The 72,089-nt window shown below is 40.3% G+C and overlaps 1 protein-coding gene across 2 annotated transcripts; it reads left to right on the top strand.

Annotated features, from left to right (window-relative positions):
• Window positions 1-17,106: 17,106 nt before the first annotated feature.
• LOC124615970 (probable RNA-binding protein 18) lies at window positions 17,107-61,196 on the top strand. 2 transcript variants are annotated; one of them, XM_047144172.1, is made up of 5 exons: window positions 17,107-17,236; window positions 26,441-26,535; window positions 29,141-29,354; window positions 58,884-58,957; window positions 59,067-61,196. In XM_047144172.1, exons 1-5 carry the CDS (start codon window positions 17,222-17,224, stop codon window positions 59,266-59,268), a joined length of 600 nt encoding a protein of 199 aa, XP_047000128.1. In that variant the 5' UTR covers window positions 17,107-17,221; the 3' UTR covers window positions 59,269-61,196. The 2 variants fall into 2 exon arrangements, with proteins under 2 accessions (XP_047000128.1, XP_047000127.1); XM_047144171.1 differs by having other exon boundaries at window positions 29,129-29,354.
• Window positions 61,197-72,089: the final 10,893 nt, after the last annotated feature.

Below are 72,089 nucleotides of genomic sequence, written 5' to 3'. Positions count from 1 at the left end.
TTTTACATTCGATATTAATATTTAACTACTTTTCTTAGCTAACATTAAAGATTTCATTCAATGATCATTTACTGCAGCTCTACAAAAGCGGGTGCGAGTTTTATTAGGCAGCTTCACATTACTGACTGTGGGGATTTCTTTTAAATTAATACTTACGCTCTGTTAAAGCTATAAACATTAAATAGGCAATATGTCAGGCTGTACTAGCGATAATAATAGATATAATTTAAGATTCTACAACAGCTTACAAAAACAACTGAAAACTAATAACATCGTAATTCTTCAGCCTGTCTCAGTGGTCCGTTGACATCTCGAGAAGTCGCGTGTTCTGATGGATATCAGCGTCTCTCGTACACAATATTTAGACAATGTGACTTTTGTATTCATCAGGTACTACCTAAGACTGCTAGTCATCGTCTGGATGTCTGTGTATTCATCTTTTGGAAGCACTACTTTGCTATGCCGCTTTGACTTCCAGGATAGTTTTAATGTTTTACGAAAAATGGCGGTGATTGCGTATATGAATGACTGTATGCATGTATGATAATTATTGGCATTCTGTTATAGCCTAAATTGTGCTGAGAGTGGACACAGATCTCTCATCTGACGCGTCAGGCTTCTGTGTACCTAACTTGCGTATGAGACGGTGGATCGAAGTGGGAGAGGTTTTCTGACTTCGCCTGTTTGCATGTGGAGAAGGATGGTACGCTTAATAGGTCCCCAGTATGAGTGTTTGGCGTGTATCGGTCTTTGTAATGATGCACAGGATTTTACTTCGCAATGATTGTAGCTTCTTCAGATGTGTGCTTGCTGCTACTTACCATATTTCTGATCTGCATAGAATCTTTGATAGGAAAATACTCATGTAAAATCTAAGGTTTGTAACCACCAATAAACTCCCTTACTTTAGGAGCGGGTTCTGTTGGTAAAAAGCAGCACAGCCTATGCTTCTTACTCCACCTATTTGTTTCACAAATATCAGGCGCCTATTGAGATGTAGGCATAGCTATGTTACAGAGTCATTCCACTTTAACACTCTGCCAGTCACAGAGATCTGTCAGTTTAGAGCAGTTATCTTGCTTGTGAACATTACAGCAACCCTTCAAGCTGTATTTATTAATTTTCCAGATGTTGCACCAATGATTGATGGTATCTAGGTGTCACTGCAGCTTTCGTGCAATGAAGTTTAGACTGCTGTTACTTTTATACACCACCTTATTATCTATGTAGAGGGCAATTTCACCTCCTGCTAATTCTGGCACGTCATTGGTGTAGAGCATGTAAAGAACAGAGCCCTACAGGACCTTGGTCGCAGCTTTCCTGATCATGTTAACCAGTTTGCTGTACCTAAAACAGTAGTGCAGTACCACCAGGAGTGCACCAGTCATGCTGATCAAGTGTCCTGGGAGGTCTAACTCGGATAATTTGTATATTAAGCCATTATCGAGACTTTATCGAGACTTTGTCGAGTACTTTCTCGATTTTGAGAAAGACCACTTCTATATTGTGTTTCATGTCTCTCGCCCTGGATATGTGTTCCACCAGATGCTGGGATAGGTTGATGATGCTGTGTACAGGTCGGAAACGAAACTGCTCTGGGCTGATTTTGTTGCTGTCTTTGAGAAATCGGAAGAGGGCATAAGTCACTCCAGTATTTGTCCTGGAAAGCACAGAGGTGATATAGGTCTGCAGCTTTGGGAAAGGATGAGGTACTTATGTAGTTTGGTTAAGGTGATAACCTGAGCAGTTTTCCAGTTGGGATGTTGGTTATGGAGAGGCATTAGTTGTAGATTGTGGTGTGGTAGATGACTGCTGAAGGAGGCTGGTGTTTTAGGGGGGTGACATGGGCCTTCACACTGCAATCAGTTTCATTAATAATTAGAGTATATTCTGTGGCTGACACCAGGGTAATTCTATATGGATAATGTTACTGATATCATAAAACGCAGTAGGATGCCCTGTGTAGTTTGAATGTCGCTCCTTATTAACTCAGTGACAGATTTTAATGGGTTATGAATGTCTGGAGTACATGCGAGCCGGCCGGAGTGGCCATGCGGTTCTAGGCGCTACAGTTTGGAACCTGGCGACCGCTACGGTCGCAGGTTCGAATCCTGCCTCGAGCATGGATGTGTGTGATGTCCTTAGGTTAGTTAGGCTTAATTAGTTCTAAGTTCTAAGTGACTGATGACCTCAGAAGTTAAGTCGCATAGAGCTCAGAGCCATTTGAGGACATGCGAATGTGAAGAGGATTCAAGACAGAGCAAGAGGAAACATCTGGACTGAGCAGTGCAATGGCCAGTGTATGAGACTGCGGTCTGGGTGGCATAAGATTCTGGGAGGCAGATCGGCCTGGTCCCATAGGGGGAGGCAAGTGTTTACCTCTCACAATGACCGCTGACAGGCAGTATAACGCCACATGCATGAGTCAGGGGCGACTTTTCCAGGTTTTTCGTACCTCTTTTAAGGATTAGTATCTTCCTCTTGTAGAAAGTACAGGCCACTGGAAACAAGCTCTAGCCTTGTAGCGGTCCTCTGAATTTCTCTAATCTGGTTCTGGGGCTATTGGCATTGGTGAGAGAATGTGCAGTTGACATAGAAAATTTGACGTCAGATCGCAACATTGAAATGAATACTTTTAGGAAGTAGGGTAGAGTTTCACTTTGTTGTTGGAGGCTGAAAAACACGAATTAATTTTGCATGGATTCTCTGTCGGAGGAAATTCTCGTGGTAATCTTGTCGTTGGCGACTGGATCTGGTTTGGCAGCGAGGACTGTTCAGGGTGTGAGTGGGAACTGCATGGGAAGAACTGCCTGGTAGGAGGCAAAAGTGTCCACACTGGAGAAATACTTGCCACTACGAGATGAAGTTGTCTGTCACAGAAAAGTACCGGCCAGTATAACACAAAGGAGTCGGCATTGGAGAACTTCTTGCAGGTAGGACACGAAGGTATCCAGATTGACTTGAAGTAGCAGCTTGGTAGAGGGTGCCAGATCTTACAGTCATTCTCAGGTGCTAACTTTTCTGTCTTTGAGAAGGGGACTGCATGTCTGCACCAAACTGATGGTTATTTCTCGAGCACAGTGTCTGGAGGACGGTTATAAAATACTCAACAGCCGATTCCACCTTTTATTTCGAATTTGCGGTATGTCCTCCAGGCGAAGTCCTATGGGGGTGTTATGTTATATTGTTCTCAGTCAGTGGTGTATGTTGTATTTGCCATCCTCCTGTCTGGGGCTTCTAAATTGGCTCATTTCAGAACGACTGGATTGTGGTCTGAGTCCAGCTCATAACGAACTGTGGTCGCTGTTTTCCATTGCAGTCCCTTGGACTGGTAGACATCCACGATACGTGGCCTGAATGGGGTTTGGTGGGGGATCTGAGTAGGCCCCTTAGAAGTGATCAGCCTCAGGGAGGTTTCGCCCTCTACAAACCACTCACTCCCATCCTACTGGCGTTTATGGAGTTGCAACTCCAATCAGTGTGTTCGATGTTCAAGTCCCCGGATACTACTACATGCTCGAAATTGCCCATCATTGCCCGAAGGTCGTGTGACACGATGTCGTTGTGGATAGGATTATATGAAGAAATTATCATGAGGACGTTATCCTCCATCTCTAACTCTACACTGGCAGCCTCTTCTGTGACCAAATTTTGTATATCTGTTAATCAGTGACAAATCCTTTAAGGCATTAAGTCGACCACCTCTCCTCCTCTTCTGCCTTCAGGCCTATCTCTCACGTGGACAGAGTAGTTGCACAGCTTGAATCGATCGGTCGATAATAGGTGCAAGCGACGAGTACAGTATGCTGGTGTAGAAAGGACTGCAAGTGGATAATATTATCAGAAATGCTGTTGGCATTCCAATTTACGACCTTGAAGTTCCTGTATCTAAGGATCATCGAATAAGGTCACAGTGGCTTCTGCAATTACTATCGCTTTTGCTACACTACTGGCTATTAAAATTTCTACGCCAAGATGAAATGCAGAAGATAAACGGGTATTCATTGGACAAATATATTATACTAGAAGTGACATGTGATTACATTTTCACGCAATTTGGATGCACAGATCCTGAGAAATCAGTACCCAGAACAACCACCTCTGGCCATAATAACGGCCTTGATACGCCTGGGCATTGAGTCAAAAAGAGCTTGGACGGCGTGTACAGGTACATTTGTCCATGCAGCTTCAACACGATACCACAGTTCATCAAGAGTAGTGACTGATGTATTGTGACGAGCCAGTTGCTCAGCCACCATTGACCAGCCGTTTTCAATTGGTGAGAGATCTGAGAATGTGCTGGCCAGGGCAGCAGTCGAACATTTTCTGTATCCAGAAAGGCCCGTATGTTGTTTCATCTTGTTGTCATGTGGCAGCGAGGTTGGTTGAAAAACTTCCTGAATTTGTACGACAGTGTGCCCATTTTTACACAAGACTGAGCATAGGTGCTCTATTTTTTATGTCAGACTATCAGCCAGCATAGATACCAAACACCACAGATACCTGCCCATACATTGATGCCGAGGGTGTGCTGAAATATAGGGTTTCGCAGGGATAGAATGAAGGGTAGAGCCACGGGTCGTAACACATCTGAAATGTAACATCCACTGTTCAAAGTGCCGTCAATGCGAACAAGAGGTGACTGAGACGTGTATCCAATGGCACCCCATACCATCACCCCGGGTGATATGCCAATATGGCAATGACGAATACACGCTTCCAATGTGCGTTCACCGCGATGTCGCGAAACACGGATGCGACCATCATGATGCTGTAAACAGAACATGGATTCAGCCGAAAAAATGACGTTTTGCCATTCGTGCACCCAGGTTTGTCGTTGAATACACCATCGCAGGCGCTCCTGTCTGTGATGCAGCTTCAGGGGTAAATGCAGCCATGGTCTCCGAGCTGATAGTCCATGCTGCTGCAAACGTCGTCGAACTGTTGATACAGATGGTTGATGTCTTGCAAACGTCCCCATCTGTTGACTCAGGGATCGAGACATGGCTGCACGATCCGTTACAGCCATGAGGATAAGAAGCCTGTCATCTCGACTGCTAGTGATACGAGGCCGTTGGGATCCAGCACGGCGTTCCGTATTACCCTCCTGAACCCACCGATTCCATGTTCTGCTAACAGTCATTGGCTCTCGACCAACGCGAGCAGCAATGTCACGACACGATAAACCGCAATCGCGGTAGGCTACAATCCGACCTTTATCAGAGTTAGAAATGTGATGGTATGCATTTCTCCTCCTTACACGAGGCATCACAACAACGTTTCACCAGGCAACGCCGGTCAACTGCTGTTTGTGTATGAGAAATCGGTTGGAAAAGTTCACCATGCCAGCCTGTTGTAGGTGTCGCCACCGGCGACAACCTTGTGTGAATGCTCTGAAAAGCTAATCATTTGCATATCACAGCATCTTCTTCCTGTCGGTTATATTTTGCGTCTGTAGAACGTCAATTTCGTGGTGTAGCAATTTTAATGGCCAGTAGTGAAATTTATCGCCACCAGGCATGCCACTGCCATTGATTTTTTAAGCTTTTCTACTATACTGCTGAAGATGACTCAAGTGAATAGTGCCCTAAATTTGTGCATTCGGAAGGACGACGGTTCAATCCCGCGTCCGGCCATCCTGATTTAGGTTTTCTGTGATTTCCCTAAATCGCTCCAGGCAAATGCCAGGATGGTTCCTTTCAAAGGGCACGGCCGACTTCCTTCCGCGTCCTTCCCTAATCCGATGAGACCGATGACCTTACTGTCTGGTCTCCTTCCCAAAACAACCAACCAACCAACCTAATTTTGTGTTTTAGCACATCCAGTTCGTGACTTCGCTTCCTGCACTTTCCAATTATTGTTGCGCTGTCACTGCGGGTTCTGGAGCGACACTGACTGTTCCACTGTCTGTGGCTAGTGTCAGGGGTGGTGGTGGGTGTCCTAGGGTTGGGCAGTCCAGTCTCTGGCGCAGCTGGAGAGAGCACAGCAGGAGTAGAGTGGAGCTGGTAGGTCCACCATTTTGTCTTGACCTGAGTTCAGGAAACTGTGACAGTTGCAATTGGAATCCTGCTTGCCAACGAGCTTGCTGTCTGGATCCAGCAGTAGCAGTGGTGGTCACTTTCTGCTGCCTCTGATGCCCACTATTTTCTGCTAGTCGAGTGGAATGGGTCCAGTATTTATACCTACCGCCTTCCCCATCCATGACCAGCTCTAGATGTTGCATCTGGAGTCCGTTCCTGCTAAAAGTGTTCTGAGACGTTCTAGTTTCAGGCAGCGCACCTGGAAGTGATCTGGCGTTCCATTTACAGCCAGCTGTGCCCCCAAGTTCGGTTCTAGGTGGTCCACATGTGATCTATTCCCACTTGAAACATCCAGAGACGTTCCATCTTCGGTCCAGTGCGCCTGGTCGAGATCTGGCGTTCCGTTTTTCGTCCAGTCCGGCTGACAGCGATCTGGCGTATTGTTTTTAGTAAGGTGCTTCTGTTGCTCTGTCTGGGTTTCGTTCTCCATGATCAAATTCTCAGATTCCTTTTCGTTCAGTTCTGCAGCTGCAACCGCTGGATTTCTAGCAGCTCCAGTGCAGAATCCCAGATTTTGTTGATCTGGTATCCAGTGTCACGATTCGAGCAGTTCTCTGCCACACTTAACTTTATTGCCTCTCTTACAACACTACCTAAGGATCTGTGCCAGAACTTTCATTTCTTCGTAATTCATACGAGGTGCGGCTAGAAAAAAACCGGACTGATGCTGGAAAAAACATTTATTTACAATTATTTACAATTTCATGTTATCTCCTGCAATGTACTCTCCTCCTCGGTCTCTACACCACTCCATACGAATTTTCCACTGTTCATAGCAATGCTGCAGATCATTTTCGGTAAGTCCATACATTACTTCCGTCGCTTTTTCTTTTACTGCTTCAACAGTCTCAAATCTAGTTCCTTTCAAAGCTGACTTGACTTTAGGGAAAAGAAAAAAGTCACAGGGGGCCAAATCAGGTGAGTAGGGTGGATGATCTAAGATGGGAATGTTGTGTTTTGCCAAAAACGTCTTCACTGACAACGCACTGTGAGCTGGGGCATTGTCTTGGTGAAGGATCCATGACTTTTTTCTCCACAAATCGTTCCGTTTTCTCCGTACTCGCTCACGTAGGGTAGCCAGGACGCTAATTTAGTACTGCTGATTCACTGTTTGTCCCTCTGGTACCCAATCAATGTGCACAATCCCTTTGATGTAAAAAAAAACAATCATCATTGCCTTGAATTTCGATTTTGACATTCGTGCTTTTTTGGTCGTGGAGAACCAGGAGTTTTCCAATGCATCGATTGGCGTTTAGTTTCGGGATCGTAAGTAAAAAACCACGATTCATCGCAAGTAATAACATTTTGTAAGAAGGTGGGATCACTTTCAATGTTTTCCAGGATGTCAGAACAAATCATTCTTCGGCGTTCCTTCTGTTCAACTGTGAGACACTTTGGAACCATTTTTGAACACACTTTGTTCATGTTGAAACTTTCATGAAGAATCTGCCTAACACTTTCCTTGTCAACTCCTGTTAACTCAGACACTGCTCTGATTGTTAAACGGCGATCTTGTCGAACAAGTTTACCGATTTTTTCAATGTTTGCATCAGTTTTTGCTGACAATGGTCTGCCAGTGCGAGTGTCATCACTGGTGTCTTCGTGGCCATCTTTAAATCGTTTAAACCACTCAAACACTCGTGTTCGCGATAAACAATCATCGCCGTACACTTGTTGTAACATTACAAACGTTTCACTTGCAGATTTTCCTAGTTTGAAACAAAATTTGATGTTAACACCCTGTTCTTTCTGTACACTCAACATTTTCCGACGCACAGACAAAACGTCAACTACTTAAAACAGACGCCACGGGCAGACTGAGTGCAGGAGGCAGATGAAACTCGAGCAGTAGGCGGAGCGAGAGTCACGTGACAGGCCACGGGACTTTCAGCCTTATTGCATTCGTTTTATTGTTTCACCAGTACTAGTCCGGTTTTTTTCTAGCCACACCTCGTATTACCATTAAGTTCCACACACTTCTCAGTAATTGATGCCGAGGGTGTGCTGAAATCTTCGTGGCTTTTGGGTTTTCTTGATCCCAAATTTGGCTATTTCAAGCGTTCAAAACACCTTGCCTGTCGAAATGCTCTGCCTCAGCGAACAAATTTCGCCTTCAAAACTGAGGAAAATCCACACATCGGTGTAAAATCCAAGTCCAGAAATTGACACGTTACGCAAAATCCGCCAGGAGTACCTTCTGAGGATGATAGGGGTGGAACTGCTGTTCACGCAGAAAATGCCAGACACATGCAAGTGATGTGCAATGGCTCGAGTACTCATCGATGAGTTCTATTCGACTTCATAAGCACTTCCTCTTCCAATACGACACTTTGCTTTATTGCTTGTGAATTTCACACTTTCCTGCAGCCATTGTTCTTCTTTGGTAAACCTGGGATGAGTGGTACAGTCGTATAGCTTCTCTTCCATTAAGACGAGCTTCACCGTAAATTAACAACATTTTGGTGTACTCTGCGAATGTGTACTCAGGCATCCTACTACTGTAGTCCTAGTCACTGTAATGTCAACTGACACATTACCTGGAAGCATGAAAAGAAGACAGATTAAAACTAGAGGACATCACGTGACATTGCGTCATTGTACCATTCATGACTGTAGGTAGCCCTCCATAAGAGGCGAACTGCAGAGGGAAACACCTAATGCACAACTGAGTGCCTCTTGTTTTCCTTGTAACGAACCGTTTCCCGACATGGGTTCCTTGATCTACTAAGTCCCCTCTACAACCTCTAGAAATGTGTAACACGAATTGTGAAACACCCTGTTCATGACATCACATTTCACGCCCGCAAGCACACACACACACACACACACACACACACACACACACACACACACACACTTTGTTGTCAGTAAAAGTTAAGTACTGAAGTGATCTTACATTTTTCATAGTTTATGTTCGATATTCATACATCAAAATACTCATTCGAAAATTTCCCATTGTATAATATGTTTCCTGAATTTACACTGCAGATTAAATTTTAAAAACGAAAAGTGCTTTAAATACGGCACACACATAGATATCAGGCTATACTACAGATCAGTGTATTACCACAACCTTCACTTCGCAGTCTCATTTCTTGCTTTTGCCATTCTGTTACCTTCCAGTTATTACCTCCAATCTAACATAGACTTTTGGTGATGCTCTGTCACCACAACCAAGATTTCATGAGGGAGGGACCGGGAGGGGGGGGGGGAGCAATTATCACATTCCAGCCCCGATGCCCTCTTCTAAAATTTATATACGCTCTTCAATGTCATCTGTTGAGTCATAGACCAATGCAACAGCATCAAGAGAAGTGGACAAGATAAGACACATGAAGAAATTAGCTGGCATCTTAGGTACTAATATTTTATGCCTGTTAATCAAATGGTGAAGACAATATGTACAATGATTACATAGTGTTTGTGTTTCTTTTGGTTGGTTTATCTGATTTCTGTTCCCAGTTATTGTAATATACATTCAGGCTTTTGATTTTTATTGACGTATTTGCAAAGCAGAATATACAAGCGTAGGTCTGAGGATGCCAATGTTTTATAAAAATAGACAAATGAAGTGTTCTACACTGGGACAGTGCAGGAAAAGTATTTAAGATATTTGCTAAAATTTCACCCAATACAACATTTATTGCTTCCCAGCCTTTATTTATTTCTCAGATCTTTATTTCACATTGTCACTGGCACATATTTCAATTACTATTTGCTTTCAATTTTTTGTACTGCAAAGAGCTGTCACTAATTAGGCCCCCCCAACACACACACACACACACGCACACACACACACACACACAAACGATTTTTCTTTTCTATTGTGGAAAATTACATAAAACTCAGAAATGTTTTATCTTGTTACAGAGTACTACATGGTAAATTCATTCCTGTTTAAAACAGGAAAACTCACCTTAAATAATGTAGGTATGATATATCACTAATGAATCACGAGGAAATAGTGTAATTCCTACACAGTCTCTTTTGAGTTTCACTGTCCAAAGAAATGGACATATGTAGCTGTTGATTACTAGTGCCTTTTATGTGTGTGAAAACCAAGGTGGAATTTACTATTAGAAATAACTGCTGTAAATGTCATAAGACTTTGCTCAATAACCGTACGCATTTTTCATATATAAAAACAGATTTTAAACATTTATTCAATATGCAATCAAAATAGCACAATACATCAGTGTCATCATATAATGCAAACGTTTGCTCCTTTCACGTGTTTCTCTTTGCATGTGGTGTAACAATAATAATTCATCACTGCTATTACGAATTAAAAACATTGTAAAAGCACAACAAAAACGTCTAATAGTAAAGTTTTGAACTCTGCAGAAAGTGTATGCAAACAGTGGTATTCTAAGTTCACATAACAACCCCCATTTAATGCTGACAATGCTCACTGCAGAAGTTTGATGACATACAACACCACTTATCGTTAGGCACAGCTTGACCTGAAATAAGAATAACCAATAGCATTTCAGGTCAGATCACAAGTCGTCACTCGATTGTTACTTCGGACACTCCATATTGGATTTCAGTGGATTCTCTTCTTCAGTATTATAACTTGCTTGTTCTGACAGTATGCCATTTCAAAACAATGGCGCGCCAAAAAGTTATCACAAACCTTATTCTTGGTACGATTTATTACAACTGAACGTCTGTTAACGACAGGTCAGCTGTTAAGAGCAGGAGCCTGTGGAGGGACCATGGATCAAATTTGAAGGAATAATTGAGCGTGTAGTGGATAGATAGGCACGCAACAGGACAGTTCATAGTGGGACGGACCCTCCATAGTATTCATCACTGTAAAGAAACTTCTAAATAAAAAGAGATTACTGAATAAAGGGTGTAAAACAAAACCCAGGGCTGCAGACAGATAGATGCTGAATGAAATATGTTTGGCTGTCAAGAGAATAATGCACGAAGCTTGAATGACTACCATAGCAGTATATTGTCAAATGATCTTTCATAAAACCCTAAGCAAATCTGGTCATATGTAAAGGATGTTTGTGGGGCGAAAGCTAGTGTTCAGTTCCTAGCAAATTAGACAGGAACTGAAATTGAGGATAGCATAGCAAAAGCTGAGATGCTTAACTCCATTCTCAAATGTTCCTTTACAAAGAAAACCCAGGAGAATTTCTCCAATTTAATCTTCGTTCCAGTGAAAATGTGAGTGAAATAAGTATTAGTATCAGAAATCGTTAAAGTTGAACAAACCGCCAGGGCCAGATCCCTCAAACAAACAATCGTTGTTAGTTCTCAGAAAAAAGCATAGGTAACACATGTCTACAAGAAGTGATTTACAAAACTGCCATCCAGTATCCTTGACATAGATTTATTTCTGGGCTATTCTGAGCTCAAAGGCAATGAGTTATCTCCATGCCAACCAGCATGGTTTCATAAAATATCGATCATATGAAACACGATTCGCACTTAACTCACATGACTTAATAAAAGCTTTGGCTAAGGTAATCAGGTAGATGTAGTATTTCTTGATTTCCGAAAGGCATTTGACTCTGTACCACACCTACACTTATTGTCAAAAGTACAATTGCGGCCTCACAGTCACTGTGCATCATGTTTTAACGTCCTGGGCTTTGTATAGTAATAGGCTTGAAGACTACTGAACGACACCCTCAATTTTAGGCGATGAAGAAAAAGTAGCTATTTTGTCTGTTTTTCCTGCCCCTATTAATAGGGTGTAAGATTTAATGAGTTTTTAGAGGCTGGCTCCTTGTATTGATTCCACTATCAACAAGCCTTCTTACTGACTTCCACTGTTTTATTAATTGTATTAACATGTGACAACGCTATTGCAGTCGTCACCCCTTGGGTTGCCTTCTGCAACACTGCCACTCTTTGCGTGCCCCAGATACCGATTGTGACGCATGGTATGAGCTGGATCTCATTCTCTACAGTCTGCGCCAAGCAATAATCTTAAAAATTTATACGCACATCCAGGAGTTGGACCTGATGTGCTACAGACAGTCCTCTCTTCTTCAAAATTTCGCCCCAAAGTTGACATTGGTCCCAGCCTACAACAACTTCATAGATCACGTTTACATTGGTTTGTACTGTATAATCGTGATCAGTAGCTCATGAGAGTGCCTTACATTACTTGCTTCCTCTTAAATCTAGGTTTTACTCTCTAATACGGTCGATATCTTTCTTGTTCTGCTTGATATAATTCAATTACAATTATTGGTGGAACAGGGTTTAGTACCTAATTTGTAGCTGTAGTGTCAAGCATTTCTATGGGGATCTGGTGCAAAGATAGGTCCAGAGGACTGTCAGCCTTTTGCCTCAAGCATACTTAGCGTGTACAAGTTGCTACAAGAGACACAGCTATGATATCTCCATTTTTGTTTTTGCACCAATTTACAATTTTTCTTATTTTGTCAGGTGGTTTTTTAATCCACTGTTTTGGTATATCATCCGGAACTTGTCTTCGAAGTGAAAGTTTCCCTTAAGTTTTCTCAAAACACATCCCTGAAACTATACTTACCCAACATCTACTCACTGAGCTAGGACATACAATATACTGGTCTGTAGCTCTGATTCCATCTCTTATAGTACAGTTACTTGTAGATTTACTACATGGCAAGGAGGCATGTGCATGATAAAGTGCCGAAAAGGAAGTTGGTTGTAAAAAGGAAAGGTTTTAGAAAGCATGGCATTGCAAGGCAGTGGCGGATGCAGAAAAACCACAAGGAGGGAGCACTAAAGATATCTTGAACGCACAGGGAGCGTCCCCCCCCCCCCCTTTCCCCTTGCGAGGCCGACCGCATTGCCATCCGCGAAGCCCCCGACATTCGTTCGTTCCTTTCGTCTGTCGACTCGACTGAATCGAGTTATCGAGTAGTTGTACTTTTCTATGTAGCGCGCGCGTCCGCGTCATCGTACTTAACGATGTAATTAACCATTTGCCAGAAAGAATAGCCGCACAGAATTCATCATTTAAGGAAGACAACCACAATTGTAACTTCTTTTATCATAAAATGGCATTGTCTTTTATATGCGTATAATCAGTTTAAACAAAACATTCTTAAACTTTGCATGTGACTTAATTATTTTTTATTATGGTAAAAGTAAAGGTAGTTCAAGATATATTTAGTGCTCCCTCCTTGAGGTTTTTCTGCTTCCGCCACTGCCTTGCAATGCCATGCTTTCTAAAACCTTTCCTTTTTACAACCAACTTCCTTTTCGGCACTTTATCATGCACATTGACTCTTAGTGGTGCTGCACACAGTTTAGGTGGTACTATATTCATGATAATAAACCTTTGCAATTATGTACCATTTGCAACCGTCTCCTTTGCCTGAAACAATGTCTCCCTAAATTTGACTGTGCTTTTAAGAACATTTACATAAGGTCTTTTCTTACACTCATTACCTACAACATTTCAAGTATCCTCAAATTGACCCTCATCCTCAACTACAATCCCTGAAAGGATTCAGTTTTGTCTGCTCGTCAGCTTGCTCTTTAGTCACACAAGCATTTTTTTCTCCTTCCTGTCTTCCTCTCTCCCCCCTTTGGAGAAGGTGGTGACGAATATGCAGCCTCCGAAAATAAGTGTGTCTATACTACTTCATCATCCTAAACATTCGCAACACAACTAACATCATCAGTATTCTCCTGTCCATTTTCAATAGAGTCTACCTTACAGTCACCATCTCCAGATTCCCTCCACACGATGCTAAAATCAGCGGCAGATGTACTTCCCTCTGCATCTGCCCCAGGCACCAAGGCCTCAAAACAACAAACCCTGTCACCTAATGGCGTAGATACCACAGTATATAAATCAATATCACACATATTTCTACTCACGCACTTTGTTCGTTTGGCACTTCAGATACTTCAGACTCCGCATTTTCACTAGGTACTGAAGACACTTGTACACTATTCACCTTTATTTCCACAATGCCAATACTTCTCATATCAAGTAAACTTACAGGAACTTCCACACCCTTCGATTACTGACACCTGTTCTTCTTGCCTGGTCTTAGACAACCTCTTTTGAACCGCAATTCTTCACAGTGACGCCTTATACAGTAAGTCCCACACAAAACTGGTACACCTCACGCCTGAGATTAAGCAACAATAAGTTAACTAACAAAGAATAGATAGCAGCAACGTTAAAAGGCATGTAGTTACCTGCTTATAAAATATGGTAGAAGTGGTGGCCATGGGCATCAAGGCATTGCTGACTTCATGTGAGGACATTACTGTCAACATGCTGTAATTCTGCAGGCATGGTGTTAATTTCTCTAGCAATGTTCCATTTAATATCGGCTATTGTGCGATGTTTGCCAGCATACACACTGATTTTTAGTGTACCCCATAAATAAAAATCACATAATATTAAGTCTGGGGACCTTGGGGGCCAAAGAGCTCTACTGACAGGTCTCTCTGCATGGATATGTTGGTGATGTGGATCATACTTTGGTTGGATGTGTGATTGGTTGCTCCATATTGTTGGAATACTGCATACAGCTTCCCTGCATCGGTTAATTATGTATAGAAAGAGTCAAAAATCTGTAGATATCTAGCACTATTGAAGGAGTAAATGAAAAATATGCGGCCAATAATGCACATGCCAGAGAACACTCACCAAACACCTATCTTCTCTGGGTGGTGAGGTTCTTCATTCAGAATATGTGGGTTGTCCTGAGACCTGTCTCTGCAAATCTGGGAGTTTACATAACCAGACAAATGAAATCAGGCCTCATCTGACATGAAGTTAAGCAAGAGGTCCAAGTAAGCATTAGCAATTGATGTTAATAGCCAGTTACAGTAATGAACTCTATTTTCCTGATACTAAAATTCCAATCCTTGCACCACACTTACACGACAGCCTTTTGATTTCAAATCTTTACATATGCAATGGGAGGATGTACGAGATACATCAACCTGCTGCAATAATCTCCTTACCGACTTGTGATGACTTCTCTTTATGGGAATTCTGTCTACAGTTTTAGGGGTCCTCATTGTTGGTCACCTATTTCTCTGCACATTCTGAACAGATCCTATAGCCCTCCTTTTCTTGTTCAGATCTTGAATTGTGGTGGTCGTGGGGAGTTTCCTACCAGGATACTTCGCTTTAAACATTCCTTTACATTCCTCGAAGGAGCCTGCCTTTATGCAGTACTCCACAATATCAAACCACTGTTCTAATGCGAACTGCCTCATTTCTGTAACAACACAACCATACGAGCTCCTCACAACAACTGAGGCATGAACACACAGCTACACTCAACTTTCCAGCAAAATGCCACCTTTGGAGACAGTGTTGCCACTTCACAAGCAATTCGACTAGAGATGATTAACCAGTACATGGAGCCTGGCAAAATGCAGTGTAGCGAGCTTTGGAGACAGTGTTGCCACTTCACAAGCAATTCGACTAGAGATGATTAACCAGTACATGGAGCCTACCTGTTTTACGTGTGACACCCTGTACTGTTGCTAAATCATTACTCTCATGTGTTGTATTTGACAAGCATCCCATCCCTTCTCTCCCCTCTCTGTTTCCTCTAAAGCTGTGTCCACTTGGTTCTCAGCTTGCACTACACCTCCCTGGTACATGCAATGTTCTAATTCCCTAGCTTTCTGTTCGAGTGCTGTTTGTAACTTAGAGATCTGTTCCAATAGAGCTACAACAGAAATAGTCTTACGAGTTGTGTTTCTACCAGTATCTTGCATATTCTATTACTGTCCAAATATTAATGAAACATAAAACACAAAAGGGAAGAACACCAAGTCACACTACAGAATACACCTTACACAACGTGTTACTCTACTTATTAAGGCATATGATAGCCCATCTAGATTCACTACAGTCTCACGTCGAATGACTGCAATTCCAACAAGTGTAACATGTGGCTGGAACAGCCTTTGTGCAAGGTGTAGTGGGTTGATTACATACAGCTAATATTTGCACCAAGTTCTCTAATTATTAGCAGAGACAGTAAACGCTTGCACTTACAGAAAGACACTCTGGTTGAATATCATTTGGGAGTTTACAGTTCATGGTCTAGTGACTAATGTTGCTACCTCAGAATCATGGGGTCCTGGGTTCGATTCCCAGCCAGGTCAGAGATTTTCTCCGCCGAGGAACTGGGTGTTAGCGCTGTCCTCATTATTTCATCATCATTCAGGTAAGTGGACACACTGGACAGTGAAAAGATTGGGAATTTGTTTGGGCACTGATAACCATACAGTTGAGCACCCCACAAACCAAATAGCATCGTATTGTCGAGAGACGGCACTAAGTACATCTTGGGGGGTGGTATTTAGGTATTTTGTAGGTTGTAGTTTGCAGTAATTGGTGTGGGCCTTCACCAGGCACTGAGACTGAGGCTTCTAAAATTTTCATATTTAAGCTGGACATAACGTCATCACAGCCAGCGATGTTGTGATTCATACTCATTATCTAGTGGTGTCAGCAGACATGTCCCCGCCATGGTGTCTCAATTATTATCAGTTCCCACTGCCTTCGCACTCCTGTCAGTGGTAGGTCACCGTGGAGTGCCCAAACTTAGACGTTAAATGTTATGGTTTCATATTGTAACACTAGGAGAACGGCGCATAGGGTGCTGTCGTACTACGCCATTTGCACTTCGGCTCAGCGTGGAGATATATTATGGGCAGCACCCTTCTTTCTTTAAAAATGGCCCCAGACACCGATTGTGACACACGGTATGAGTCGGATCTGATTCTCCGCCGTCTGAACCAAGTAATAACTTTAAAAATTTATATGCGCGCCCTGGAGCTGGATCTGCTGAGCAACAGTATTAATAGTTCTAGTGGGTATTGTAAGTGACGATTTCTATTACTGTGACTATCGTTATATGGCCTTTGCTTTTCGTTTTAACGAGAATGCTATGCATTCATCAGTATCAGGAACTAGTGAAAAGGCGCTGATGATAACATTGTTTAGCGTCCAACAAATTCATCCACCAATTTTGGTTGCGGTTGCATCAAAAATATAGAGAATTTTATGTCTTTGGTTGGCTATCTTTGTTCCAAACTGTCTGTGTATATTCTATCGGTGTGGAATCACTTTCAGTATTGTTTTGTTTATGTTATTGTTTTGCTGTTGTTTATAGTTCAGCTTCTTTAGCTGAGTCGGAATGAGCTTATGTGAGGTGTGTAGATTTAATAACAAAATCTATGTGTATGTGCTTGTGTGCTGTAGTTTTGTGTATATGCTTGGAGTATATTAATTAATGAAATGGCAGGCAAAAATGTTTTTCAAGAGCAGGCGGACAGCGTATCGCACAAATACGTAAGAGTACAATGTCGAGTCAAGTTTAAATCAGTCCAGCCCCCCAATTTCTATATCTTGTTTGTAGTGACCGATTCATTTGTTGCACAGCCGGGGGTATCGGTTTCCTCGTGAGTTGAGGAAACGACCAGAAGTATGAATTTCACTGTTCCGTCACAGATTGACGATAGCCCAGTCAAAAATCTAAAATCGTTGATTGCGACATGTGCTCTATGGCCACATGCGTTGAGTGAAATTGTTACTACAATGTACCAGTCATCTGTTTCTCTCTTCCCCCCCCCCTCCCCCGCCCTGTCTCTGATTTCAGAGGACTATTCACTTGTTTTGGGACCCTGTGTTTACTCGTTTGTTGTTGAGTATAATGCTGTTGTTTGAACCGGTAAATAGTGCGTTATTTAATCTGTCATGTCTGTCCACAACAGCTCATGTACAGAAATACGTTTTGTATAAGACGAACATAACCACAGTGGTAATAACGTCTGCACCTATACTCAGAAAGCCACATTATGCAGTGTTTGGCACTGGCAACCACTCCATTTTTTTTAGTTAATCCATGATATATGTAAATACATAATATGCGTCATAGAACTCCTCTGAGACATGTTCATTATCAATTTTGCAATTTCTGAATTTGCGTTCAAGTTGTAGTTTTTGTGATGAAAAGTGCTCTAAATTCAGTAAGGTGTGTTTAAATACAGCCCAGACATAAACAGTAGGCAATGCAACAGGTCTGTCTGACACTCACATTCATTGGTTTCATCATGCTGCAGTTCAATTTGTCGCCATGGCGAAGATTTTAGGTGGGAGGGGGGAAGGTCTAATATCATACTCTAGCCCCCCTTTTTGCCTCACATTTGAATGTGTGCATCAGTCATTGGTGTGTCATATTCACACAAGCTTAGAGGCTCTTGGAGATCACTTCAAACACCTCATCAAACAGTTGTGTCATCACAGCATGTCATACACTGCATTGAACTGTATAAACATGATGAATTAATAGATACCCTGTGGTACAGACATAGTGCATTTCCGGCCATATGACATGTTTGCTCCTTATCCTCTCTGGGATCATTTCCTGCTGCTTGTCCCCACTTAGCGAAATTACTGTGTGTAAACAAGAAACATAAAACCTAGCACTAAAAATCTGCTCCAGAAAGTTCTCACTCTACAGAAAAAACCACAAAATCCACAAACTCGTAAAACAGAAATTTATATCACTGTTGTAGACATACATAAACAGTTAATATTCACTAGAAAGTCAAGTCCCACAAATGCTAATGCTTGAAAAAATATGCAGTCACTTATAAAATGTAATTAATGCTAGTCGCCTCAGATTAACACACACATATTCGTTTCTTTGACAGAAGCTTGTGATAAAAACTCTAAAATAAACCCTGTGTAGAAACAGAAACTGCTGCTATCGACCACTCTTGGCTTAGATACTGGAGCACTGAAGGCTTTGTATGGAAAGGTCATGTGTATAATTTAAATTCAATAAACCACATGTCCCTTGTTAACACTTTGTCTCCAACCACCTTTCAAATTGTGGAAAAGTTTTACCTAGTGTACCCTAATACACTGTCCAGTCACATTAATGTTACCGCCTGTCAAGAAGTCTGAATAACCACCTTCTACAGTACAGACCGCTGCGAGGTGGAAGAGAGTCAGGGATGTGAAGTCATGCTGACTCCAGTACTGGCCAGCTGTGCTAGGTTTCTCGTTTGAGGAGCCATGGTGTATACAGCCCGATCAAGGTGGTTCCACAGATTCTGGATTAGGCTTAAACTTGGAAAATTTGTTGACCAGGGGAGTGCAATAAACTCAGTATGGTGCTCTCCAAACCATGCATGTACACTGTAAGGTGTGTGACATGTTGCAGTGTCCTGTTGGTAGATGCCGTTGTGCCGAGGAAAAACAGACTGCATGTAGTGGTGGACATGGTCCCCAGGCAGAGATACCCAGTTATGTTGATCCACTGTGCCTTCCAGAATGATGATAGAACCCAGAGAATGCCACAAAAACATCCCTCAGACATTAATGCTCCCTCCTCCGGCATGGACCCTTCCAACGAATGTTACATGGTGTTTTCTTTCAGACATTTCACACTGTACATGCCAACTTTCTTCTGTCCAATGGAGCATAAAACATGGTTCATCTGAAAAGGTCACCTGTTGCCTCTCAGTGGACATCCAGTTGTGGTATTGGCATGCAAATGCCAGCCTTTGTCGCCAATGAACAATAGTCAGCATGGATGCGTAAACCAGGTACCTGTTTTGGAGGCTCTTACGCTGCTGATCATGGCCTTTTGGAAGTCAGATAAATCACTCTGTTTTTGCATTTGACAGTGACTGCTTTCTGCATCCCCTAACACATTGTATATCTCCTCCGCTGCTAGTGCAAGTGGTGTGAGTGATTATTGCACATTGACATCGAACATAGGCTGTGGTCACATTAGCATATCTAGACCTTATATAACTGACCTTTTCTTCCCTGAAGGCCTGTCTGTTTGGAAGCAGTTTGAGTTTTTTGTGACCATTTTACAACTTTGTGAAACACTTCATGCATACTGCTGTTAGGCCTGTAAATGGTTTTTTGTTCCTGCCTTCTTCTGTTTTTGTGTTTATAATATTCTACCTGTTGATTTGCCATGTGTTATTTCATTGTCTAGATGACTTTATTTTTAAATTTCATTAGTTTCGTCACCTGAGAACGTAAACTGTAAGCATTACAATGTCACAAAGAAAGTCTTGAACCTGTCGTACAGTGTCCTGCAGAAAAATATTTTCCATTTCTGCGTTTTGGTAAATGGAACTTTTGAGTGTAGTTCACAACTTTTTCTTGTGGGTAATCTCAATATATGCAATGTTATTAACATAGTACAAAAATTCCCATATTCTTATGCTAGTTCACCACATATAGCCCAACTCAAAATTTGTTCACTAGAATTTTATATCTGTTGGTGTTGTGTGTAGACTTGCCCAGCAGTGAAGAAATCTTTATATTGTCATCACTTAAAAATATGCTTCCTTTTATCATTTGCACCTTTGTATTGCTCTCAACATCCTTGCAATTCAAATTAGAGCTTCATTATATAAATTACTTTGGAATGCACTTTGTTGTTGTTGTCCTCAGTCCCGAGACTGGTTTGATGCAGCTCTCCATGCTACTCTATCCTGTGCAAGCTTCTTCATCTCCCAGTACTTACTGCAACCTACATCCTTCTGAATCTGCTTAGTGTATTCATCTCTTGGTCTCCCTCTACGATTTTTACCCTCCACGCTGCCCTCCAATGCTAAATTTGTGATCCCTTGATGCCTCAGAACATGTCCTACCAACCGGTCCCTTCTTCTTGTCAAGTTGTGCCACAAACTCCTCCCCAATTCTGTTCAATACCTCCTCATTAGTTATGTGATATACCCATCTAATCTTCAGCATTCTTCTGTATCACCACATTTCGAAAGCTTCTATTCTCTTCTTGTCCAAACTATTTATCGTCCATGTTTCACTTCCATACATGGTTACACTCCATACAAATACTTTCAGAAATGACTTCCTGACACTTAAATCTATACTCAATGTTAAGAAATTTCTCTTCTTCAGAAACGCTTTCCTTGCCATTGCCAATCTACCTTTTATATCCTCTCTACTTCGACCATCATCAGTTATTTTGCTCCCCAAATAGCAAAACTCCTTTACTACTTTAAGTGTCTCATTTCCTAAACTAATTCCCTCAGCAACCCCCTACTTAATTTGACTACATTCCATTATCCTCGTTTTGCTTTTGTTGAAGTTCATCTTATATCCTACTTTCAAGACACAGTCCATTCTGTTCAACTGCTCTTCCAAGTCCTTTGCTGTCTCTGACAGAATTACAATGTCATTGGCGAACCTCAACGTTTTTATTTCTTCTCCATGGACTTTAATACCTACTCCAAATTTTTCTTTTGTTTCCTTTACTGCTTGCTCAATATACAGATTGAATAACATCGGGGACAGGCTACAACCCTGTCTCACTCCCTTCCCAACCACTGCTTCCCTTTCATCCCCCTCGACTCTTATAACTGCCATCTGATTTCTGTACAAATTGTAAATACCCTTTCACTCCCTTTATTTTGCCCCTGCCATCTTTAGAATTTGAAAGAGAGTATTCCAGTCAACATTGTCAAAAGCTTTCTCTAAGTCTACAAATGCTAGAAATGTAGGTTTGCCTGTCCTTAATCTATTTTCTAAGATAAGTCGTAGGGTCAGTATTGCCTCACGTGTTCCAACATTTCAGCGGAATCCAAACTGATCTTTGCCGAGGTCGGCTTCTACCAGTTTTTCCATTCGTCTGTAAAGAATTCCTGTTAGCATTTTGCAGCTATGACTTATCAAACTGATAGTTTGGTAATTTTCACATCTGTCAACACCTGCATTCTTTGGGATTGGAATTATTATATTCTTCTTGAAGTCTGAGGGTATTTCGCCTGTCTCATACATCTTGCTCACCGGATGGTAGAGTTTTGTCAGGACTGGCTCTCCCAAGGCCGTCAGTAGTTCTAATGGAATGTTGTCTACTCCCGAGGCCTTGTTTTGACTCAGGTCTTTCAGTGCTCTGTCAAACTCTTCACGCAGTATCGTATCTCCCATTTCATCTTCATCTACATCCTCTTCCATTTCCATAATATTGTCCTCAAGTACATCGCCTTTGTATAGACCCTCTATATACTCCTTCTACCTTTTTGCTTTCCCTTCTTTGCTTAGAACTGGGTTTCCATCTGAGCTCTTGATATTCATGCAAGTCTTTCTCTTTTCTCCAAAGGTCTCTCTAATTTTCCTGTAGGCAGTATCTATCTTGCACCTAGTGAGAGAAGTGTCTACATCCTCACATTTGTCCTCTAGCCATCCCTGCTTAACCATTTTGCACTTCCTGTCGATCTCATTTTTGAGACGTTTGTATTCCCTTTTGCCTTCTTCATTTACTGTGTTTTTATATTTTCTCCTTTCATCAATTAAATTCAATATTTCTTCTGTTACCCAAGGATTTCTACTAGCCCTCGTCTTTTTACCTACTTGATCCTCTGCTGCCTTCACTACTTCATCCCTCAGAGCTACCCATTCTTCTTCTACTGTATTTCTTTCCCCCATTCCTGTCAATTGTTCCCTTATGCTGTCCCTGAAACTCTGTACAACCTCTGGTTTAGTCAGTTTATCCAGGTCCCATCTCCTTAAAGTCCCACCTTTTTGCAATTTCTTCAGCTTTAATATACAGTTCATAAGCAATAGATTGTGGTCAGAGTCCACATCTGCACCTGGAAATGTCTTACAATTTAAAACCTGGTTCCTAAATCTCTGTCTTACCATTATATAATCTATCTGATACCTTTTAGTATCTCCAGGATTCTTCCATGTATACAACCTTCTTTTATGATTCTTGAACCAAGTGCACTTAATGAGAAATAAATGATGAATTCTGGAAATAGAGACCATTCACTTTTCTCATAATGCATAGTTGACAACTTTTAACTTCCATAAGGTGTGATGTATCTATTTTATATCCATCAGTTCAGAATTCTAGTATTGATGCAAAATATTTGAGAAGTATTGTGGTGACTTCAAACAGGAAATTGTTATTTATGACAATTCTTAAATGAAGAACTTGCATGCCATGTTAGCTACTTTGTCCATATAGTATTTAGATTCTGAGATTTCAGATCCTAAGTACAAACACATCCAGAATTAGGTTTTCCATAAATCCCCTAATTTTCGTAATACAGATGCTGGTATAGTTTTGTTGAAAGGGCATGGCTTAAGTCGTTTTCCAATCCAGTTAATATTCCCTCCCTAATGACCATATTATTGATAGAAAGTTAAACCATATCTGTCAGCAACCATGTAAACAGAATGGCTTTGTTCAGTTATCCGTAAAGGCTGTGGACCTAGCCTTCATCAGAATTTTGAGTGTAACCAGAATAAAGTAAATGCCAATGATTGGTATCACATGAATACGAACTGTCAACAGTGCAGCTTAGTAATTAGTGTAGCGCACAGAAGGGATTTGTAATAGATGCTTTATTTATTTATTTTTATTGTTTACTAGCTGACAAACCTGACGTTGCCCAGGTATCAATTCTGCTAGTTTTCTATTAGAAAGGGAAAAAAAAATTACTGTGTTTGTGCTGTACTATAGAAAAAATTTCATTTCCATGTATTCGTGAAAACATCTTTGAAATTATGCTGTAGACGCAGTGTGAAATGATGCCGGACAGTTTTTGTATGCTGAGAGCAGCTGCTTCATGTGTCTCTATAGACAGCTATTATTTTCGGCTGCACATATTTGTGCTTCGCAATTAAAAGCTGTCAAAAGTGGTGCCAGGCATCAATGATTTCCTTAAGTTGTTTCAACTGTAGGAATGTCTTCGAAGTAAAGAATAAATGTATTAAAACTTTAAGCATTATGCTGCAGTTTTTCATACATTTCAGTGTTTATGACATAATATCTCTCGAACTATGTGTCATAGAATGATATGTTTGTGTAGATACATTCAGTGTCATATGTGGATACTTTGTGCAAAATATGTTTCAAATAGAATAAGTAGCAAAGAAGTAATAACTTTAAATGTCATGTATGATGTGGCAGTTTTCACGCATCTCATTCTTTGTGATATCATATCTCAAGAACTGTGATAGGTAGACGGTTCTTATCCTCACTGTGATAGTTGCTTGGATACATGCCCCAAGTTTGGTTGAAATTGGTCCATTGGTTTAGGAGGAGATGTGGAACATACATACGCATGTACATACATCCATTTTTGTAGTATGTATGGATTTGGCCAGGGGTCATCTGATAATAATATATCATGTGTTCTGACGTGTTCTTTAAGGTATTTCATCTCCTTTCATTTCAGAATCTATGCACATATAATATATTGAATTCGTGTATGTCACATTCAAATGGTAACCAAAAGGAAAACAAAGATATTTTGGCTGCTTTGATCAGTAAAAAGCTATGATTTCTTAATGACAGTGAAAATGGCAATAATCACTGGATATCACTCTTTTTTTTTTTTTTTTTTTTTTTTTTTTTTTTTTTTTTTTTTTTAATTAAAAATAGCATTGTATCTAATTTAGAACTGACATGTTCACATTCAGTTTTTCATTTACATAATTCAGACCACATGATGTTGGTCGTTTGCAACAATGCTGGAAGTTTCTTCATGTAGTGGTGCCTTATACCAAGGGCTGATATTAGAAAAAGAGGGTTCTCTTATTTTTAGTATTTAATGGATCTAATTTTTTCTGTTCGTGCTTTCAGGAAGGGTCCACCAGTATTTTCACATGTCCCCATTGCATCAATTTTTGAAAAAATAACAGAACAAGACTATTTCTTCCTGCAATCCATTTTATTATTTTTGTTGAGGTTCTAAAGTTTGTTGCAGATAATGAATAGGCATGCAACATATTCTACATAATTGTGAAGTAATGGTTTTATTGCTCATATTATAAAGGCCATTGATCATTTGTAGCACATATTTATTTTGTAGTACACTTTTCTGATATTTCGTATGTTCTGATAAAGTATAAACTAGTGAAATGTAGTTTTAACTGTTCTATCTACACTACTGGCCATTAAAATTGTTACACCACGAAGATGATGTGCTACAGACACGAAATTTAACCGACAGGAAGAAGATGCTGTGATATGCAAATGATTAGCTTTTCAAAGCATTCACACAAGGTTGGCGCCGGTGGCGACACCTACAACATGCTGACATGAGGAAAGTTTCCAACCGATTTCTCATACACAAACAGCAGTTGACCGGTGTTGCCTGGTGAAACGTTGTTGTGATGCCTCGTGTAAGGAGGAGAAATGCATACCATCACGTTTCTAACTTTGATAAAGGTCGGATTGTAGCCTATCGCGATTGCGGTTTATCGTGTTGCGACACTGCTGCTCGTGTTGGTCGAGATCCAGTGACTGTTAGCAGAATATGGAATCGATGGATTCAGGAGGGTCATACAGAACACCGTGCTGGATCCCAACAGCCTCGTATCACTAGCAGTCGAGATGACAGGTATCTTATCCGCATGGCTGTAATGGATCGTGCAGCCATGTCTCGATCCCTGAGTCAACAGATGGGGACCTTTGCAAGACAACAACCATCTGCACGAAGAGTTTGACGATGATTGCAGCAGCATGGACTATCAGATCGGAGACCATGGCTGTAGTTACCCTTGACGCTGCATCACAGACAGGAGCGCCTGCGATGGTGTACTCAACGACAAACCTGGGTACACGAATGGCAAAACATCATTTTTTCGGATGAATCCAGGTTCTGTTTACAGCATCATGATGGTCGCATCCATGTTTGGCAACATCGCGGTGAACGCACATTGGAAGTGTGTATTCATCATCGCCATACTGGCGTATCACCTGGCGTGATGGTATGGGGTGCCATTGGTTACACGTCTCAGTCATCTCTTGTTCGCATTGACGGCACTTTGAACAGTGGATGTTACATTTCAGATGTGTTACGACCCGTGGCTGTACCCTTCACTTGATCCCTGTGAAACCCTACATTTCAGCAGGATAATGCACACCCACATGTTGCAGGTTATGTATGGGCCTTTCTGGAGACAGAAAATGTTCGACTGCTGCCCTGACCAGCACATTCTCCAGATCTCTCACCAATTGAAAATATCTGGTCAATCGTGGCCGAACAACTGGCTCGTCACAATACGCCAGTCACTACTCTTGATGAACTGTGGTATCGTGTTGAAGCTGCACGGGCAGCTGTACCTGTACACGCCATCCAAGCTCTGTTTGACTCAATGCCCAGGCATATCAAGGCCGTTATTATGGCCAGAGGTGGTTGTTCTGGGTACTGATTTCTCAGGATCTATGCACCCAAATTGTGTGAAAATGTAATCACATGTCAGTTCTAGTATAATATATTTGTCCAATGAATACCCATTTATCATCTTCATTTCTTCTTGGTGTAGTAGTTTTAATGGCCAGTAGTGTAGCTTTTTGATTAGTTCCTTAGTCATTTTACAACTATCGGATGTTTGCATTTTTTTCCAGACTATAACAAATCCACTACCACTAGACCCACTACCAGAAAATAAGTTAGAAGACAGAAGATTATGGATAGGAAATCTTGATCCAAGGATCACTGAGTGAGTCTCAGAATGAAATAACTTTATTTGATACATGTTCTTGATTCTGAAAGTATGAAGTTTGCACTGTGCTGCAGAGAAGATTGACAAAAGCGTTCCATTGCTTTACCTGGTCGTACTCAACCCAACAAGCCATCTTCGTTGATGTTAACCTCCACCTCACAGATGGCTACATCAGTACCTCCATCCATATCAAACCTACTAACCACCAGCAATACCTCCACTTTGACAGCTGCCAGGCATTCCATACCAGTAAGTCCCTTCCATATAGCCTAATTACCCGTGGTCATTGCATCTACAGGAACGAGCAATCCCTCCCGAAACGTACTGAGGGTCTCACTGAAGCCTTCACAGATCGTAATTATCCTTCCGACCTTGTACAAAAATAAATCTCCCATGCCTTATCTTTCCAGGCTTCCACCACTTCCCAAAGTCCCACCATCCGGCCACAAAGGAGCATTCCCCTCATAAAGTAACACCCAGGACTGGAGCAACTGAATTACATTCTCCGCCATGGTCTTGACTACCTCTCATTGTGCCCTGCAATGAGAAACGTCCTGCCCACTATCCTTCCCACACCTCCTACAGTGGTATTCCGCCGTCTACCGAACCTACACAATATACTCATCCATCCTTGCACAACCCCTGCTCCCAATCTGTTACCTCATGGCTTATACCCCTGTAGTAGACCTAGATGCAAGACCTGTCCCATACATCCTCCCACCACCACCTACTCCATCAAAGGCAGGGCTACCTGTGAAACCAGTTATGTGATCTACAAGCTAAGCTGCATTCACTGTGCTGCATTCTATGTGGGCAGGACATGCTGTCTGTCCACGTGAATGGCCATTGACAAATTGTGGCCAAGAAACAAGTGGACCACCCTGTTGCTGAACAAGCTGCCAAACATGACCTCCTTCATTTCAGTGACTGCTTCACAGCCTGTGCCATACGGATCCTTCCTACCAACCCCATCTTTTCTGAATTGCGCAGGTGGGAACTTCCCCTGCAGTATCCTAAGTTTCCGTATCCCTCCTGGCCTCAACCTTTTTTAGCCATTTTCCTCTCCCATCCAGCCCCTTCTCTGTTCTCATTCCAGCACTACACAGCCCTCATTCTACCATTGCACCCAGTATTTTTACTTCTCTCCTTTTGCATTACTCCCTTCCCCCCTTCTCCCCACCTCTCCGCTATCCTCCGTCCAGCCTCGCGAATGCACATAGCTGCCCCACCCTCCATCTCATCCCTGCGCACTCTCCAGCAGCATGCCACTGTCCGCCACCCCTACCCTACTATCCCTCTCCCACCCAGCCTCCTCCTTACCCCCACCCACTCACCACTTCTATCATGCACTGGTGTTGCTGTTTGCAGTGTGGCCTCAGCTGCCTGAGACTGCAGCCATGTGTGTGGGAGTTGTGTTTGTGTAAGTGTGTATTTGTGTGTCTGTCATCTACTTTTGACGAAGACCTTACTGGCCGAAAGCGTTACTTGTGACGGTCTTTATGTTGTGCCTATCTGCAACGCAGCATCTCCACTATATGCTGAGTAACAACTTTCCTTTTCATAATAGTGTGTTCCATGTTAATAAATTAAAAAAAAAATCATTTTTGTAATTGTAATTATCAGCTGTCCTGTTTTCAGACAATTACATTGTCTGAAGGTGTAATAAAATTCCCTCATACAGTGTTCTGCAGTACTTACAACACTGCCGGAGAAATCATAATTAGAGTGTCTGTGGAAGAATAGGAACCAATTCCTCCTGGAAAGCAAAGTCAATGTACTTTGTAATGAGGGCAAAATTCATATTTCTGCATAAGTAGTTGTCCACTGCCAGTATCAAGATAATCTGATTTTGTAGGAAATTAAATCTAGGGACTCTTATTTGACTGGTTAGCAAGCACTGAAAAAATACCTGATACATTCAAGCATCTGTCCCATTAAGCTTTCCACATTCTGTGAAGTAATTTCTTCAGTGGCCCTTTCTAATTTTATTGTCACTGTATCTCAACATGTGTTTCACAGTCACACTACGTGTGAAGTGTTGATGTGTTTCCAGTATCGTATCATAACAACCTACAAACAGTAATTTCCAAAATGAAACAATAACCATAAGGTATAAAACAGTAAGGTATAAAACACCTTCTTCCTGCAGTGTGGGAGAAGGCATAAGTAAAACCCAAGGTGATGAAAATCTTGGCATTCAAGGTAGATGTAGAGGTTACTTTGTTTGACAAAAGAGAAAAAAAAAAAAAACATTGCAAGAGAGAAAAGCAACATTAAAAATTACACAACTACTAGTTAGTGTGTGCTAGATTTGTGAGCACCCTTGATATAATCGCTGTACTTGCACACTACCAACTGTGAGTGGGAGAACAGTTTTTGCTTTTATACAAGTGAATGGGATTGTAACGCCAGATGCACATTTGGTGATCTATTCAGATACTTTGGTCAGGTAGTGTAATACTTCTTAGGCTTTAAATGCTTCATTTAAATCAATGACTGTCTTGTATGCATAGCCAAACCGAATTTGATTACACATTTGTGTGGATATTATTATCCTGCCCATAGAGCTAACATTTTATTTGTCTTACTTTTTTTATTACTGGTACCACCTCCTCAAAATCCTGCAAAAATATGGAGATTTCGAGAGATTTGATCTGCTGTTCCACCGTTCGGGGCCATTAGCAGGACAACCACGTGGATATGCCTTTGTTACCTACAAAGAGTGTGTCGATGCCAAAAAGGCCAAAGAAAGTCTTGATGGAAAGATGTTGGGCTGCAAAAGAGTTGCGGTGCGATGGGCAAATAGTGTTAGCAAGGTAAGTTATTTCACTAAAGTATGTAGTTAATTTTTTTAGGCTACTGGACTGAATTAATTGTAAGATCTCACTTAAGACAACATATTTCACCTATAATAATAATAAAACTGTAAAAATGTCATATCTGTCTGTCTGAAAATGCTTCTCCAAAACTACCAGACAATTTTCATGGGCTTTTCACAGGTAACCTAAGCATAGCATGGGGCACTGTATAGGCTTTATGTCATCTAAATCAGATCGTGGGAAAAAGACATAAATTAGATTAGATTAGATTCAGTTTTTGTTTCATAGACCCAAAAATAAGATGATTCTCATGGATGTGGAATAAGTCAAAGAGTATAGCATAAAAAACATAAAACATTTGAATATAATACTTAATACCCTGATCATTTGCCAGGAGATTGTCAAAATAGGTGAATACATTACAGTAAACTGGAACTATTATCATTTACAGAATTAATACACTGTCAGAATGAAACATAGTTATGCGCTTTTAATAAATTTATCATATACAAAATACCTAATCTTGACAATTGTGACCAAGTGCTGTCAAAACTGAAGTCTGACAGACATTTTTTCCTAAAGCTAGTCTTAACAGTCCCTGTTAAGATATTCATCTAAGAGTAGAAGGAGTTGCCTATCAAAAAGTCTTTCAAACTCTGTTTATACTGTGCTTTATCTGAAACAAAGTTTTTAATGGTTGCTGGCTACTTATTGAAAATGTGTGTTTCTGGATATTGAACCCCTTTTTGGACCTAGGTAAGTGATTTTAGGTCTTTAAGTATATTGTTCTTATTCCTACTATTGATACTATGTATTGAGCTATTGGTAGATATATATTACTTGCAACAACTTTCATTAAGGAATAAATATACTGAGAAGCAGTGGTCAGAATACGAAGTTCCTGGAACAGGCTTTTGCTTGATGTTCTTGAACTTACATCACAAATGAGTCTTGTTACATGCTTTTGCTCGGTTTGACGAGTTACCCCAGAATATGACCCTGTTAATGGAATGAAACTAAGCAAAGTATGCAAGTTTTTTTTTAATATTTATTTCTTCTATGTCTAACATCATTCTCATTGCAAATACAGACTTGTTTAGGTGCTTCATCAATTCTATATGCTCTTCCCAATTGAATGTATTATTGTCGAGTTGTAATCCCACAAATTTAACAATGTCAACCTCTTTGATCTGCATGTCTTATATGTTATACACATGCTGGAAGAAAATCTCTTACTGGTTGTGAAGTGCATAGTGGTTCTTTTCAAGGTTTAATGACAGTGAATTACCTTTAAACCATTTATTAATGTCAGTAAAATTTGATTAGCAGCTATTTCTAAGTCTGTACTTGATTTGGTAGGGTATTGCAATGTTTATATCGTCTGCAAGCAAAATGTAGTTAGCATCTGGCAATGTAACAGACGAGAATGTACACAAGATAAAGCAACGGATCCAAGATGGAAGCTTGAGGAAAACCTCATGTACTTAATTCCCGATCAGATGAAGATTGACTGCTTACTGCACATGTATTTTGCAGCAACACCTTTTGTTTCCTGTTAATTCGGTAAGACACAAACCATTTTGCAGCACTGCCGGGGGCACCATAGTATTCAAATTTGCTTAAGAGAATGCTGTGATTCACAGAGTCAAAGGCTTTTGACAGGTTGCAGAAAATCCCAGTAGCCTCTGATTTGTTATCTAGTAAATTAAGTACATTCTCACTGTCCGTGTAAATAGCTTTCTCTATATTGGAACCCTTAAGGAACCCAAACTGTGACTTGGACATATTATTATTTTCAGTCAGATGCTTAAGAAGATGGTTGAACACAACCTTTTCAAATATATTTGAAAAAGCTGACAAAAGTGAAATTGGTCAATAGTTTGGTGGTATCTTTTTATTGCCCATCTTGTAAAGATATATATATTTTAACCAGTCTCGAAATGTTCCACTGATAAGAGATTAGTTTCCCAAATAACTTAAGTCAGAACTCAACTTGCATGAGCACTCTTCATTTATCTTCGTTGATATGTTGTCATAACCACCAGAATACATATTTAGAGTTTAAGGATTTTATGCTGGATCTATTTGTTTGAGAGATGTGAGTCTCATTTTCATTTTACTGAAGTTGTTTGTAAACACTGGTCTCATATATCCATTGCACCGTTTACTGAAGTTGATAACCGCAAGCTGTCCATAACAGAAACAAAGTATTTGTTTGACAGGTTTTCAACACTACATACACTTGTTACCAATGTCTCATTTATTTTAGAGCTATCTGTTCCTCTTCCTTCTTGGCCCCACCAACCTCTGTCTTCACTGTATTCCATGTAATTTTTATTTTGTTGCCTGATGTAAATATTTTTTTCTTGTAATAAAACTGCTTAGATTTCTGTTTTACTTGCTTCAATATTTTCCAATATTCTTTGTAATGCATTATAATGCTAACAGCAGAGCTGTTCCTAGATAGTAGATACAGTCTCCTTTATTTTCCCACACAATATCTTTATTCCTTGTGTAATCCATGGTTTATTAGACTTCTGTGTGATTTGAGTTACCTTTAGGGGAAAACAATTTACAAAAGAGGAAGAAATTTTGTTAGTGAATACGTTATATCTTCCATTTGAGTCAGAAGTGTTGTAAACATCTATCCAGTTCATGTCTTTGAGCAGTCATCTAAAATTCTCAATTTTTGATTGATTTATTGTCCTCCTGTACTGAGATTTAATAGAGTTTTTATCTTTACAAGCTTCAGCACTTAATACAAGATGTAACTGAAAAGGCACCTTTGCACAACCAACCCACACAACTGATTTCCGTTGAATTTGATGTGGAGATAGCTTGAACACTCAGGAAAACTGAAGCTACTTGAGAAAGTGTGTTGTACAAAATCCTTTTGATTTGAAGAATATGACATGAATTTGGGAAAAATATTTGCTGTCTAAAAAAGCTATTTACTCTTTGATTTTTGAACTTTACCACCTTGGTGAAAATGCTTTTATTGGTTGATAAGTGCTATGTGATATGATTCAAAGTAATGAATACAATGCTTATACTGTCTTGAATGTGTTTAATCCATACTTCCACACTATTTGTTGCATAATGTACACATTATATAATGTAAAGCTACTCCAATACCACAATGCATAGATGCACGCTCCTGTCCATGCCTCTCTATATGCACTCCTCAGCAGCACAGCTGTGCATGCTGATGTGATGCATCTTGCCTTGGGACAGCTCGGGTGCGTAGAGAGCAGGGTGCACATCATAAACTACGCTTACCTGAACATGCATACACATGAGGGCAGCTGATATCATTGCATGTACAGTAGCTTATTTACTATCACTCATCATAACAAAACTGCTGATATGCGAGCGCAGCCATGGATATTGGCTAGTGTCGGGGAAACGGCTGTTTGTAAAAAGGGTACATGGAAAGTTTTGAACACATTTTCAAAATAATTTTCAATGCATTTAGTCATCTTTTAGAACCATTATTTCCTAGTGTTGTCAGTTAACCGAGCGCATTCAGTGCCCTGTATCCACAGAAGTTCTTTCTTCACAGAAAGTTCCAGGTATAGAGAGCATGCTATATAAATTTGGTACCAACTGCAATTAAATGTTCAGTAAAATGTTTTGAGTGATTTGCTGGAACATTGCTGTGATGAAGGAACTAGTTTTAGGGTCTCAAAGCTTTTCTGTGGTAGAATTCATTTGTTATGCCATTTCACAGTGACCTATCTCTCATATTGACAGGCTGAAATATTCAGACTGTGTCACTTGTGTCCTCTCTTTCAAACACTTCTTTACTGTCTTGCATTGTAGTCAGAACATGCACTTATAAAGCCAGATTTTTGTTAACTGTAAAAGTAATACTGATCAAACCAGGACATTTCTTTTCATCAGTATATGTGGCATGCTCTCTTCTTGTCCATCAGAATCGTGAAGACTGTGCTTGCACACAGGCCCAAGGATTAATTATGTGATGGTATGTCAGACATTAGTCTTCACCGATTGCTTTTTGTACTTCATAACAAACTTTCCAATGAGCTCCAAAGAAGAAGATGAATAGTGTTCTCAAGTTGTAGTTACCCTTCTTAAATACCCCAATCCAGTCTTTCTTGCAGCCATAGATCGTATAAGCCTGTTTTGTCAATGTCCGAGGGCTTCTCCATGGTCATTACTGCTGTGGTTCTCCTCTTGCGACATGCAGTGGTCATGCTGCAGCACAGGAATCCAGCATTAAAGCTTTCTTGAGGCTTTCATATTTCTTGTTGAAGCTGTTGTCATGTTTGTAGATTTATATTGCTTCCATGAACAAGTGAGCGTGATAGCTCCTCTCCACAGCGAGAACCTCCATGTTGGTGAATTTTATGATGTGGCTGGTCTCGTGAGTTCTCCACTATCCCAACCTGCAATACCATTCATGTTTGGTTTTTTATTGAACATCCAGTCATTCCACATATACAGGGTGTGTGGAACAATCCCGACAAAGCAAATGGTTCCCTCTTGTCCTTTGCCAATGTGAGACACTCTTTGATTTTATTTGTCAGTGTGTAAATAGTCTTTTGGTCATTTTTTCGCAGTATACAGCCAGTTGTGTCCATCACCATGGGGATGTATGACACATAGGTTGTATTCCACTATTTCTTCTTCCAGCGTGTCATTGTGGTGAATGTTAGATTTCATGACACTTATAATGTAACTGGTGGAGCACCCATTGCCCCTCAGAACCCTTTCCAGGTGGTGTACCTCATGTCTGAGGTGCTGTGTCTCTCATATTCATCTTGTGCGTGTTATGAGGATATTAATCATCCCTCTTTTCTGGCTAGGGTGGCAATTTGACAGTTTGTACAGATCGTGGTCTGTATGTGTTTGTTTTCAATACATGCTGTGTTCCAAGTTCTCACCATTCCTCGTAAGCAACACATCTGGAAAGTGTAGCTGTTGGTGCTTTTGTACCTCCTTAGTAAATTTTATGTTGGTATGGAAACCATTCGGGTCTCTTAGGAAATCACCAAGCTGTTCCTCACCATGGCTCCACACAACAAAAGTGTTGTAGACACACTTGTATCCCACTTCAGGTTTACAACATGTCAACGCAGTGCCTGTCTTTCGAAATGTTCCATGAAGAAGTTGACTACCACTGGACTAAGTGACTACCCATGGTGACACCTTCCAGCTGTTTGCAGAAATCACCATTCCACATGAAACAGCTCATGGTAAGACATACAAGAAAGATCTTGGTGATTTCATGTGCGAAAAGGAATTGATATACTCCAGAGGGTCATTGAGTGTCACCTAAACAGACAAAGAAACACTATCAAATATGACCAGAATGTTGTTTCATCCAGGTTTTAGTTTCTTCAGCTCTTCAGTGAAATGTCCTGGGTTCTTTATGTATTTGTGCATCTTTCCCACATGCAGCTGAAGCAAAGAGGGCAAGTGTTTTGCCATCTTATACGTCATTAAGGCAGGAGCCCTTGCAATTGATTTTTGTGGAACATCACCTTTATGGAATTATTGATAATCCATACATCCAAAGTGTAGTGGTTTTGCATTGCGCAGGTTCCTCTGTTTGTCTGCCAAGAGAGGAAATTCCTTGATTACCCAATTTGTGATCTGCTGTGTCAGATCAGTGCTTAGCCTTTAGTGCCTTGTCACATCTAATATGTCCCAAATCTTCTGCTCAAAAATAGCAGTCTTCATTGCAATGGTCACATTACCCTTGTTGATAGACACTTCCAGTGCTCATGTTGGCATTAAGTTCTCTTTATATCTTGTAACTCGTCCTTCTTCAGGCTGCAAGCTGGTGGTTTTGCTCAGTGCAGTATCTTGGCAGTTTCACTGCATATTTCCTCAGCTCTGTAACAAGGAAGGGTCCAAATGGCAGTTTTGATGTTAACAATGATTCCTCCAGAGTTGTAGTTCTAGGGATAGTGTAATCCTCCCTTTTTGAACGACTCTGATCATTCACTGAGGTTGACTACTGTGTGTGACATGTCAGAAATCAACTTGTTGATCTGCCTCCTGCGGGAGGCCCTAGTCACACGACATTTCATTTCATCTTGCATTGTCTATCATTCATTCCAGTGCTAGAGCTCATTCTGCATGTTCCTGTGAATGATGCTGTGGATCTTGCATGCTGTCATTTAGGTGATAGAAATGTCCAAAATTTGCTTATCTATTCTTGCCAAGTCTCTCTACGCACCATGAATTCGCTTACAGAGAAAGACTCATGCTGTTCTGTAGTATATGTGATGTGCTCGGATGGTGGTGATTAGGCACTTACATTTTTCAGGAACTTTGGTGTGGCCCTTTCATCCCAGCACTGCGACAAGGAGGCGAGACCAGACAGAACATGGGCCTTCTTCTTCCATCGTTGGTCTGGCAAAACACTCGGCCTCTCTGTGTCATCCATATGTAGGAGGTTTGACATATACAAAAATGACTCAGAGCATTTCACTGAGAAGCTGAAGAAACTAAAATTTGAGCAAAACGGCATCCTGATCAGCTTTGATGTTGTTTCTTTATTTACCCAAAGCCTCTCAATGGAGTATATCCGTTCCATTTTCCACAAGACATCACCAAGCTCTTTCATCTGTGTCATACTGTTGTGTCTAGACAAGACAGCCTAGACACAATGAGAGGAAGCCGAAAGGCACGCGTTTAGCAGGCAAGAGAGAGGTCTGTAACAGGATACGTAATGAATGCTATAAAGAAAAGTACGTAGCTTCTGGAATACTTAACTTTAATCCATCCTTTTGGTACATCTGGAGATTGTGGCGATACAAGTGAGACTCTTTAGATACATGCAATGTTACTAATGGCGCCTTGCTAGGTCGTAGCCATTGACTTAGCTGAAGGCTATTCTAACTATCGGCTTGGTAAAGGAGCGAGGCTTCGTCAGTGTAGTCACTAGCTACGTCGTCCGTACAACTGGGGCGAGTGCTATCCCGTTTCTCAAGACCTGCCTTATGGTGGCGCTCGGTCTGCGATCACACAGTGGCGACACGCGGGTCCGACATGTACTAATGGACTGCGGCCGATTTAAAGCTACCACCTAGCAAGTGTGGTGACTGGCGGTGACACCACATTCCTCCCCCGCAAATCGGCGAACGGTCGTGTTATAAGGCTTCCGCCCGCCGTGGGGAGGACCCCATCTTGACGTATGCGATGAGGTGGGGAGCCTAACAACAGGTGAGGCTGTGCCACCCGCACCCGGCCATTCGGTCTGAGGGGATCTAGGAAACGCCTGAAAACCTAGTCCAGGGTGCACGTCAACATGCGGTGTATGCACCCGTAAAGAGACAGGAGGGGCCGAAGGGTCGACCTCCGTGGCGTCGGGGTATCCGACGCGCGATGACGTCATGTGGTCCGGAGCGGGCAAGAGTTCCATGGCGGAGGACAGCTGGTCACGGGAAGCGATCGGCGGCGCGTGACCCAGGGAGGCGCTTGGCGGCTGCAGCGACGCGTCCACTGCGGGCGGCGCTGGCGGGAGAACAGGCGGCGGAGGCGGCGGCGGAGGCGACGGCGGCGCGTCGCCATGGGGCAAAATGGAAGGCATCGTCGGTAACACCTGGGGATGAGGCGAGCCAGTAGATGGGTCCCCAGGGCGCTGACCGGACGGCACCGTCGCTGAAAGCAGATGGGGAGCGGCAGGACCCGTGCGACGACAGAGGCGCAGCTGATTGAGATGCCGACGCACCTCACCAGAGGCCCCCAAAACCAAATACATCGCGCGGCCGAGGCAGCGAAGAATGCGCCCAGCGAGCCAACGCCGTGAACCTCGATAGTTGCGATAGAATACAACGTCGCCCGGAGCAAAAGCAGGAGTCTGCCGCTGCACAGGAACCTGATGCGGCGAATGCAGCAAAGACATCAAGGTTCGATGAGGACGACCGTGGAGCAACTCAGCCGGCGAGCAACCATCTCGGGGCTGAGAGCGATACGAAGACAAAAAGAGCAACAACGCGTCCTCCCGAGAATGCGACTCTTTCAACTTCAACATCTGTGACTTGAAAGTCCGGACCAATCGTTCAGCGGCACCGTTTCACTGAGGCGAAAACGGCGCGGACGTCAGATGTTGAATACCATTGGCCTTGCAGAATGACTGAAATTCTGCGGACATGAATTGTGGGCCCTTGTCGGAGACAATAGTCTGTGGAAGGCCTTCAATGCAAAAGATAGCAGATAACGCTTTGATGGTGGCAGTGACGTCGTGGAAGACATCCGGACAACAAAAGGAAAATTACTGAAGGCATCTACCAGAACCAACCATCGAGCATTCCAGAATGGACCAGCAAAATCGATGTGCAAGCGTTGCCAAGGGGAGGTGGCTTTTGGCCATGCAAAGAATTTCCGCGGCGGTCCGGATTGTTGTTCGGCACACGCCATGCAAGAAGAGCACATATTCGTAATCGCAGCATCGATTCCGAACCAAGTACAGTGCTGACGAGCAAGTTGTTTCGTTCTCACTATACCCCAATGTCCTTGGTGAAGAAGCTTTAAAACAGAGGACTGTAACGAACGTGGGACCACGACTCTGGACTGATCATTATCAGAACGTAACAACAAAACACCACGTCGAACAAAAAGTCTCTCCCTGTGAGCAAAAAATTGGCGAACCAACGGATCCTCGATCCGCGACTTTGACAAGGGCCATTGCGTAGCAACAAAACGCAAAATGGTAGCAAGGACAGGGTCAGCAGCTGTGGCTGTAGCTACACGACGAAAATCAATCGGAAACGATTCGACCACGTCATCGGTTTCCGAATCAATGAACATGCAAGCAAGTTCGGAAGAATCGAATGCTCTATCCTCAGCAACAGGCAAACGGGACAACGCATCGGCGTTTCCGTGCTTAGCAGTGGACCGATACAACATATCGTAGCGGTACTGCGAGAGGAAAATAGACCAGCGAATGAATTTCTGCGCTGTACGCGGAGGTACAGGCTTGTTCGGATGAAAAAGCGATGTCAAAGGTTTGTGGTCTGTGATGATGGTAAAGTGACGGCCATACAAGAAATCATGGAACTTAGTAACACCAAACACGAGAGCCAAAGCTTCTTTCTCGATCTGTGAATAATTTCTTTGCGCAGATGAGAGCAATTTGGACGCAAAGGCAATAGGGCGATCATGCGCTCCAACTTTGTGCGCAAGCACAGCACCGATCCCCAAATCCGATGCATCGACCATCAACAAAAGGGGTTTCTGGGGATCGAATGGCGTAAGGCAAGTATTTGAAAGCAACGCCGATTTCAACTGGCGAAAAGCGCGTTCGCATTCCATCGTCCAGACGAACGGAACACCTTTACGGCGTAAGCGATGAAGCGGAGCTGAAATGGAAGAGGCATTGCGCAGAAAGCGATGATAATAGTTAATTTTATCCAACACACTCTGTAGCTGCTTCAAATTCTGCGGCGAAGGCAAGTCTTGTATGGCACGGAGGTGTTCTGGACTGGGATGGATGCCTTGGGCATTGATTACATGTCCCAGATATGGTAAGTCACGAGCAAAAAACACACATTTGTCCTTCCGCAAGCGAAGACCATTTTGTCGCAATACCTGAAATAATGTTCTTAGATTTGCTAAATGTTCATCGGCTGTCTTTCCGGAGATCACAATATCGTCCAGATAGTTCACAGCAGTAGGGACCGACGCACAAACAGTTTGTAAATATTGCTGAAACAATGCAGGGGCGGATGCACACCCGAATGGCAGTCTTTTGAATCGGTACAAACCAAGATGCGTGTTAACCACCAAGACGCGCTGGGAGTCTTCGTCCACCGGTATTTGCAAGTACACATCTGTGAGGTCCAACTTCGAAAAGTATTTACCCGGGCACAGTTTATCAAAAAGATCTTCCGGGCGGGGTAAAGGAAAAGATGCAGTCACTAGTTGTGGATTCACTGTTGCCTTGAAGTCCACACAAAGTCTCAATTTTCCGGAAGGTTTCGGCAAAATTACTAAGGGTGAGGCCCAGAGAGAAGCCTGCACACGTTCAATTACACCTTGTGATTCTAAATCGTGTAATGTTCGTGCGACCTCATCACGCAATGCGTGAGGAACATTGCGCGCTCTGAAAAATTTCGGTTGCGCGTTGACTTTCAGTTCCAAATGTGCTTCATAGTTTTTAGCGCAACCTAAGCCCGGTGCAAAAATGTCTGCAAATTCTTCACACAGACGAGAAACACTGTCTGAAGGCACAGTCTGATTCACGGATAGGACCTGATTTACTATAGACATGTTAAACAACTGAAATAAATCTAAACCAAACAAGTTCACTGCAGAAGAAGAACGAAGAACGTAAAACGACACAAGTTTTGTTTGTCCCTTGTATGTTGCAAGAAGAGTGCACTGTTCTAACACAGGGATATTCCGACCTGAATAACTATTTAGCTGAACATTTGCGGCACGCAACGGAGGTTTGCCCAGTTGTCTGTACGTGTCGTGATTGAGCAATGAAACTGCAGCTCCGGTATCGAGCTGGAATGGTATGACCTTGCCATTAAAGTCCAAATCAACAAAAAGTTTATTGTCCTGCTGACGACAAGAGCGTCTGTCTTGTGCAATTTGAACTGACACTGGTACAGAAGCACTTGCGACTTGATGCGATTTCCGGCGACGTCGACGCACAGTATTTGTGGGACGAACACAGTCACTGTTAGAGAACGCGGCACTGGACGAAGTGGAATTAACTACATGAATGTCCATGGGCGAAGGTTCACGAGCCTGAGTATTCTTGGTTCGATTCCGGCGTGAAGCAAAGGGCCTGGAATGGTTGTGATTGTCTGATCTGTGCTTTTTCTGGCAAACACTTTGAACATGTCCTTTCTTATCACAGAAAAAGCAAATAGCTTGGCATGACGGGCAATTTTCACGCGAATGTCTAGTAGCACACCGCGAGCATGATTTCACTGCAGTTGTATGCTGTCGCGGCACACCTGGTTTAGAGCATGGCGGCAGCTGCGCGGACGTGTGCGAGGGCAGTTTACCGGGCCGTGCAGCGCGCCCGGCGGGCCGGTTAATGTTACACACGGCTGGCGAAGTTGCAAATGATTCCTGAGCAAAGTCAAGCGTGTCTTGTCTATCCAATATGTCTATCACTTGTTGAAGGGAGGGATTGACGAGTTTCAAAATCTGTTCCCGTATGCGAACATCAGAAACGTTCTGTGCTATTGCATCACGTACCATAGTATCTGAATAAGGGAGTCCACATTCACACTCAAAAGCACAATCCCGAGTAATGCCTTGCAATGTTGCAACCCACTCCCTATTAGTCTGACCGGCCGTACGTTTTGTACGAAAGAAAGTATACATTTTTGCAACTACATTAACTGTTTCCTTGAAATAGGCATCTAAAGCAGACAAAATTTCTTCGTAGGACAGAGTACGTCGCGTCGGGGAAATAATTTCACTATCACACGGTACGTTTGCACCCCTACACATGCCAATAAATGAGGCTGCCGCTCGTTACCTTGAATTCTGTAGGCGGCGATATGAAATCCAAACTGGCGTGACCACTCCGTCCATGTTTCCTCGTCTGCTTGAAAATTACGGAATGGTGGTGCATCTGCATGTTGTGGCTGCGGTAGCGGTGAAGCGGCGGCTGCCGCATCGTTTTGCAGTGCACGTTGACCCTGGACGAGCTGTCCAAGGGCATCCAATAATGCCTGCGTCTGCTGATTCTGCAAGCGATAAAATTTGGCCAGTACATCTGGCGAAGCCATGACACAAGTAAATGTAAGCAATTAGAAAGAACAGGACAGCCTATCCCATCCTAGTCGCCAAAAATGTTGTGTCTAGACAAGACAGCCTAGACACAATGAGAGGAAGCCGAAAGGCACGCGTTTAGCAGGCAAGAGATAGGTCTGTAACAGGATACGTAATGAATGCTATAAAGAAAAGTACGTAGCTTCTGGAATACTTAACTTTAATCCATCCTTTTGGTACATCTGGAGATTGTGGCAATACAAGTGAGACTCTTTAGATACATGCAATGTTACTAATGGCGCCTTGCTAGGTCGTATCCATTGACTTAGCTGAAGGCTATTCTAACTATCGGCTTGGTAAAGGAGCGAGGCTTCGTCAGTGTAGTCACTAGCTACGTCGTCCGTACAACTGGGGCGAGTGCTATCCCGTTTCTCGAGACCTGCCTTGTGGTGGCGCTCGGTCTGCGATCACACAGTGGCGACACGCGGGTCCGACATGTACTAATGGACTGCGGCCGATTTAAAGCTACCACCTAGCAAGTGTGGTGTCTGGCGGTGACACCACACATACCATGGACTATTTCATGCGGTATGGTGAATTCTACAAATAGCTGGAAGGCATTGTCATGGGTAGAGTAATGGTGACAACCTTCATGGAACATTTTGAAACATACACACTTTAATTGGCACTGTGTAAACCTAAGGTGTGCTACAGAAATATCGACAACACCTTTTTTGTACAGAGCCATGGTGAGGAATAGCTCAGTAACGTACTGAGACATCTGAACAGTCTCCATGCCAACATAAAACTTACTAAGTGGTTAAAAAAGGGCAACAGCTACACTTTCTAGGTGTGCTGGTTATGAGAGATGGTGGGAACCTGGAACACAACATGTATCAAAAACCATCAATCTTAGACCAATACCTGGATAAATTGCCAAATCAAGACAAATATGTGAGCCACAGCACCTCAGACATGAAATGCAACACCTGGAAAACATTCTGAAGAGCAATGTTTACTCCACCAATCACATAAGAAGTGTCACAAAATCTCAGACTCGGCAAAGTGACATTTAAGGAGAAGAAATATTGGGTGTGGCCTTTCTGACATACATCCCCAGGGTGATGGACAGAACCAGCCATATATTGCGGAAACATGGCATACAGACTAATTACAAACCAGAAAAGATGATCATTGAGCATTTCACATCAGCAAAGCACAAAAGGGACCCATTTACAATGTTGGTGATGTTCCACATATGCCTTTACATGTAGAAAAGTCTATGTTGGAGTGACTGGACTGATCAGTCAACACCAAGATCACCAAACATACGTGGTATTGCAGGTTAGGGCAGTGGAGAAATCAACCTTGGCAGAGTAGGCACTGTGCGAGACTAACAACCTCATAAAATTTGGCGACATGTAAATTCTTCCTATAGAGAAGGGCTACTATACCCGCCTGTTCAGGGAAACCGCAAACAGGACAATAGCTTCAACAAGAAAAATTCCAGTGCTGCAGCAAATGACTGTTGCAGGTAGCAAAGAGAGGAAAAAAGTGGTAATGAGCATGGAAAAGCCCTCAGACAAAGACGCTACAAGTAAATGTAATCTACAGCTATGACGTTGATTCCAGTCTGCCATCAGGAATGGAGGGTGAATCTTTGACAAGGCCAGCCATTCATTCTAGTGAAATGAAAAAAAAAAATTAATAAATAAATAAAATAAAATTGCTAAACAAACATCGGCCAAAAAACCTGAGACAGAAGCCAACAACCAGTTTATTGACAAGCCCTAACAGTTTTGTCACATTAAATTTTCTTCAAGTGCTTATAGCCTACATGGATCAACAAAGCTTTTATAGCCGTTTAAAATATCAGCAGACACCTTCTATCCCATTCCCTGTCTTCATATTTGTGCATGTGTGTTTGTGGGCAAAGGCAGGTGTTGAAATAGATAAGAAGTGTGATTTTTTTTTAATAGTCTTAATAGACTTACAGTTCCATAAAATAAAAATTAAGGACATGTTTCCAGCATCCCCTTTTTCCCAAGCATTGAAGAGCAAAGTAAATCTGTGAATAAGTTTCCACACTTAGCAGTAGCACCTAACACTTAAAAACTTTTCACCAAATAGAGACTATACTTAGTGGCACAAATAAATATGCTGTACATTTTAGATTGCCATGTACCCAATGTTTGCCCAAAGGGGTCAGCAATTCCTTAGACACTAAAGCATCACAGAGTTGCATATGTACAAGGTGTTACCTCCTTGGACAGCGTCAATCACAACAAGGATGACAGACAGCAGGACAAGTGCCACCAGAGGTCATCCGTGCCAGAGATCTATTTCCTCTGCTGTGTCGTATGAGGAATTGGATCGGCATCTCACTGTGGGAGGTATAGCACAGATTATATTGGCTATGTATATATTGAAGTCAGAAATAGTTCGTTGATTTTAGACACATTGTAGGAAATACTCGTATTAAATGGAGTTTGCTTTATGTGAAATATGAAGCCTATGAATTCACTAATTTTGGAAAAGAACACTTTATTATCAGTTATTTGAAACTGGAATGTGGTCGCCATAACTTCAAAATTGCAAGAGCTGGTGAATCCTGCACATTTGATAGTAGTGTTTCAAACTTTTGTCATTGAAATAAGTTGGGTGCAAAAATGATGATATCTGAAAGTAGTGGTGGTAACTAGAGATGGGCAAAACTGTTCTTTTCAGTGAACTTGATCTTTTTCATGACTCACCACTCACCATTCACTCACAAAAGTAAGTAAAAGGAAGGTACATTGCCCATTTAATTCAGCTCACAAAACCTGTATTTTTATCTGATTTGGTCCTGTTTTGAAAGGACATATGAAGAGGAGCAATAATTTTGAGTTATGTCCCCAGTAACTTTCAGATACAAGAGTTTTAAATTTCGTCTGCTGCAAAATTTGTAAATATTACAACAAAATCCTAAATATTTTTTATTAAGTGGAAAAATTTTAAGAATGAAGACTGATTCTTGTTATGTTTTGATATTTCTATCAGAAAAAAACACAATATAAGAATGATAACAACTATAATTGAAGTGTATCTGCAGTCATCATTTATAGTCAGTATTACCATATTTTCCCATAAAAGAAAAATTAATCAGTACTGTCATTTATGAATAAAATTTGACCCATTTTAGTCGATGTGAATCTCTTTCTCTTCTCAGTGCATATTCGTCCTGCTTTTGAAAACGTTTGTTCACAGGCCACTGATGTTGCTGTGATACGTAATACTTTTAGAACCAATTGATACAGCACGGGCCACAGAAATATCCCTTCAATAAATATTTGTCCAATTCGACAATTGCTTCATTTTCCGGGTTGTGACTTGTGTGAAGTTGACTAATAGTTTCATTGAACTACCAGATTGAAAAAGTCTCATGGATAATGGTGTGGTAACTGGTTGAGACATGAGCTCTGTTTTTTTCTTATTGAACAACCTTCATGCAACAGCCTTCATGTAGCAGTCCTGAAATGTTTTGTCATCTGAAAATCCTTGCCTCTGAATCAAGCATCCAGTGCTGACTAATCATTTTGTTGGTGGAGATAACACCAAACCGCTCTGATAACCCTTTAAGCAAATTATCAACCAGTAACTTTGACTCTTGGGAATATTCGTTATTTTTGTCTTTAAAAGGTTTTAATTGCCATTCCATTAATCTTGGCAAGATTTTCATTATTGAAACTGAGACTGTTTTCTGTGAGGGCATCTCTTCAGTTACCTCTCCAAAAGCTCTCAAAATATATAAGGCCTGTTGCATTATCACCCAGTCTGTGTCCTTTAAGGTGATTGATTTTCCACCTAAAATTAGTAAGGTAATAAATTATGGGATCTTTATTTAAAGTAAATATTTTCAACATTTTGTAAGTAGTTCCATTGGTTGGGACATCTTGTTTGAATTTCAGTTGGTCCCTTTTTTTTTTTTTTTTTCTTGCATTTCATCAAGCTTGCTTAAAGCAAAGGGTTTCTCCTGAGAAACACAACTCATTTGAACTCATCGGTGGTTTTCTGTATGGACTTCTGAAATGCATGTTGTGCAGTGTGGTTTAAAGAATGTGCAAAGCATGGAATGTGTCAAGTTTTAAAAGCATGGCTCTTAATTTCAGCATTTTCTTTTATTATGGAAGTGATTTTAAAATTGGCATTGTTTTTGGGATAACAGACTTTACCCAGTTTGAGATGTTTTCTGCAATTTGTCTGTCTCCAAATGGCGAGCACTCTAAAAGATATGACTTTAGTTCACTCTTCTCAAACTAATGTTACTTATACACACCCAAGCATTAGACGTATGGCAGACTGCCTTTTCCGTGGGCGAAAAATGATTAATTTTTACTGCAAATCATTTTTAAAAGCTGTACATCTATAGCATATACATAATGTGAACTGCTGTATAGTATTAAAAAGATTACTTATTGAGTGTTGTAAATGAAAAACAGCTGAGGGCACCACAAAGGAGATAAATCAGGACATGGTCCAGAACCAGGTGACACTGGTGGGCTGGATAATGCTTGAGACTCAATTTGCCTTTTTTAGAGGATACCTTCACCTGAGGTGGAAGCAGATGTCGGTGAGGACAGTTCACGAGAAATGTGATTTCTATTTCTCGAATTTCTGCATCAGTTGATGGCAGTCTTGATCAGCTTCCTGGCCCATATTGTTCCAGAGATACTGTAGGATGCTTCGATTTTAGATGTCTCTTCAGGTTTGATGATGAGCCAGAAGCCATGAGGATTACCTGCTGACAGTAGCAACATTTTCCTTTTTATTCCATTTTGGTAAAATGATACCGAACATCACTTGTAATTCTTCTAGGCGAAGGCAATGTGGATAACATATTGTTGTGCAGCACTGAAAGTACACTGCTAAAATTAAAACATTTGCTATTAACATAGCCATTTTACATTTAAAAGCTTAAGGTGAGAACAGATGTACTTGCAGCACATTCCATAGTCAGTAGTTATAGAGTAGAATGTAGGAAGTTGTGATCTGTGAAACCTAGAGCCACAATCATGAAATTTGTATCATATACGAAAAGGTATGAAACAGTCATAGTGATTAAGAAACTCACGAAGACAAGCCTGACAATATGCGAGGATTTCACTTCCAAAGATAAAAATTTTGAATGATGTGATATCTTCATTTGGGCTAGATAGCATGTGAACAAGAGACTACAGGATAATGGTGCAGATAAAGGCTGGAAAAAATCAGTGCAAATGAACTCTAAAGTCTGTGCTTTAGGAGCTACGAACTTGTCTACTCATGCAGCCACTATTTCTACCAGCGTGTTTGCGGTAGAACATAGTTGGCCATCACGTTCAACTCATTTCAACGAACTCCGACATATATTTCAGAATATCGACATCCATGTCTTTCTTCTAACGAACATGGACACTTTGCTCAAGCCAAGCATGCTCTCCATTTACCTAAATATAGGCTCCACTGTCTTACGATGTCACTGAAGTAATAGATGAGGAGGTGCAGTAGTAGCAAAACATCTTCTACAGACCTTTGAAAGTAGGTAGGATAGCCTATTTCAAAACTGACCTTTTAAAATTTGATTTAACTTAGGATCATACATATAATGCTAGCCCCTTCACTGTGAAATTCAAGTGTGTAGTTCCTTCTTCAAATGCAACAATATTTCAGCTTGCATCTATCCATAATATAGCCTATAGTCAGGCCCCCATGCACATATTTGTCACGAAATCCACAAGCAAAAAAATTCATACCTGGAATATCAGCTCACAACATCATTACCAAACTAACTCTGTTACATAATAAATATGCTCCCCCAAAGACTGGAAACCTTGGCTAACGGAAGTGCTAAAACAGTCAGTGAATGTCAGAGACATTGCACAGCAGACTCACAGACGACCTCCTACCCTTGAAAATAAAACTGATTACACGCAGAAAGCAAACAGAATCAATCAAACTGAGAGAAACGATAACTAAGACATAAAGACCAGATGCTCTATGGAAAAGCTTGTGTGATCTAGGGAAAAGTAGGCAAAGTGAAAGCTGCAGCTGGTCCCATTGTTGAAACCAAGGAACTAAACCAGTATTTGACTTTAACAATAACCTTCATTGAACTGTAAACAAAACATAGACTTGCTGATTACTTCGCAGAAGTAAATGACACTAGTTATGAAAAATTCTTTCTTGAGTTGACAACGCTGTTGAAAAATCCTTCAGCTCAGCATTTACTGTACAGGATGACATCGCAGTCCAAATACTCAAGCTTCTTGTTGATCCACTACTGCTCATAATAACTACTGCTCCCTACTCCTTGAAGATCTTTCCTGGACAACACAGTAGCAACACGCATTCCCATCAGAATACAAGCACTAGAGATCCGATTGCTAAGAAGAGTAGTTGGGTATATTCTGTCTGTCGGGAGAGTGAATTTAGGCATCAGAAAAGAACTGAGAGTGAAAAACATAAATGAGCAGATTAAAGAATACAGAAACAACTGGATGGATTACGTCAGAAGAATGGAAGATGACAGATTACCAAAATTGGTGATAATTATTACCTGGTGGGGAGAAGACATTTAGGAAGCCTGAGGAAAATTAACAATTTCACCCAAGAGGATGTAACAGGCAAATGCCTACTACGTGCAGAGAGAAGAAGAGATATTATATTAAAAATAATATGTTTTTCTAAGTAACCATGATTTTAATAAGTTTTGTAATTACATATAAACTCTGGTCTGATGTAAGAGGACTCCTGAGGGCATTCATCTGTTCAGGTTAAATGGATACATAAAAAATGAAACATAATATACAGGTCGTCCCAGGATGAATGGTCAGTATTCAGGATATGACAGGAATGATTATTTGAATCAAAAAACTTCATGTGGACATATGCATGCTTCTGAATGGTTTTCAATATAGAACTTGTTCAATATTAGGCCTACATTGTTACTTATTTTCTTTATTATTCAGTACATTGTCATTGTTTACAATGTACCACAGTAGTGTAGACAAATTCAAGATGAATAATGTGATATGGGACACGTGGTCTATCAAGTCGAGAAACTACCTCAAACTGACTTACCCACACCTCTATGGATGCGCGTTGCGCAAGAATTTCCATATTCTCTCACTCTCTTCATACAATCTTAAAGTCCTTGAGAAAAAATGAATAGGATCCTTTTAAAGGAAATTTAATGTCGTTTAATGTTGTAATGCAACAAGTTTTCGCTAGAGGCCGCAGATATCGTGTTATTCAAGAAAAACATACAATAGTAACTTTAAATATGTTTTGTCTCAGAAGCCATTAGCAATAGGGCACATGTCCATATTTAGCTTTCGCTTCAAATGATCATTCCTGTCATATCACTGAATATTGACCATTCCTCCTAAGACAATCTGTACACATGGACTATCATGTATGTTAAAATAACCATTCCATTTAGTATCCTATCTGCCCAAAGTAATTAAAACCTGCATAAAGGCTACCGACACACCAACAAAAGCAACTATAACTGGTACAACCATAGAAGAAGGCATAATAGTACACCTATCAAGAACACTCACACAACATGAAAACAGAAGAGCAACGACACAAGAAGATGACAATTAGAAAAGATCAACTAAGGATACAAAGAATAAAGAGCTGAACTCAGATGGAGACGTGCTCAGTCATGAAACCGAAATGCAAGCTGTTTCGCTGTGCTGAGAGAGCAGAGAACAGAGTGACGCCTCAAGTCGTCATGTGGTCTGCTCTGTGTGATTTTGTGCACGAGAGCTAGTTGCCCTCATGGGGAGCAGTGAGTTAGTTTGCAATCCAATCCTCAAGAGTGGTGGGGAACAGTGAGATAGTGAGAGCCTGTCGTCCATTCAGTGAGAGTGGTGGAGAGTACTGAGCTATTGGGAGGGAAATGATGCCTGGATCGCATTGCCATGTGCTCCGACATGTGGTGGCCCAAGACTGCAGCCTTTATGATAGCTGGCAACACATTACGTATGTGATGCTAAGTCAAAGGATAAAATGTAACTACTCGCTCAAAAGCATGTAAACATTTATCGAGCTTCTGAAATTTGAGATATTCTTTTGAAATCAAGAACGGAAACATGCTGGAAGTGTTTTCTGCATTACTGTATCATTCTGAAGATGTTGACTTTCGTTTGTCTCAGTAGCTGCATGGTCAGCACGGCAGATTGCAAAGTGAGGGTTCCCAGGTTTGATTCCCAGCAAAGTCGAAATGTTTTTTTTCCACTCACAGACTTTGTGCTGTGTTGTACTTATTTTCATATTGTCATAATTAGCACCACTATTGAAATGACTGAATGGATACTGCCCGACAGCCAATAAACTGGAAAAAAATGGATGAGAAAAGCTTCATGTACTAATAAGGTTTGCAAATCAACATGTGCACATGGTCTGTAACACATTTTTTGTAGTTTAGGAAATGTTTTCTTAAGGGTGTGATGTGGGGCGCCATTGCAGGAGCCTAGTGCAGAATTTTCTTCCCACTCATTACAGCCACCAGAAACGCATTTTGAAATCAAATGAGCTACCATTCATTTTTTTCTGAACCATCCATTATCCACTCTTTAGAAAGACCTGGCTCTTTGAACCAGTTCAGGAGCAGAGTGCCCATCTCCAGTAGTAATAGAATTGGGGAAAACTATTGCTGTGATTCCAGTGAAGTCTGGTTATATGCTAATGCGCTACAGCACACTGTAAATATCACACTAAAATTATACCATTGCTCTTTGAATGCGAGCCGGAAGTCGCACTAAAATTACGTCATTTCTCTTCGAATACGAGCCAAAAATCACATCATTTCACTTTGAATGTGTTTGCTCGTATGCAAATAAAACAGACTAAAATGTGTTTTGTAGCACACTCACCACGATAACCAGAAACCAGTGTCGAGTATTAAAATGATACTGACCCGAGCTAGATTACCTCAAAGAAGAGATACAGCTGTCTGTTTATGACTGCACATGCTCTGATATGACATCATTGCTTCTAGCACTACAGTGCTACATTGCTAATGTGTGAATGTATTGTGCAAGCATATGCTATGAGGAATTTTTGAGGAGCAGTTGACGTAATGGTTCTGCGGCGCAGTGATAAAGTGCACTGACTGGCAATTAATCAGCTCAGGTTCGACTCCTGCTGCTATTTCCCCCCCATGCCATCAAAATGTTAAACTATTATAAACAGATCAATTTATGTTGTTGTTGTTGTGGTCTTCAGTCCAGAGACTGGTTTGATGCAGCTCTCCATGCTGTGCAAGCTTCTTCATCTCCCAGTATGTACTGCAACCTACATTCCTCTAAATCTGTTTAGTGTATTCATCTCTTGGTCTCCCTCTATGATTTTTACCCTCCACGCCGCCCTCCAGTACTAAATTGGTGATCCCTTGTTGCCTCAGAATATGCCCTACCAGCTGATCCCTTCTTCTAGTCAAGTTGTGCCACAAATTTCTCTTCTCTCCAATTCTATTCAATACCTCTTCATTAGTTATGTGATCTACCCATCTAATCTTCAGCATCCTTCTGTAGCACCACATTTCGAAAGCTTCTGTTCTCTTCTTGTCTAAACTATCGTCCATGTACATGGCTACACTCCATACAAATACTTTCAGAAACGACTTCCTGACTCTTAAATCTATACTCGTTGTTAAGAAATTTCTCTTCTTCAGAAACGCTTTCCTTGCCATTGCCAGTCTACATTTTATATCCTCTCTACTTCGACCATCATCAGTTATTTTGCTCCCCAAATAGCAAAACTCCTTTACTACTTTAAGTGTCTCATTTCCTAATTTAATTCCGCATTTAATTCAACTACATCCCATTATCCTCGTTTTGCTTTTGTTGATGTTCATCTTATATCCTACTTTCAAGACACTGTCCATTCCGTTCAACTGCTCTTCCAGGACCTTTGCTGTCTCTGACAGAATTACAATGTCGTCGGCGAACCTCAAGGTTTTTATTTCTCCTCCATGGATTTTAATTCCTACTTTGAATTTTTCTTTTGTTTCCTTTACTGCTTGCTCAATATACAGATTGAATAACATCGGGGACAGGCTACAACCCTGTTTCACTCCCTTCCCAACCACTGCTTCCCTTTCATGCCCCTCGACTCTTATAACTGCCATCTGGTTTCTGTACATATTGTAAATAGCCTTTCACTCCCTGTATTTTACCTCTGCCACCCTCAGAATTTGAAAGAGAGTATTCCAGTCAACATTGTCAAAAGCTTTCTCTAAGTCTACAAATGCTAGAAACTTAGGTTTGTCTTTCTTTAATCTATTTTCTAAGATAAGTCATATGGTCAATATTTGCCTCACATGTTCCAATATTTCTATGGAATCCAAACTGATCTTCCCCGAGGTCGGCTTCTACCAGTTTTTCCATTCATCTGTAAAGAATTCGTGTTAGTATTTTGGAGCTGTGGCTTATTAAACTGATGGTTCGGTAATTTTCACATCTGTCAACGCCTGCTTGCTTTGGGATTGGAATTATGATATTTTTCGTGAAGTCTGAGGGTATTTCATCTGTCTCATACATCTTGCTCACTAGATGGTAGAGTTTTGTTAGGCCTGGCTCCCCCAAGGCTATCAGTAGTTCTAATGGGATGTTGTCTACTCCCAGGGCCTTGTTTCAAGTTAGGTCTTTCAGTGCTCTTTCAAACTCTTCATGCAGTATCATATCTGCTACTTCATCTTCATCTACATTCTCTTCCGTTTTTACGATATTGTTGTCAAGAACACCGCCCTTGTATAGACCCTCTATATACTCCTTCCTCTTTTCTGCTTTCCCTTCTTTGCTTAGTACTGGGTTTCCATCTGAGCTCTTGATATTCATGCAAGTCTTTCTCTTTTCTCCAAAGGTCTCATTAATTTTCCTGTAGGCACCACCTACCTTACCCCTAGTGATATGCACCCCTTCATCCTTATATTTGTCTTCTAGCCATCCCTGCTTAGCCATTGTGCACTTCCTGTTGATCTCATTTTTGAGACGTTTGTATTCCTTTTTGCCTCCTTCATTTACTGCATTTTTGTATTTTCTTCTTTCATCAATTAAATTCATATCTCTTCTGTTACCCAAGGATTTCTATTAGCCCTCTTCTTTTTATCTACTTGATCCTCTGCTACCTTCACTATTTCGTCTCTCAAAGCTACCCATTCTTCTTCTACTGTATTTCTTTCCCCCATTCTTGTCAATCGTTCTCAAATGCACTCCCTGAAGCTCTCTACAACCTCTGGTTCTTTCAGTTTATCCAGGTCCCATCTCCTCAATTTCCCACCTTTTTGCAGTTTCTTCAGTTTTATCAATTTATGTATGTAACATTAATATATTCAATTTAGTTATGATTACAACTATTGTAAGTCAAAAGGCTGTAGGCCAGCACATTGTAGCACATTTGTAAAATTTTGTATGAGCTGTCACTGTATGATTCACATGCCAAGTGAGATTTACAATGAACTGCAGCTGATCAGTTGGTCAGCTACAAGTCCTAAAACCAAGAGCACAGCAGTAATCCACATTATATAAACAGAAATGAAAAATAAAGGAATAAATTAACAAGCACAGTAAAGGATTAGAGGAAGGTAGAGTATAACTCCACATCTTGTCAACATCAAGGTCATTAGAGCAGGAGTACTAACTCAGTTGGGCAGGTACGTGGAAGGAAATTAAGTGCAATTTGTTCAAAAGAACGTCCCAGCATTCATCTGATGTAATTTAAGGAATTACAGAAAACGTAAATCATGCTATTTTTTCAGATATTGCAGCCTGGCGAAAAGACAGATAAAAGATTTCAATAAATAAATAAAAAACAAATAAATCAAGGAAGTGTGTAAATAAAAGACAAAAGCAAAAGCTTGTAAAGAATGAGACTCAAAGAGAAAAGGAAAGCAGTAGTGAAATAGGATGAAAATGCAATAAGACATGAAATTTGGCTTTGCAGGACTGTGATTTTTGACTACTGCCAAATTTTAATGTGTATAGTGATTATTCTATGATGTTTCAAGATTGCAGTTGGAGTATGTCATTGTCTTGCATTAATAGCACAGCTGGCAACTGATCAGCCATCCTTAGTTGAGCTCTGTTACTGGTGTTAATTAGTATTTGTAACCATTGACACATCATATCCACAAGAGTGCAGTTCAATAGCAGGCACCTGTGTGAATGCACGGTACACCACAATTGGTGTGAAATTTGACACAATCTTAGATATGTATGTATACACCATTTTTCACTATAAATATGATGACACACAGTAGTAAACACTGCAGTGTTCTGTAATGTTACTGGTTGGCAATGTAAAGTTTGCTCAGGAGCTACAATTCCCAGTCATTGATTTGCTTACATTGTTATTTCTTCACACTCGCCAATATTTTTTGTTTGGACTTTGTTTCTCAAAGTGCTGTAGTTATCATTGGAACGCAAGAGTATAATCCATTCTCCGTTTACAATGACCGTTACTTAGAACACCACAAATACATCAATATGGACAATGTCGAAAACTAGCAGTTCTGAATAACAGAATGAGATTTAATTAGACATATAACAGTTTCTCTCATGTTACCATCATGTCACTGTGAATGTTATGGCTTTTCTGCTGTGGAATGCACCACATGTCCAAGACAATATGCTGATGACACGGAATAAACCACCCAAATAGCAGGTACCACAAAACATTGTGAGAGTGCTGTCATCATCCCAGTTCACAGATACACTCCGTACATCTACTCTAGAATACTTGCTCGTAACGAAAAAAACTTCTGAACAACATACTGCACTAGCTCATTACTTAAAAAAGCTTTTATGATGGCAGTCATCATTTGTCAGTTCTGAAGGTGCCAGCAACATATCACTTCACAAAAAAATATTGTACCGCTAAATGTAGTTGCATGTGTAGAACTAAAAATTTCAGTAATATTAATATTAGCACTATTCACATGTGTCTATATATATCTTGTAATCTGACTTGTTCCACATCATATCGATAAAATAATCATGAAAACGATCTATGGAACATGACGTAACTAAACTAAACTAAACCAAGTGGCTACAACACCAGTTCTATAATTCATGTCAAGATTGCTACATGGTTACCAGTCAAAATATTAGCTGCGCTGATATCGCTTCGTATAGTACTTGGTTGCAGAAGAGTAGAGGCTATTAGCCACTTAAAAATGTTGTACTTCTTAAAAATGAATAAGAGCCTGCAGAAATCCTCTTATTTGTTTAAATTTAAACTAACAGTGTAACCTGAAAACTTTAATATAGTGGGTTCTGGGTGAGAATCACTGCTAGTGGGCAGTGGGAGCCGTCTTCTCATTAGTTAGGATGGGCTCGACCCCTTTGGTGTCTTGGGTCCTTTTCATGGCTTGGGAGATGGGAGTGGAGATGTGTGCAGCTGTAGAGAATCAAATGGTGGCCATAAACAGTTCTTTATTAATTCACTAAACTTGGACAGCCATTCGAGTGCGCCCTCGCCTCCACTGTGGTTTGGAGTAGGCTCGTAATATTTCCGTTGCACTCGGCAGATGAGGCAGTGCAGTGTGCGACGTGCACGCAAGGCTGAGAAGGACGTATACTGAGTTGACATAGCCTGCACTTGGGGAGCTGAGTCAGCAGGGCAACTAAGCAGTAGGTATAGCCCTGCTGCAGCATTGGGAAAAGTCAGTGGCCTCTTCTCACTTGCGGCTGTTCTCAGTACTGTGCAGATCCAACTCTGGAACAAAGTCTGAAGAGCAGTGGTAAGCAGCTGATGGACTCCAGAGGCAGATATGATGCCGAGTGGTCCTGTAGAGGTGATGGCAGTATGTTGGCTGTCAGGGCTTTGGCAGTCAGGCAGTGGTCCATGGATTGCGGCCCAGTGAGAGTAAATGCCGACACTGTTTCAGTAGAATTCACAGCAAAAACTGACACACGGCAAGCACCAGGAATGGCCCTGCTGCACTGGTCGCGCCATAATTGGTTGGGCTGGGGTTTGAATGCAGCTGCTCAGCACTGACTTCCCAGAAGGGATTGCATTATGGGGCACCACAGAAATGTCTGGGACAGGGTTGGTGACCAGTATTCTTCTATTGTCACATGGCAGTGTGTTGAACTGCACAAGCTCCCCGACATCCCAGGCTGTTGACATGCAGAAGTCTGATGACACAGAAACAGCTGCTTCTGCTGAGCTGTTGTACTGGCAGGAACATCAACCTGCAGCAGCCAATGCTGGGGTCCTAGTGCTCTTTCTGTGGCTCTGTATATGTCAGTTCCCTTATATTTCTGTACTAGGAAAATATAAGCGTTCACAGCTGGAGTCAGTGTCAAAAAAATCCTTTGGGAGACTATATGATCACACAATATCTAAATAAATACTACCATAGTTTTGAATATTGTTACAGGCAGTTTTATAATTGTGACCACTTGTAAAGTGTTATTGAATCTGTACTATGGCACTAATTGAGCATTTAATTTATATCAGATCTTTGATTTCAATATTAAATCTACAGAAAGTGTCTGAATTATACAGTTTTTCATGTACCATTAATCACTTTCAGTGGAATAGTTTTAGCCGTTAAATATACAGTTGACAACACAGGTATTTTTATAGAAAAGTTCGTACAGTTTAATTCCACTTCTTTATCGACATTCTTAAAAATAATGTTGATACTGTTTGCTTTGGAAGGTTATGTTATCTTGTTGAATGAGATTGTCAGCAATCAATCATAAATTGTAACTTGAAAACTGTGTAGGGCAAGGAATGAGTACATTTTCAAACTTTATTGCAAAAAATTAAAGATGTTATTTTGAGTGAGTTTCTGGTCTTTGCCAGTTTATGTATCAGTACGTCGAAGTCCAGTTTGCTCGTAGATTTGTGGTGGTTATGGTCTCTGTAGTGCCAAATTCACTGAAGTTGCTTTTAATATAAAGTAATTATATGTAGATATACACTGATCAGTCAGAACATTATGACCGCAGACCTACTATTGATGTAAACCAGTCCAGGCAGTAGCAGCGTCACCTGCCGAGGAATGACTACTAGTCACACACGCACGATGCTAGTAGTATCAGTGAGAGTGCTGTCTGTGTGTAGAATGGGGAAGGCGCGTGCTCTCTCTTAGTTTGACCGAGGACACATTGTGATTGCCCTGAGACTCGGCATGAGCATTTCAGTAACTGCACAACTTGTCCGGTGTTCGAGCAGTGGTGTGGTGAGTGTCTTCAACACTTGGTGAAACCACATCCAGATGTCATGGGGTGGGGCAGCCACTGCTCATTACAGATGTCAGATGTTGTAGGCTGGGCAAACCGGCAAAACAGAAAAGGCGGCGAACTGTGGCAAATCTAACATCAGACTTTAGTGCTGGGAAGGTTACAAGTGTCTCTGAATGCACAGTACACTGAACACTCCTAAGCATGGGCCTTTGCAGCTGATGACCCATGTGCCATGACTTCGGCAACTACGACTGAAATGTGTACGTGACCATTGGCACAGTGGCAGAGCATTGCATGGTCTGATGAATCCTTATACTTTCTTCATAATGCCACTGGGACGGCACGAACCCATCGAGTTCCAAGGGAAGAGCTCCTTGACCCTGTACTGTGGGACAGAAACAAGCTGGTGGCAGCTCTATTATGCTCTGGGGAACATTCACAAGAACATCCATGGGTCCAGTGGAGCTCTTGCAAGACACCAGGATAGCCAAGGAATATCATACTCTGGTTGCAGACTACGTAACCCCTTAATGACGATCATGTTTCCCGATGGCAGTTGCATTTTTCATCAAGAAAATGTGCCTTGTCACAAGGCCAGGAGTGTGATGGAGGGGTGTGAGGAACACAGTAGCAAGTTCCAATTGATGTGCAGGCCCCTCCAACTCACCAGATCTGAACTCGATCAAACACTTCCCAAAATCCCGGAATTTACGGGAGTTAGTTGACTTGTGTGTGCAGATGTGGTGCCAGCTCCATCCAGTAGCCTGCCGAGGCCTCATTGCTTCCATGCCACAATACATAACCACAGTTATCTGTGCTAAAGATGGACATACCAGCTGTTAGGTTAGTGATTACAATGTTCTGGCTGATCAGTGTATTTGAGGAGATTTGCAGCAGTCAGTATCTTTCAGCTTGATAAGGAAGAGGCATCAGTATTCCTAAGGCTTCCCTTTGCTCGTTACACTGCTTACTTGTTTTAATTTTCCAGTTTCACAGATACAGCAGGGATGTCCCCATATCTACATGCTGTAGGAGCTATGTAACTGGAAAAGTCCATGGTCTGCCATCTTCAGATACTCATTAGTGATTGCATTTGTCAGATTCTACATAAGCTAACTCATTCAAGTTGTTTGCTAGTAGATATGGCTATTATGTTCTTCCCATGTATTGTGAAACCTACCTCAGTGCCTCAAAGCCTAATAGTTTTACTCATTTACTTAGACTTAGTAACTGTGTTTTATCGGGAATACAAAGGAGCTTCTCACAAGAAAACTAATTCACTACTAGTTCCAGTTTTCCCTGAATTGCCTAATACAGTTCTATAATGTCATGCCATTTGCATAACATACCACTAAATTAGCTCCTACATAAGAAAGTAAATCATTAACTGCATTGTTGAAAAGAAACGAATCAAGGACCAAGCCGTGCAGCACACCAGTCCAAACTTCCTTCTCTGAAGAGCATCTATTTTTAATTGAGACAAATTTTCTCCATTTACTTAGACAGGACTTGATTACAACTAAATACAGATTGTTTATGCTACAAAATTTCAGGTTTGAAAGAAAGGTGTTACAGGGTTTACAATCAAAAGCTTTATAATGATCACAAAGTATAACAGATATCAGATCCATATTTTAAAATGAAGTTATCTCCTGGTTAACAACTATATTGACAGCAGTAGCTTTTTTTTATCTTGTAGGAATCCATACTGTCTGTCGGAGAGGAGATCATACTTCTTGAAATAGTTTTTTTAGCTGGTTGTACACAAGACAGTCTAAAAATTAGGATAAACTGAAACAGTAGAAAATGGTTGGTAGTTTTGGGGCAGTTACTTATCCTGCTTTCTGAAGATCAGTATAGTTTTAGCACCTTTGAGCACATCAGGGAAAGCTCAATGTCCTGATCATGTGTTATACGTGAAATTAAATCGTTGTCAGATAATTTTTTTTTAATTACACAATTTGATAACCATTAACAGTTCATGCTTCTGGAGTTAGAAAACTTCAACACAGTTCTTATAATATCCTTGGAGGTGATAATATCCAGCGCAAAGCATCCATCCTTGTAGCTCAGCACCTGGCGGGTCTGATGCACATGGTCAGTTTTATTTGATTTTGTTTTTCAGCTCACTCACTGAGGTTAAAAAGTAATTATTCACTTCTATTAGGTCCAGAATTATGCCTTGTATGTGGGTGTGGGGATTTTCTTATTTCATAGTATTCCATGATACTTTGCATTTTTTGGGAGCCCTGTTGTGTACTTATCACAGGCAAGTTTAATGAGTAATGTCAGTTTGCCTTTTTGTAGGTTTTTCTAAATTTTCAGTAAGCTCTATACATAGTGTCATTCAGTTTGGGCTCTTGTCTACAAGATTTTTTATGTATGCTTTAGGGCCTGAGAGTTTTCTCCCTGCTGTGAACCAAATTATCAATATACCCTTTTAATCTTCCTGTTTTCAATGTGGTGTCTAGCAATTCTAAGTGGAATTGGCCAAATACTCAGTAGTTTGCAGTATTTTCTATCACATACTAATTGCTTTTCCTTCTGCAGTTTGTGTATTGCTTATAAATTCCAACCATGTCTTTTGTAGGAAGATATGGATAAACCAAAGCCTAAACTGGAAATACCAGCACTCGCCGGAGCCAAGAGTGAGAAAAAATTGAGGTAACTCTATTCTCTCTTCAATGCCTATATAGTAGTGGTAACAAGATTAGTATAATTGATGTGTACTGGTGCATTGGGATAAATAATATCATTTTTGCTTTTGTTTTAGCCGTGAAATAACAATACAGGCCATTGAAGCAAAGCTGAAGATGATGGAACATAATAATTCTGATGAATTTAAAATCAACAACAGTCCTTGTGGCACTGCACCTACAACACGGGCATCACTCTTGCAGCAAAATAACACGCACAACAGGGGCAGAGGACGACATGACACAAGACCATATAAGAGATTAAGTAACAGGAGATGATTTTGTGTGTGCTATTAATTGGCATCCATCGAAGTTGAGCATAGGGAAAGATTCGCACAATTCAAAGCAATACACTATTGTCTTCAGATAATGTAATAGTGATCATTTAAATTTATTGATTATTCAGATTAATTCTGAAACAATACCTTTCTTTAATAAATGATCATAAGTATATTGGGTTGATCTGTATTGAAGAATGAACTAGAGTTTTGTGATTGTGAGAAATTTTGCTGTCAAGAAAGAACACGTGTGAGGTATACAGTAGTACATTAGTGCTGGACTGATCTTAGATCTTCATACTGGCTTTCATTTCATTTAGTAACAAGTGCTGCAGGTGACTCTTCAGCCACAATACAAATAATAGACATACTGCTGCTGCAGCTTTAGACTTAAGTTCTTGGAAGAAAAGTAAGATAATGGTGGTGTTTTCCCCTTGTGCCATCACAGTAGTTCATACTGTTTGAAATCTGTCATTGGCTGACTGACAGTAAACCATGCTGGTACACACCTTCTTCTTGTGCTGTGACTACAAGTAATTACTTTTGCTAAGACTGCATAGCACACCTTACTATCTAGACTTCTTTATGAAACAATATGGCAGGACAACTGCACTTAGTAATCAAAGTAATGGAAACTGAATGTTTTCAGGGCGACAGCTGTTTCAGAAATAAATAAAACTGTAAAATTTAGCACCACGAACACTTTCTGCCCTATTCTTGTCGTACATCAGTTGAAATGCCTGCTTGACACAGGAAACATATGTCACCTGAATTGAGGAAGTATTTGGATACCAGATGGAATACTAGCTCAAAATTTAAGCTTAATGCTTACTTTTCTGTATATACTGTTGATTTTTGAAGAGATTATATATCTTTTGGTATTAGAACTCCTGTTTGTAGCCTTTCCATGAGACTAATCATTGATTACTTTTATTTAATCAAATTACATTTCAAGAACTGGACCTTATAGCTTAATTGTTATTAACTTACAATTAATGTGTGTTTTTTTTTCAAAACATATAACATGTCAAAATTTAAACAACAATGTCATTACAAATGCTAGTTATAAAACACATTATAAATTAAGTTTCACATTTTTACTAATGTTTAAAATGATCCTGTAGTGTCAGAAAACTATTATTCTAGTTTATTCCCTAAAGGAAGGCAATGTTCTTAAATTTATTACTGTCATAAAATATTTTTATCAGCAGTAGAAGTTGATCTTTTTATGCATCAGTCAGATTTGCACATTTATAGAAAGGAAGCTGTAACATTGTTTGTGTTAAATATTTAGTACTTATCACAAGTGGAATGACTAAATTTTTATCTTATTAACTTTGCATCAGGAAATAATTATGTGGTAAATGAATTACAAAATAAAATAATTAGTTGAAATAGAACTTTCTTGAATACAAGAATAAAAAACTGCAGTAGTACCAAGTAGGAAATGTCATAATAATGATTGATTTTCATGATGATACAAAGCTTAAGTGACAAATATGGCAAATTAATCGATGCAAGTTACTATAAAACATCGCTGTTGACCTTATTTTATTTCTGACCGTGCTGTGTTTTATTGTTACTTGAAACCTGTGTAGTCTCATGCTGATTAGTGCAGAAAGCCATCTGAAATGCAAATTTAGCTTCTTGAATTTAATTGAAATACTTTTGTTGCTGTATTTTTTGAAATTTTACTGTGGTGCAGTTTGAAATTTATTACTTCCCTTACAGTCTGGATACAGTACCTGCTCACTGAAAAAGAGAAGAATAGCAAGGTAGTGTTGCATGATGACTGAAGTCTGACAGAGCAGACATTTTAACATAAGTGGCTCTAAAGCTTGTTATTTATTGTTGTGTGTCTCAGTTATAAGGAAGATTGTAAAAAAAATCTTGTACTATAGGTAGTTGCAAATATATGTATGTTCTGTACCTGAGCTTGTGTGTATTTAACTATTATGTGAATATTCTCATAAAGAGTTAATGCACATGTTGCTAAACCAAGTGTGTTCAAGAAGTTTTTATTTTGTATTTAAATGTTAAAGAATTCACTGCTTAGCTTATACCTGACAATGTTAAGTTTAGATATTCTTTCTCTATCTTAAGCTTCATTGAATTACAAGAGTAATCACCTATTAATTTTACAGGCATTGTTAGAATAGTTTTGGTATAATATGTGACCTGAAATAATTTCAAGCCGGTTTGAGAGACTTTCACGTAGTAGACAGGAGGATCAGTAAATGGTTGATGCCCATAATTAACAATACAGAGTTATCATGTGACTGAAAATAATGGAGTAAAATTACTCCAGCCTCCTTGGATTGCTTCTTTAAAGTTTTGTATGTTATAAATAGTGATTTAACTTACACCCACTAGAGTCAGACTCAGTTATACACAGAATAGCGGGTTAAAGTCATCCAAATATTCTAGAAAGATAACCAGATTAAGTCCAACCCCTTTAATACAATATTTCCTCCAAAGCCCAGACATGCTGAGAGAAACCACATATTGTAAGGAAACCTGAAATAAAGATATATTTACAGCGTGATAATTTTTTAGGATCAACAAAGCATAAAGAGTCACTCAAGACATAGTAGACCTGAAACGACGTAGATCAGGGTGACACTCAATTTTGGAACCAATACTCTTTTTTTTTAAAAAAAAAAAAAAAAGGTACAAAATTTTCACCCAGATGATTCTAGATGACATTGATGAAAGGCCTTTGTGAAGTGCTGGGGCAGTTGTTGGGAGCTCTGAACACCGCAGTTTCAACTTAGAACAAAATTTCAAAAACTGGATTGCAACTGATGATATTGTCTAACAATATTTAAAAAAAGGACAATGGTTTTTGACAACATGGCGGCACTCTGAAATAAAAGTAAATTTTTTGACAAAAAACTCATTATAGTGGAATAAATGCTGACTCACAAGTTACAAAATATATAACGTAATTGGATGCATATTTCAGAGATATAGCTCCCACAAACTTGAAAAATTGTTGTTTTGAAGTGGAAAAAAGCGTTTAAAGTTTCAACTTGTGTTTTTTGACATTGAAATTGAACAAATCTTTACTCAGCAATGTCAGCACCATACAGTTGGCCTTTTTCTCGCTCATTTTGACAAAATTATATTGATTAACTGGCTTCTGCTTACCAATCAAAGTGTTTTTTACATAACTAGGGTTGCTTTTTGAACCTTTTCTGTGCATATAAATATGTTTGTCATTTTCAAGCACTCAGGTTTTATTCCATACAAAAACTAGTGAAATGACAAGTTAAACAGACGCTAACCAAGCATGTGCTTTCAAACTGTTTATCATAAACAAATCATGTTATGGAGAGGACTCTTGTTGAGAATAGTATTTTAATTGGTACTAATGCCCTCTGTGATAGTATCCAAAACTAACAGGACCCCTATTCAATTAGTAACTATCATAGTATTTGAATGGTTACAATCGAGTGTCTGGATGCGCCAGACCCCCTGCAGTAAACCGCAATTTTAACATTTATGGCATTCTTTAAGGAACAAAAAATTAGGCTCATTAAAAATTTCTGCTTTGGTCTACCCCATTAAAAAGTAAAATAATTTTTTCTGTGGCTTTATGCATTACAACTGGAATAGAAAAAAAATGGATGGCTGAAGTACATGTCACTTTAGTCATGTAGGTATTTTTGTATAGTATTAGACAAAAATGTTAATTTCCAAGCTTGTCAGACAAACATGAATATATTTACTCATCCAAGGGGTAATGAAATTCTGCATGTTATATTATGAAGTAGGAAAGAATAGAGCTATTTTGAACTTTTCAAATTGATCCATGTTATTTATTTATTTATTTATTTATTGTTTAACTCATCATTCTGGTTACATGGAGCTACTGGAATCAACTGCACTCAGAAAATTTACAGAAGTTTGATGATACAGCAGTACTACTACTTTGTCCAATTAATAACTCTTTAATTTTAAAAAGGCTATACAAATCAGACATACATTACAGTGAAGGGAAGTACATAGCTGTGAGGACTCTGTACCTTATAGGAACTTACCACAAAAATATTTGCAGCCTATATGAAGCAGTTCATGATACATACTGTTCTTATGACACATTTTTCAGTTACAAATATCCCATGACAAACCAGTTTGTGGCAAATGTTGTCAGAAGTCACATGTGACAGGTACAGTGTTCATCACTAGGCAACTGTGTGAACCGGCCAAGTTGAATGCTTCCTTGGACCTTATTTTCCTAATGGGGTGTTAGGAACAGGCTGTTGAAACAGTCCAGTAGTCAATTCATAACTTTTACATCTTGCTAGGTTTCTTGCTTCTCTTACTTTTTCTCACAGTTGTCATACAGTATCCATGCTGCAAGTGTCATGCTATTCAGTACCCTTGAACCGTGACACAGCTTCTCCCCCCTTAACTTTAATCCATTGCACTGAAGATGCTGAAAGATACTTTTCTTGTTCCAGTGGAATAACACACACAGAGATGAAAGTTGTCACTCTCATAAACTTAATTCTAAAAGTCTTCAAATAATTGTGTCATTTTATAAGTTTACAAAATACTAAGATTGTATGCAGTTCATTTCCCTCTGGGACTTTGCATAACATTTCCCTTATCTCAGGTCATATATCAGTGATTACTTCCTGTCAGAACTGTACCCAACACCAAGATATGTTCAGATCCAGTTCCTATGGGACTCGCATACAGTTTCCTTCTTCGTTGCAGTTTTTGTTTGTTGCAGTATAATTTCACCTCCATTCCATCACTTTGACATTTTAATCTTGCGATTAACTTTAGAATTCTTCTTTCATCCTTATTACCTGAGCTACATGATCTCTGCTTCCCTTAGCTACACATATTCTGACATGGACAAACGTTTCTGTAGGTTTCTCAAGATATTACACATAACTAATCATTTTGCTTTCTTTTCTGTACATAGGTGACACTAGTTTACTGTCATGTTCTCTAACCGCCAGGTCTTGCCAGAGGTATTTATGTAATGCTTATTCACAGTTTTAAATTACTTCATTTAATCCATTCATTTCTCCAAAGAGTTACATCCTGGATTGAAATCAACAATCCATTTAACTGTTGCTAACCTCAGGTACTTGCTTCCTTAAACTGTGGTAGAAATGTACTCAGATTTATGAAGTTTGGTCAACTTGGTCCCTACTGCATTACATTTGTCTGGAGAATACATCTATAATGTCAGCATTCTCCCGGTGCACGATACTTCTCAATTATCTTTCCATTTGAGATGCCAGTGCCCTTTACAACTCTCCCTCCACAAAAGCAGTATGGGTCCTTCCTTTTTTGGATCCATGTTACCTACGGCATAAGCCATCATTTCCTCCTAATGTTCCTCCATGTTACCTACGGCATAAGCCATCATTTCCTCCTAATGTACTGCCTTCAAGCATGCCACAGCATCACTTTTCAATTCCTGAATGAAGTATCCTACCCATCTTATTCTCTCATAAGTAGAAGACTATTCCTGCTTTGTTTGACTCTAGTGATCATTACCTTGTGTCATTCTCACCCTCCTCAGGTCTTACCTTACATTAATACTTACATCTCTTAACAGTTTTATGCTGATATGTTACCTTAATTGTGAACTATTTATCCTTGTATGCTTCTCCTCATGCAATACCTTCTGCCAGTAACTCTGTTCCACCTGCTTATCTTGGTGTGTGGTCACCGTAATTGAACTTCTTTTTCACCCTTTCCTTATTTGTAATCTCACATGTTATAGGTAATTATTGGGATAAATACTAAGTGGTAAATGTAAATATCTGCTCTTTTTTATAATACTTATATTATAAAATATATTTACTTGATTACCCATCAACTTTCAAGTGAATTAATTTTTTAATTTTTTTCCTTTACTAAATGTCGTTCAGTTATCCACATTTGTGACTTTATTTCCACATCAGAACACTCACTTTATACCATGAGAATTCTGTTGCAATTCTTCCATATCTCCATTATTATCATAATTGATGTGCAATGTGTGCATGTTTGTCCATCTCCTTCCCCGCCAGTTTGCTATGCACATCATTTCTCTCACAGCATGTGACGCGACTAGCAAGTGACACATAATTATTAGTCATAAAATTTTGTCGAAGTGTTGTCGTCATAGTCTCCCATGTGTGCCGTTTTCCTCAGCTACCCTGTGAAGACAAGCTGTACTAAGACAATCTGTAAGAAGGAAGGGTTTCAGTGATAGAAACTCATGAATATGAAATAGCAGGAACGACAGAGTGGGCCCTCCTTTTGAAGATGTAAGAAAGGAAAAGAAAGATGAGTTCTTTAAGATTGAAAAAAGAAAGAAGATAGCCCCAAAACATTGTGTCCTATACCATGCCACACCCCATGGAAACCCCTTCTGCTAAAGTCCTTCATTGTAAGGTTGGTTGACATTCCCTTCAGAATGGTCTTGTCACAACTTCGCTGTTGCAGACTTTAAAAAGTGATGCCAACAAACCCCGATTGTAAGCATATAGAGAAAAAATGAACACCACATGGTGAAAAAATATATATCATCGATGTCCTGTGTCCACACTGATACCTCCCCTGGAAAATCTTCATAAACACTACCGTTGTCTAAGATTTTATTAGCAAATGTTAACAAAAATCGTCCGTATAAAATCTTAAACAGAAATTCATTGTTGACACTTATCCATGTGTCTATATCCCCCTCCCCGTCTTGTGTTCATTACAATCACTCCTATTTGTGCGATGCGTTACTAACACACTGTCAGCAATATTCTGTAATGTTAGTAAACTGAACTGCTAATTGGTAAATCTGAAGGTGCTTAGCACACTACTTTTCATACATTTCACCGTTAGCTGATATACCTTCTCAATATACTTAAGTTACTACATGTAAGTAAAACACACACACACAGAGTATTCATGGAGAAAAAGAAAAAAAATATTTGAAATGATTTGCAAGTTTCAACCAGCATAAATGTTATTCCTTTATGTATTATATAACATTTTAGGAGTGAATATGTGTATTCTCATACACCACATATATACTCTGGTCTGTCTTAGCTGTTTCATATATCCAATTGTAGGATACGATAGTTAGAGATAATATCTTTCAAAAGATTATAGGATAGAAAAAGAGTGAAGAAACTTTTCTACTGAAAATGGAAGTGTAAATAATAGAACAGTTAACTTGGGACCTGATAGACGTCACCCCACCAAACTTGCTTAGAATGCAGTTTCCCCTGAGAACTTAAGTCATTTTATTGTATCAGTATTATATAGACCTTTATCTAGGCTTGTTTTGGGGTATAAGACATACAGATTTAGGGTGTGTTATACTCACATTCTTGTAGGATCCACAGTACATTAGGAAAAATTTACTATTTTCGTTCTTTGTATGGGAACTGTGGCAATGATCTTGAACAAGCCCAAATTGATCAACAATGAAAATTGAAGTCTATGCTTCCCTACTAAACTTGTGTACCCTCATATCTGCATGTATATGTAATCCGTGTTGTATGTATGTCTTCCAAATTTTCTGTGGGTGTATATGGCCACTTAAATAATTTCTGCACCCGTTCTCCCACAAAGGTTTTATCCATGATTTCTACTGGAGATAATTCAGTAGCCATGTGTCGTAACTCATTTATTATCACCTGAAGCTCAGGAATCAATTGTGCTTACTTAGTATGTTTTTCTGAACAGTATGTTCTACATAATCATCTCATTCTTTCATTTCTCTGTCATAAGGGTTGGTTTGCAAGTGGTACCTTGAGACAGCTACATGTCTCACTCCTTCCCAAGCAAAACTCTCTTTAAAATTAGTACTAATAAATTGTGGGCTACTCTCGTTTAATAATTGTCACTGTTCCCCTACATCCTTAAAATATTCCTGTATACATTGTATCACAGTGGGTGTAATGGCATGCTTAATTGTATAAAGCTTAACATATTTTGACCGACACACTATAAGCACAAAGATATGTAAGACACCACTAGGACTACGAGGTAGTTGACCAAAAAAATCAGTGGCAGTTAAGTCATGTACTGCTTTAGGCATTATGGGATACAATTTCTTAAGAAATAGCTATTTCGTTCGCCCTCTGACACAATTCACAGCATTGTAAGACCTCCCTAATTTTTCTACTTGTATTCTTAAAACAACATGTGTTGTATACATTTTCATATGCCATAATGGCCATATCTTTTATGGATAAACCATATTCTATGAGGTTTCGGGGTTGCAACCATATCATGTTGACTTCTTGCCGCAATATTCGGGTGGCAATCGTCCGTCCAGCTGAAATATTGTGGCAAGGTCCAACGTCATCTGGTTGTAATCCCGAAACCTTATAGAATGTGGATAAACTGTATTAGATCTCTTTCTACTGTTTGTAAGATACATAGCCTCCACAGTGACTTACCTCGTTTTGTCTTCCAGATCTTGTGCAACTCTTGCTGACTTGCCATTAGAAGTAGGTGTAAAAAAGGAATCAGTTATTTCCTGTAATTTTTTTTCTACAAACTCTTGCAGTTGTATCTACAAGGCAGATAAGGTGGTATGATGACTCAAAATTACATTGAATGCCAATACCGTGCTCCAGTGTGTCTACCCTTTCTTTTGTATTACAGATTTCCTTTTTTACTGAACACACATTTTATGCATACCTTTAAAATGTTCATCAACTTCATTGTGAACTAAATTGCAATGATCATTTATTTCTTTCATAACACCTGGGATAAATAAATGGTTATATTTTCCAAGGCAGGAATTATATTTCCTGTGTTGATATTACATGTAGTACTTCTTCTTGTTTCATATTTATTCTATCCCCTTCAGATTGAAGAGCTTCCTCTAGTTCAATATTAACATTAACTAGTTCTGCCTCAAGAGTTTCCTCTTGTTCAGTATTAATATTAGTTACTTCTGCCATAACATCATCCCTTGAACTTTAAAAGTTTCCTGGAATTTTTTCAAACATATTCTCTTGAAATTTAGCCAATAAAGCTGTTATATCCACTTCCTGTGCCTCAGTTGTCATCACAGGAGTGGTTGCAGGCATGGGATGTTACTAAAATTGTAATTCAGAGTTTGCCACAACTCTGCAGTTCATCTGTGTCACTGTTTAACAATGTCCACCATGAACATACAAATCACAGAGTTTTGTCGCAAATTTGTAACTCCCACAGCTCCTCATATGTCTTTACCGCATGCTGCAGTGAACTGGGATCGGACTGCTGGCTCACTGTGGACATGTTGCATCATTCAGCTGTAGCAGGCTGCCGCTGGAACTGCTATGTTGTGGTCAGTAATGCATAACTGCATGACACTTTAAACCTCTTGTTGAGTTGAATTACTCTCGTAACTTCCGTCAACTGCTATGCCATCATTAACCTTCTTCTCTGAGACCAATGTAAACTCTTCCATGTTGCAAGTTGAATTATATGTGCGTGACTTGTGTCCAACTTTCATAAACAAGCACAATAATTACTGGTTGATTCCGTTAATAAAGATAGTCACAATTTATATCCTCCAATTCTCCAAAATGTTCTTCTTTTTTCTCTCTCTGGCACACATAGATATCTTCTTCTTTAATAGATGGATAATTCAAATGCAGCTATAAAACACATTTACTGTTAGATGATCCTTTGTTGACTCCCACTGTCCTGACAACGCTATGTATTCTTGGGTATTTTCATGACCTTTTTTTTCCACCTTCTCTTCACTTCCTTCATCAGTGTAGCCAAATGGAATGTTTCCTTGGTCTTCATTTTGTTAATGGTGTGTTAGGAATAGGCCATTGAAACAGTCCAGTAATCGATCCGTAACTTCCGTATCTTGCTAGGTTTCTTGTGGTCACTGTATAGTACCAATGCTGCAATGGTCCTGTTATTCAGTATCCCTAAACCATGACATGCATTGCATTCCAACTAGATGTTGTCATGCATCCATCTCCCCACAAGACTCAGAACAATAGTATAATAAAATTGGAACATCAATGCCATGATGATTTCTTTGATATCATGGAGGTCACATGTGCTTCATGCCTTTCCCTCACAGTCCTGTGGAGCAAACAACTCCACCCACCAGGTAGAAGTGCCAGTTCATGACCTGCATTGCCAATAGCACAGGATCGGTACAATTCTGATCTGCACAAGCCATAAAAAACCTTCCAAAAGATGGGTGTTCCCTGCTTATTGACTAACTTAACCCATTAACATCTTTCATCGGCCAGTGGATATCAAGGATATGGAACATCTCATTCTACGAATGACATTTTACACGTCAAAAGTTCCATATTTATTTAGAAGCATTTATAATACAGGAATTATAGATTATTCCCATGTGTTTAAGCCTTCAAAGCAAAACAGCTGTTGACTGTCACAATTTCTTTCACTGTGGGTGAAGGAAAACTAACTTCAAAAGAAACACATGCAAATGAGGCTGACACGAGCACCAGCAGTTATATATGTACATGCAAACGAAAAACACTTAAAAACTGGTCATCTTCAATGGATCACCAGAAGCCTCAGTACAGTGATAAAGCACGACACTCACATTTGGAAGGGCAGCAGTTCAAATTCCTGTCCGGCCATCCTTATTTAGGTTTTCCATGATTTTACGTAAACCATTTAAGTGAGATGGTTCCTTTGAAAGGGACATGGTCAGTATCCTCTCCTAAACTGACCTCAGTCCCTAATGACCTTGTCATCACTGGGACATCTACATTGCTAAATGGCCATCTTTGTTCTTGGTGAACTGTTCCACATGCAGGATGTCTACCTAACAGCATCCAGCGACAAGAAAGATTTGATATTCAGTATGTTGTATAATTATTGGCCAATTTAAATTGCTTTCAGAATCTACTCATTAAGAGGCATATTCTTACGTTAATGGTTTAACACAGTAAGACTACCATTACAGTTAGACACTGTGTATTCATTGTTCTTGCAATAAAACTTCAGTGTCAGGCATGATATTTTAATTTATTAGTTCTTTACCACTAACTCTGTTTGCAACTCATTTTGCAAATAGAATTCACATACACCCATGAATATAACTGCAAAATTATTTTCATTGTGTGTGACACACTTCAGGAGACACAATGTCATAAACATTGAGATGTATTAAAAACTAGTTTTCACTTAAAACAAAGCACAAATATTCAGACCATACTCTCACATTAACTCATCTGTAAAGTAATCAAATGAAAGTGTCGGTCAGAATGTTGTAAAAAATAATGTACTATTTACAGAGTTGATCAAAGAAAACGTAAGTAGTTCACACTTCACTGTAATTAATCCTACATCTCCCCCTAAATGTGAACTTAAGACAAAAATCAATAAAACAAAAAATACCCAAAAACCATCAGACCAAGACACATTGTTTACTTATCTTTATTCCCAAAATTTATCTCTTATCACAGCAATTTCAGAGTCACTAAATTCCATCATCAGTAAATCAAATCACATTTGAATATAAGATAGTCAAGAATACAGAAATAAATTTGTGGAATAAGGAGAAGTGAATAATATTAAAACTGAGCAGTCCCATCCATCCTTCAGTAGAGTCCCATATCATGTTAAATTGATTCTGCCAGAGGGATCAGGTGATAACCATCCATTTCATCTATGGAGATTTAGTATGTGCAGAAGGCGTGACAAGATCGCTACACAACACGGTTGGCGCGGGTGCTTCACAGGCCAATGATGGCTCACTAACAACCATGAGACAGAGCCCCATTCACTTAAATACACGCACCACAGTACACGCAGCAGGTGGCTAACAGCTGAGTGCACAACTCGGCACAAAGTGCATAGCTATGTCTGACGTGGTTTAACGCTGCAGGAGCACTGATGTGCTCCACTTACTGCCCCTCTCAAGTAAACTTCTGTCAGCAGGTCTGCCCATAAGACTTGATGCATGTACCCTCCATGTCAAGTTTCTGAACTAATCTGCTGTTCTACCCAAGCTAGCTCATCAGCTCCCATCATGACATCCACTGGTGGTGATACTAAATTCCTCCCTGTGGAAAAGCCATGTAGGGCCAAAAATGACCAGGCTTGGACTGTGACCTCTGGCACAGAACCGAAGACAGTGCTGGAGAACCTGACAGTAGACTGCCTATCAAAAGAGGAAACAGTTATGCCGTGAGCTCCACCAGAAGAGTGGAAGGACACAGAGGCTGCAGCAACAGCAGGTCCACGGGTGGCAGTGGGGACAAGACTACCCCATCAATGAAGGTGGAGAGGAGATGGAAAGGGAGGGAGCAGCTCAAAATCCACGGGCTCCACCACTTGACAGCAATGCTCCTCTGTACCAAACATGAAGACTACCAGATAACAATGACTTGAGCAAGTAGGAGAAAAAATGCATGCCATGCTGGATCCGCACCCGAAAAATCATGCTCTGGCAAAGAGAATGGGACAGAGGTGATAAAATTTCAGGAACCACTGACACCTTAAGAGAAACATTCCCCAAAATTTTCTCGTCAGCCAAAGGTATTCTCAATCAGCAGGCTGTAGGACTGCAGTAGGTGTTGAGCTCAAAGGTATTTTGCGCCGATGGTGAGCTGACCGCTTTCAATGTAAATTGCCATTCCACATTCCATTGTAATGCATGAAGATGGGGAATTGACCTCACAAAATAATGCACTGTTTATTGTAAGAGACAACTTTATGGAGTGCCATTGCAACTCAGGGCATCCCAAGATCCTGTATGCATCCAAATTCACGAGGCTGACTGACTCTCCTGGGTCTTCTTAAAATTGGACTGACTACCCATCTGTAATCAGCGTCAGCAAAATATGCGTCCATGGAAAACACCGA

Source organism: Schistocerca americana, chromosome 5 (genome assembly GCF_021461395.2).
Source record: "Schistocerca americana isolate TAMUIC-IGC-003095 chromosome 5, iqSchAmer2.1, whole genome shotgun sequence".
Classification (NCBI taxonomy): Eukaryota; Metazoa; Arthropoda; class Insecta; order Orthoptera; family Acrididae; genus Schistocerca; species Schistocerca americana.
Note: the sequence above shows the minus strand (reverse complement) of the source record. Positions and strands in the feature narration are given on the sequence as shown.

Bases quoted from the DNA above. Each gene is read 5' to 3' on its own strand.
- LOC124615970 (XM_047144171.1), top strand. The intron at 29,355-58,883 runs GTAAGTTATTTC...TGTCTTTTGTAG, and splicing joins GGGCAAATAGTGTTAGCAAG to GAAGATATGGATAAACCAAA. The intron at 58,958-59,066 runs GTAACTCTATTC...CTTTTGTTTTAG, and splicing joins AAGAGTGAGAAAAAATTGAG to CCGTGAAATAACAATACAGG.